Source organism: Carcharhinus amblyrhynchos, chromosome 3 (genome assembly GCF_965287045.1).
Source record: "Carcharhinus amblyrhynchos chromosome 3, sCarAmb.v2.hapA, whole genome shotgun sequence".
In the NCBI taxonomy this organism is placed as follows: Eukaryota; Metazoa; Chordata; class Chondrichthyes; order Carcharhiniformes; family Carcharhinidae; genus Carcharhinus; species Carcharhinus amblyrhynchos.
The window spans coordinates 87635512-87707600 of NC_137326.1; the positions used below are offsets into that span (position 1 = coordinate 87635512).

The 72089-nt window shown below is 41.1% G+C and overlaps 1 protein-coding gene and 1 non-coding gene across 3 annotated transcripts; both read left to right on the forward strand.

Annotated features, from left to right (window-relative positions):
* Window positions 1-30639: 30639 nt before the first annotated feature.
* LOC145341439 (cholinesterase-like) lies at window positions 30640-59312 on the forward strand. Of its 2 annotated transcripts, XM_080186390.1 has the most exons (5): window positions 30640-30712; window positions 49381-49852; window positions 50615-50924; window positions 51691-51857; window positions 58956-59312. In XM_080186390.1, exons 2-5 carry the CDS (start codon window positions 49399-49401, stop codon window positions 59078-59080), a joined length of 1056 nt encoding a protein of 351 aa, XP_080042516.1. In that variant the 5' UTR covers window positions 30640-30712; window positions 49381-49398; the 3' UTR covers window positions 59081-59312. The 2 variants fall into 2 exon arrangements, with proteins under 2 accessions (XP_080042516.1, XP_080042515.1); XM_080186389.1 differs by having other exon boundaries at window positions 49381-50924.
* Window positions 31867-32059, forward strand: LOC145341680 (U2 spliceosomal RNA). The gene has a single exon (XR_013886436.1). It is a non-coding gene; the product is annotated as a U2 spliceosomal RNA (small nuclear RNA).
* Window positions 59313-72089: the final 12777 nt, after the last annotated feature.

Below are 72089 nucleotides of genomic sequence, written 5' to 3' on the forward strand. Positions count from 1 at the left end.
TCATTGCCATAACCAATAGCCTCAACATATTGTAAACATACATCTTGACAAATCCTTCACAACCTGGACTTTCATATTACCATCAATAGCTGTCAATGAGTTACCAAGTCATACCCTTGTGCGTATTCAAACCATGCCCATTTTGCTGATAGCGTAATTATGAATTGTGGCTTCACATCCAATATCTGCTGATATGATTGTATGTGCTCACAGAGGTGTAGACAATACACATTGCACAGGGTGATATCACAACTGGGCTCGACCAGCTCTTTGAGTTGCCCAGTTTCAGGAGTGGCAAAATATGCAACATGCAATACTGTTCTAAACTTCACTCCACTTAAAAACTACAACTTCTGCCATCTGAAAGATAAGGGCTTCCAAAGTAATGAGGAGAATGCACAAGCACTCTTCACTGGAGCGTAAATGGCATCTTGACCTTCATGTAGTCAACTGCACACCACCAACATGCAGATGATTGCTTTGCATCCAGCATGCTTGAGGTGCACCTGATGAAATCCACCTGACTATTGAAGCTGATCATTGTGTTTCCCTTAAAGTCAATCATGGATGGGTAATAAATGATGCAAAGGGCATCCCATTCCTTGACACTTTGATCACAACTACTTTACATGAAGGACCAGAGAAGGAAGAAATGTTCCACAGCCAGACAAATATGCTCACATCCTTGCTCCTGATGAAGTCAGTGCAAGTTAGGCCTTAGCACACAATCTTCAGTGTCACTGGTAGGAACATCCTTCATTATGTTAGCATTTTCATGGTGTTTGCAGTGTATTAATGCATATCAAGACATCTTAATGTGTATTAACACATATTCACAAAGTTAAATCGTGATATTTACAAAATTAAAAATGTAATCATGTATTATCTATTAGCACACTAGGTAAGATGGCACATTGCACTTGTGACATTCCTACAAAGTTTTCACCTCCTCCCCATGTAGCCTTAGATGGTGGAACCAACTTGCACACATCTTGTTCGAAGTGGGATTGAGGAGTACTATAGCTATCCCCATCATAAAGAATCCATTGAGAACTTTGTTGAGAGTGCAGCCTCTGTATTTCTGCATGTAGCTGTGGTCATTGGCACATATGGAGCAGGTGAGATCTAGAAGATGGGCAAGGGAGTTGGAAGAAGGCGAAGATGCTGAGAATGTCTAAGTACCTTCATCCTCAACAATAACCTCCACAGCCCTGGGTTGGCCTTCAGGTGAGGTTGATGGGGCTGACTGCTGGTAAACTGCAGTCCTCCATACCTCAAGAACAAAGATAAAAGAAAATTACAGCACCGGAACAGCCCCTTCAGCCCTCCAAGACTGCACCGATCATGCTGCCAACTTTACTAAAACACCCTACCCTACCCTTCAAAGAACAAAGTAAATTACAGTATTCCATGGATGTCAGGGTTCATACACTGCGGAGACTACTCCAGACTACTTTCCAGGGTGATGCACTGCTCTTGCATCCACTCTGAGTGCTGCTACATGCGTTTCACCATAAAAATTGTCATTTCCAAATGGTCATGCAGTTGAGTCCCAAATGTGGATTTCATAATAGCAATGGATTCCGCAACTCACAGTGCATGAGCTCTCATTATCTCAAGAGAGCTTCACAAGATGTCTGCACATCTGATGCTGATCACTTAAATACCATGCACCAAAAGGCTGATACCCGAGGCTCCAGTTTCTTGTCCACTGGAGCATCATTGTGACATTCCTACCTCCTCCAAGGGGAACTATGCACAGATGTCTTTAATTCTCACACGTCCCCTGCACTCTGGCATAACGCCCTTCAATCTGTGCTATTGATTACACGTATGCTACATTCCTCCAAAGTGTTGATATCTGTGTTGGTGGAATGTAGGCTGGTATAAGGTGATACTGTAGCTTCAGCCAACTCTTCTATCTGTCAATGGCCAAGGGATAAGATGGCCAAAGGGGTTGAACAAGCAGAACTGGGAAGAATGTGAAACATAGAAGGAATTATTTAGTATAGCCCTTTACATGTGAAGCACACTCTGATGCACTTCATTGTCTTTAACCATGTTTGGCTGCCTTTAAGATCCAATCCCATCTTTGCACCCACTCACTTGCCAATATTCCCTTAATAAACTGACAGATTGATCTCTACCATTACCAGTGATGTTCCAACAGGCCCTTACCATCATCTTTATCACCTGCTACAGGCAATTCTGAATCCCCTACTGCCAGCTGGACAAGCACTCTAGCTACTTCCATGGCTATCAACCCGACCCAACTCGGGTCACTGTCTGTGTGGAGTTTGCACATTCTCCTCGTGTCTGCATGGGTTTCCTCCGGGTGCTCTGGTTTCCTCCCACAGTCCAAAGATGTGCGGGTTAGGTTGATTGGCCATGCTGAAATTGCCCTTTAGTGTCCTGGGATGTGTGGGTTGGAGGGATTAGCAGGTAAATGTGTAGGGATACGGGGATAGGGCCTGGGTGGTATTGTGTTCAGTGCAGACTCGATGAGCCGAAGGGCCTGTTTCTGCATTGTAGGGTTCTATGTTCTACAAATCGTCCATAGGCCTGCTGAGCTATGCCTAGGCCAGCTCCTGGAACTCTAGGCCCTCTTAAATTGTACAGAATGTGTCATGTGTTATTTGGCTGCAAATTTAAACTCTTTCCAGGCACTCGATTTAGTATCACAAAACCAAAGGACAGGAGGTGACTGAGATTCACTTAAACTATTTTTGTTCATTTAACATTATAGGTACGAAACTGAAACTTACAACACTTAGAACTCTTTCACTGAACATTAACTCTTAACTTTAACTCTTTAACTGAAATTTAACTCTTACATTGAACTTTAACTCTAACTGAAATGAATATTACTCCATTCAAAACGAAGTGTGGATGGAGGTGGTTGGAAATCGCTCTACAAAGATGCATGATTTTGCTGCTATCACTCCCAGATGGCATGCTGTGCTGTTGTTCACTAACTACCCCTTAAGCTTACTCACTCTGAGTCACACTGTTCTCCCATACCAGTGAACAGCTGTGAGTGATATTGACAAGGGTCAATGGAGTGGGCATATCCTGACAGGTGGCCATACAAAGGACACTGGCAAATCAGACATCATATGAGACATAATACTAATCTGTGTTAATGCAGAACTTCATAAGCAGTCATTGGTGCATTTCTGTGGCTATGTCTTGTGATGTCTCTCCATGCTTTATGTGGTTCAGTGTACTTCTTCAGTGTAATGTGAATAACAACAATGACTATTTTCTCACGCAAAGTCCATGATCAGCCATCTGTTCCAGGGCTAGCAACCAACTGGACAAACTCTAGAGAGTTTGCACTCACTGGGCTGCTCATTGACATCTCCTCCAGACACAGTAACAGCAGCATGGACCACATTACTGGCCTGCTTTTTAAACAGGACTGAGTCATCCAAACCATACTGGGACAACCTCTGTTTCCACGCTACGTCCGAGGTCAGTGAGTCCGATTCCCATTATACCCATCCCCCATTACCCCACCCCATAAGCAAAATCAGAACATCCGGGGTAATTTTTCCCTTATCAGGTTACTGGAGGCAGGAATTTTCTCAAGTCTGTGCTGCCAACTGAGAGCAAAAATTTGGGCCTTAACACTCAAAGTTAGCTGAGTTCCTATTCCATCACCGGAAATGTGGAGAGGCAGGATTATCACTGTCCAAACTTTGCGAGAAATCATAGGAATGAACTACCTCGTTGAATATCCGATGAGGGAAGTCCAGGAGAGAGTGTTCGCTAATGACATTCTAACTTACTAAAGTGTGCTTCCTGGGATCCCCTATGTTTCACACTACTCCATCAGCAAAGGGGCCAGTAAGACTGGAACTCAGAAACTCACCAGTGCAAATCACGCTTCCTGCATTTCTCTGGATTTTTAACCATGCACCGCCTTTCCTGTGAAAGGACAGCATGGGCTCAAATCACATTCCAACCCCCCCACCACCCCCTCTCCCCGCCCATGACATTAGTTGGAATGATGCTGCAGTCATTAAATAAAACTCATTGTTGCTACGTTTAATGCAGTGACAGTTAAGTTACGGCAAAACTATTTATTTCAAACACAGGTCAAGTATTCCCCTTGCTTATTTTCTCTGTAAAAATATATATTTCCCTTTCTATTTGTTGCCATTTCAAAATAAGCACAGGATATCACAAATATTAGAGGAAGTGATCTAACAGCTGGTATAAATATGAGCCTCTCACAGACTAGCAGCGATAACTGGATTAACAAGGATAAATGTCTCTCCTGTGATAACAATGGTTGTTATTTGAGAAGACATTGAAGCTCAACATTAGAAATAAACACTTATCAGAAACACATTGATTTAATATTGTGCATGCTTGTCTGGGAATCCCAAGGAGCAAATGATTGATCCTGGAGTATGACAGATTAATTAGATACCGTGAGATGAAATTAGACACAAAGGGCTACAAAAAAACATATATTTGAACAAAACAATAAAAAAAATTTACTTCAAAGAAAGATTTTATAGTTTGTCAGTGTCCCATTACTGTCGATGAAATTTCTTAAATCCATGCTATCACTCACTGACTCTATCCAATGAATTGATTTAGAATAGACACAGAGGAGATCAATTATGGGAAAAGTGCAATTTGAACTCAAGCACCAAAAATATATTTTCAACATAGTAGAAGGTACTATCCTGCATGGGCAGTGTAGCTTTCTGCTATTCTGTTTCTCCTCCATAGGGAATATGAGCAGCCAGAGGCTAAATTGCAATGCAGAATCAAAAAGGTAATGATCTCCAGATAATTACCTGAGCCATGAGCTAATTGGCACAGGATCAATAAGACTAGAGATAAACGTATGGCTCAAAGGTTGATCTGGGAAAAATGGGTTCAAATTCATGGAACATTGGCACCAGTATCGGGGGAAGGGGGGAATTGTTCCAATGGGACGGTCTTCACCTGAATCATGCTGGGACCAGAGTCCTCGTGAATTGCGTAACTAGGGCTGCAGATAGGGCTGTAAACAAAGGAGAGGGGAGGAGGGTTCAGTTGCGTGGGAAATTAAAAAATATAAACTAAAGGAGAAGATAGTAGTACAGATTAGTGATGAGAAGGATTGTTACCAGAAAATAAAGGAGACAAAATGTATGAACATTATTTTGCACAAGGTATGAGTAAGTTTGTTATATTATCAAATTTTCCTACTCATGTATAATTTCTTGTGCAAAATAACGTTCACACATTTTGTCCTTTTTATTTTCTGGTAACAATCCTTCTCATCACTAACCTTCTCTTTTAATTTTGATTTTCTAATTTTCCATGCAACTGAGCCCTGCTCCCATTTCCTTTGTTTAAAGCCTATCTACAGTCCTCGTTATGCAATTCGCTACTGAGCACCCACAGTTATAATATTGGAAAATTCCCTAGATGTGTGTAAAGTTCCAGCGGATTGGAAAAATCCTTATTCAAAAAGGGAGGGAGGCAGAAAGTAGGAAACTATAGACTAATTCATTTAACATGCATTTTTGGTAAATTGTTGGAACCCATTATTAAGGAAGTAATAACAAGACATTTGGAAAATCATTAGAGCCAACTTGGTTTTATGAAGTGTAAATCGTGTTTGGCTAATTTGCTAGAGTTCTTCAAAGATCTAACAAGCCAAGTGGATAATGGTGATTCTATAGATGTAGTATATCTGGACTTCAGGAAGATGTTTGATAAGATGCCACACAGATGATTAACACACAAGGTAAAATCACGTGGGATTAGAGGTAATTTGTTAGCTTGGGTGGAAGACTGGTGAACTAACAGAAGGCAGAGAGCCCAGGGATAAATGGGACTTCCCCGGTTGGCAAAAAGTAACTAATGGAGTGCCACAGGATTTGGTTCTTTATCCGCAACTATTTACAACTTATATTAATGACTTGGATACAGGGATAGAAGGTACTAGAGCCAAATTTGCGGATGACACTAATATAGGTGGGATAGTAAGTTGCAATGAGGAAATAAGAAATTTACAAATGACTATAGATAGGTTAGATGAGTGAGCTAAAACGTGGCACTTGGAGTTTAACGTAGATAAGTGTGAGGTTATCCATAGTCAGAAAAATGGTAAGGCTAATTATTATCTAAATGGAGAAAGATTTTAGGATGCTTTCATATAAAGGAATGTGGGTGTCCTTTTGCACGAGTCACAGAAAACTAAAATGCAGGTACAGCAGGTAATATGGAAGGCAAATGGAATTTTGACATTTATAGTTATAGTTTTGGCAACTATACAAGCCATTGATGAGGCTGCACCTGGAGTACTATGTACAGTTTAGGTCCCCTTATTTGAAGGAGGATGTAGCGACATTAGAGATAGTTTAGACGTTCACCAAAAGAGAAAACGCTGAAAAATCTCAGCAGCTCCGGTAGCACTTGTAAGGAGAGGAAGGAGCTGATGTTGCGTCCTGATGACGCTTTGTCAAAACTAGAAGTTCATCAGATTGTTTCCTGGGATGAGGGATTGCATCATGGAGACATTGAGCAGCGTAAGCCTATATGTTCTAGTGTTTTGAAGAATGAGGGGAGATCTAATTAAGGTATATAAGATGATAAAAGGCATCGACAAAGTAGATATAGTGCAGATGCTTCCTCTTATGGGGCAATCTAGAAAAAGACGTCATAGTTTTAGGATGAGGAGTAGTAGATTTAAAACAGAAATGAGGAGAAACTATTTCTCTCAAAAGGGTCATGAACCTGTGGAATTCACTATCCCAGAGTACAGTGGATGCTGGGAGATTAAGTAAACTTGAGGAGGGAACAGACAGATTTTTAATTAGTAATACGTTGACGGGGAATGATGAACTGACAGTAAAGTGGAGTTGAGACCAAGATCAGGACAGGTAATTTCTTGAGATGGATACAAAACTGGAAGAAAGAGTTGGCATTAACAACTCTTTTTCTGATTGGCAGGCAGTGACTAGTGGGGTACCGCAGGGATCTGTACTAGGACCCCAAGTGTTCACATTATATAGTAATGATTTTGAAGAGGAAACTAAATGTATTATCTCCAAATTTGTAGATGACAAATTTGAGGGTGAGGGAGGGTGAGGCAGGGTGAGGTGTAAGGAAGATGCAAAGATGGTTCAGCATGGACAGGCTGAGTGTGTGGGCGTATGCATAGCAGATGCAGTGTAATGTGGATAAATGTGAGATTATCCACTTTGGCAGCAGTGATAGGAAAACAGATTATTACTTGAACGCATGTAAATTGGGAAAGGTGGATACTCAGCAAGACCTTGGAATCCTCATGCATCAATCATTGAAAATAATCATGCTGGTATAGAGGGCCTTAAAATTAACAAATTATATGCTGGCCTTTATAGTGAGAGGATTTGAGTATAGGAATAGAGATATTTTACTACAATCGTATAGGGCATTGGTGAGTCATGCCTGGAGTATTGTGTGCAGTTTTGTTGTCCTTATCTGAGGAATGATGTCTTTGTTACAAAAGGGAATGCAGTGAAAGTTTACAAGCTGATTCTTGGGAATGGCAGGTCTGTCACATGAGGACCTCTATTTCCGAACATAGCTTTCAAGGAGCATGTTAAAAGACAAGAAACGGAGTGCAGGCAAGGCTTAAGAGGTGAAATCCAGAGCCCAGGGCATAAACAAGCTAAAATCATTGCCATGAACGGGAGTACAAAGAAAACTGGATACACCAGAAGCCAGATTTGGAAGAATGCAGATTTTTCAGGTGGTTGTTAAAGACAGAGATGGGATTGGGAAAAGTTATGGAGGTTATTTGGACACAAGAATAAACACAAAGATATCAGAATCTATCAAGCAAAACACTTCTGGAAGGAGAAAAGGAGGCCTATGATCCAGATGAATTTTTAAGACTTTTGATAAGATGGGAAGTTCGAACAATGGTCATGAATCCTCCTTGAATGCTGCACGTTTCACAATTATGTAATTCAGAACTGGTCCTTGCAAGGAATAATGAATAAGATGAGAAGGATGAGGAAGAAGCCCTGCATTACAAGATCATGCGCAAGTTAAAGAGGCGATTAGAGCCATTGCCAATTGTTCATCATAAATAGCAGCAAATAATTACTGACTGTTTCCAACAAACATCATTCATGACATTCGTATTAAAACATGGTACATTGAATAAGCCTGATGATTTCTATTCTGAGAAATATGCTTTAACACAACAATCTTAGCTCCCTTCAGAAAAAGCCATTCTCTTGAGGAAGACTTGCACCTTCCAACAAAATCACAGATTTTTGTTGACAAATTGCAAGTTTATTAATTACAATGGTGACAAAGTAGATTTTAGGGAAAAACCTGTTTTCACGAAAAACACAAAACTGAAATGAAAGAATTTGAACATATTGCGCTTTATGTAATGTCAATTTTAAACTTATGTAGTACATTTTTACTAATATGAATAAAGTATATTTTTGGGGAAAAAATCTGACATGATACATACTCCACTGAAATTGCTATAATTGAAGGAACCACTTCATTTGTGTTTCTCTTGTGAAGATCGGCATGACTTGACACAAAGCTTGCTTTCTGGTGTTAACATGGGTGAATATAATAACATAAGAAATAGGAACAGGAGTAAGCTGTTCAGCCCTTTGAGCCCACTCCACCATTCAATGATGCCATGGCTGATGTTCTGAAGTGAATTCTAATCTTAATCCATTATGGGGCTATCTAGATCAGGAGCACTTCCCTGATAATCACCCTCCCTTGAGTTCAAAGTAGCACCTCCTGCAGACACTTGTTTTGGTTCTGATTAAATCAAGCTTGTCCACATGTGATCCAAGGACAATATGCAGCCCTTGGAGCTCCTCATTGTGTCCCCCAGAGTCAGTTTTCAATATGCTACTCAGACTGGTAAGTCTGAATGGAAGAATCTAGAGGGAGCTGCTTCTCCATTCACAGACCATTTCTTTCCTATATTTGCTACTGGTAAGCTCACTAGTGAGCTTTTAAGTGAGCTTATCAGCAGTAAATGTGGGAGAGAAATAAGTTGTGGTTGCAGAAAAGGCGAACATCAGCAAAGGGCAGTTCAGAACCATGGAAGCCGAAGCGGAGGAGCTGAGAAGCTGAATCTCAGAAGCCAAGAGCTGGGGAGCTCAGGATCAGGGTCCAGGAGACCAAGGACTGGAGGCCAAGAGCTGTGGAGCCAAGGAGCAGGGCCTAGGAATTCAAAGGCTGGGGAGCCAAGGAGCGAGCCCCAAGAAACCAAAGACGAGGGAGATGAGGGCTTGGATGCGGACAAGAGTGTTTGGGAGCCACATGACTGGAATGTGGCCCAAGTGATAAGAGTGGGACCCAGATGATTGGCAAAGGGCATAGGTGTCCAGAACAGGTTCCAGCCATCCAGGGTAGGACCTAGGCACGCTGGAGCAAAGCAGTATGCAGTGGGAGTGGGACCCATCGTGCTGAATAGTGTACAAGCAGGAAAAGAGAAAACGCGTGAGGGGGGAAGAACATAGAACATAGAACATTACAGCGCAGAACAGGCCCTTCGGCCCACGATGTTGCGCCGACCAGTTACAAAAACAATGACCCACTAGCCTATACCAATCCCTTTTCGTCCATAAACCTATCCATAGATCTCTTAAACGCCCCCAAACTAGGCGCATTTACAACTGCAGCAGGCAGGGCATTCCAATCCCTCACCACCCGCTGAGTAAAGAACCCACCCCTGACATCCGTCCTGTAGCTACGCCCCCTTAATTTAAAGCCATGCCCCCTCGTGCTAGCTTTCTCCATCCGAGGAAAAAGGCTATCACTATCCACCCTATCTAAACCTCTAATCATCTTATATGTTTCAATAAGATCCCCTCTTAGCCACCTTCTTTCCAACGAAAACAACCCTAAATCCCTCAGTCTCTCCTCATAGGACCTCCCCACCATACCAGGCAACATCCTAGTAAACCTCCTCTGCACCCTCTCCAAAGCCTCCACATCCTTCTTGTAATGTGGGGACCAGAACTGCACACAGTACTCCAAGTGCGGCCGCACCAGAGTAGTGTACAGTTGCAACATTACGCTGCGACTCCTATATTCAATCCCCCTACCAATAAACGCCAAGACACCGTACGCCTTCTTAACAACCTTATCTACTTGATTCCCAACTTTCAGGGATCTATGTACACATACACCCAGATCCCTCTGTTCATCCACACTATTCAAAGTCCTCCCGTTAGCCCTATACTCGACACATCTGTTGCTCCTACCAAAGTGAATTACCTCACACTTCTCCGCTTTAAATTCCATCCGCCACCTCTCGGCCCAGCTCTGCAACCTATCTAAGTCTCCCTGCAGACTATGACACCCTTTCTCACAATCTACCACACCTCCGACTTTGGTGTCATCAGCAAATTTACTAATCCACCCAACTATACCCTCATCCAGATCATTAATAAAGATTACAAACAACAGTGGCCCCAAAACAGATCCCTGAGGCACACCACTCGTAACCGAACTCCATGATGAATATTTACCATCAACCACCACCCTCTGTCTCCTATCTGATAGCCAATTCCTGATCCAACTTCCTAGATTACCCACAATCCCATACATCTGCATTTTCTGCAGAAGCCTACCATGGTGAACCTTATCGAACGCCTTACTAAAATCCATATATACCACGTCAACTGCCTTGCCCCCATCCACCTCTTTGGTCACCTTCTCAAAAAACTCAATAAGGTTAGTAAGGCACGACCTACCCGCTACAAAACCATGCTGACTATTTCTAATCAATTCATTACACTCCAAATAAATACAAATCCTATCCCTAATAATTTTTTCTAAAACCTTGCCCACAACAGAAGTAAGACTCACCGGTCTATAATTCCCGGCAAAGTCTCTGTTCCCCTTCTTAAACAATGGGACAACATTCGCTATCCTCCAATCCTCCGGGACTACACCAGAGACCAATGACGACCTGAAGATCAGAGCCAGAGGCTCTGCAATCACCTCTCTAGCCTCCCAGAGAATCCTAGGGTAGATCCCATCCGGACCAGGGGACTTATCTATTTTCAGCCCCTCAAGAATATCCAGCACATCCCCCTTATCAACCGTAATACTGTCTATTTTACACCCCTGCAACCCAGTGTCCTCTTCAGCTATATTCATGTCCCCCTGCGTGAACACCGAAGAGAAATATTGGTTCAATGCTTCTCCAATCTCCTCCGGTTCCACACACAATTTCCCTCTGCTGTCTGTAACTGGCCCTAATCTTGCCCTGACCAACCTTCTGTTCCTGACATACCTATAGAACGCCTTAGGATTCTCCTTAATCCTATCAGCCAAAGTCTTCTCATGTCCTCTTTTAGCCCTTCTTAACTCCCTCTTCAACTCCCTCCTAGCCAATCTAAAGCTTTCTAGTGCACTACCTGAGCCCTCAAATCTCATCCGAACATAAGCCTCCTTTTTCTTTTTAACCATCTACTCAACTCTTTTAGTGCACCACGGTTCCCTAGATCTACCAATTCCTCCATGCCTGACAGGGACATACCTATCAAGGACTCGCAGTAGCTGCTCCTTGAAAAAACTCCACATTTCGGACGTTCCCAGTCCCTGTAATCTCCTAGTCCAATCTATGCTTCCTAATTCACTCCTAATAGCCTCATAATTACCCTTACCCCAGCTAAAACTACTGACCCGAGGTTCATGCCTATCCCTTCCCATCACTAAGGTGAACGTAACCGAATTGTGGTCACTATCACCAAAATGCACACCAACTTCCAAGTCTAGCACCTGGTCTGGCTCATTTCCCAGCACCAAATCCAATATAGCCTCACCTCTAGTTGGCCTATCTACATACTGAGTCAAAAAACCTTCCTGCACGCTTTGTACAAACACTGACCCCTCTAACGAGCTAGAACTATAGCAATTCCAATCAATATTAGTAAAGTTAAAGTCCCCCATAACAATTACCCTATTACTTTCACTCCTAACCAGGATTGACTCCGCAATCCTTTCCTCAACCTCTCTAGAACTTTTAGGAGGTCTATAAAAGACTCCCAACAGGGTGACCTCTCCTCTCCTATTTCTAATCTCCGCCCATACTACCTCAACTGACAAGTCCTCATCAAACTTCCTCTCCGACACTGTGATACAGTCCTTGACTAGCAATGCTACCCCACCCCCCCTTCTACCTTCTTCTCTACTCCGACTAAAGCATTTGTATCCCGGAACCTGCAACAACCATTCCTGACCCTGCTCTATCCATGTCTCTGAAATGGCCACAACATCAAAGTCCCAGGTACTGATCCACGCTGCAAGTTCATCCACTTTATTGCGAATACTCCTCGCATTAAAGTACACGCATTTCAAACCCTGCTCCGCCCCACCCCCACTATGCCGTGCCTTGCATTCCCCAACTATGCCCCCCTCACTTTCACCCCTTCTACTCACGATCCCACCCCCCCTCCGCATCAGTTTAAACCTCCCTGCATAGCCTTTGCAAATTTACCCCCCAGGATATTGATTCCCCTCTGGTTCAGGTGTAGACCATCACTCTTATAGAGGTCCCACCTTCCCCAGAATGAGCCCCAATTGCTCAAGTACCTGAACCCCTCCCTCCTGCACCATCCCCTCAGCCACGAGTTCAAACTTTCCCTCTCTCTATTCCTCTCTAAATTATCCCGTGGCACAGGCAAGAGTCCGGATATAACTACTCTTCCAGACTTGGCCTTTAGTTTCCACCCCAACTCCATAAATCTTTGCTTAATATCCCCTTCCCTTAATCTCCCTATGTCATGTGTCCCCACACGAACTATAACTTGGGGTTGATCTCCCTCTCCCCTAAGAGTCCTGAATACCCTGTCTGATACATCCCGGACCCCAGCCCCTGGTAGGCAACACACCAGCCCTGAGTCCCTACCCTTACCTCCGACTCTCCTATCCGTCCCCATAACTGTGGAGTCCCCAATCACGAGGCCCAATCTCTTACCCCTAACCACCTGAGGTTTCCCAATAGGCTCACCCCCAGAGACCTGCTCCCTTTGGCTATCCCCAGTTGATTCCTCCTCAACTGTAGCCTCCAGGACCGAAAACCTATTTTGGAGGGGAACAGCCCCAGGGGATTGTCCCCCCAACTGCTTCTTTCCCCTCTTCCTGGCAGTGACCCAAGACTTATTTCTAGGAGTGACTATCTCCTTATAACTCCTATCTATGTCCTCCTCCACTTCCCGAATTATGCGGAGCTCCTCTAATTCCACCTCCAGCTCCTTTACACGCTCCTCCAGAAACTGCAATCTATCACACTTCCTACAAGTAAAATCACCTGAAACACTGCTGGAGTCCCTCACTACATACATCCCACAGGAGATGCAGCTTACAGCCTGAACTGCCATCCCTGAATCAATTACCAGCAGAAAAATAAAAAAAAACTTCCCACACACTTGTAATTTAGGTTAGAGGAGGTGGAAGGGTGGGATTCTCTACCAGTGTAGAGAATCGGGTATCCTCTCTGCACTAATTTATAGGGTTAGGGGCACGAGAAAAAAAAACTACAACTACCGGTAAGCGTCTTAGTGACGACTTCCGCTTTCTAACTAATTTAAAAAAAACCGCTGAAACTCGCGACTTAGTACTAGAAATAAAAAGTTAAACGGTATAAACAGAAAAATGAATTATAAACAGAAAGCGTGTGGGAAGGAGTCTGTGAAGGGAGTAGAGATTTTAAGAGAGGGAGAAAGTGTGGGTGGGTGAGCAAATGTAAGGGGATTGAGAGAGAGCCTGCCCATATCGATGACCACCTATTGGTAACACGGTTGTGACAGGATGTCAGACCCCATGGTGGAAGACATCTTCACAATCTAGTGGATGAAGTTGATTATGATACTGTTTTAACATTCCTTTCAATTAAACATCATCATGGTTCCTGTCCTCTGTTGTGTTCCTCATACTAGAATCTCTCAATAGAATCCATACACTGCAGGAGGGGGCCCATCTGCACCAATAACAATCCTACCTGGGCCCATATCCCCCATGTCTTTACCTTAGCTAGTCACCTTGACACTAATGGAAATTTAGCCTGGCCAGTCAACCTAACTTGCACATCTTTGGACTGTGGGAGGAAACCAGAGCACCCAGAGGAAATCCACGCAGACAGGTGAGAATGTGCAAACTCCATACAGACAGTGACCTGAGGTGGAATTGAACCTGGGTCCTTGATGTTGTTAGGCAGCAGTGCTAACCACTGTGCCATTGTTCCACCATTTTTGTTTAAGAAATTCAATGAATTCTACATCCATTTAGTAATGTTCCATCTGGTGTAAATCGCTGTGTGCAAAGATATCTGGGTAAAAACTAGCCATTGTCTGTTCTTTATTATTAATTTCATTTGTATTAACTAAAATGGAATGTTCTAATTTATATGAATTCTATTACCTTTTTCCACCTAATCATATCTGTATTTCATCTAACTAATCTATATTTTCCATAATTCCATTTAAATACCATTTTTGCTGCATTATCTGCATATCCCTTGATGTTTTTCTTACAGAGTATATGAACATTCTGAAAGGTTCCAAATATTTTCTTCCACGAAGACAGAGACAAATTATTTGTTTAGTTTCTCTGCTATTTCCTTATTCCTCATTATAAATTCTTCTGGCTTGTAATGGACCCACATTTCTTTTGAAAACTTTTTCCTTTTTTGCATTTGAATAGAAACTTTTACAATCCATTTTTATATATTTTGCAAGTTTACTCTCATACTCTATTTTTCCCTTTCTAAATCATTCTTTCGGTCCTCAGTTGCAGAATTCTAAATTGCTTCCAATTCTCAAAGTTGCCATTTTTTGGCAACTTTATACATCTCTTTCTTTGATTTCATGCAATCCTTGATAGTTTTCATTAGCCATGGTTGGAATACTTCCTTGCTAGGTTGTGTATTAAAAGAATATATCTTTTTGTAAACTATGTTTCAGTTCTTTAAATGTTAGGTATTGCCTATATACTGCCATACTTTTTAACAGTTTCCCAATCTACCATAACTAATTTTCCCCTCATGCCTTAATAATTTCCTTTGTTTAGATTCAAGATCTTATCTCATTGAGCAACATACATCACTTTCAAACTTAATGTAAAATTCTGTAATATTATTGACACTCTTTCCAAAGGGCTCCTTTACAACAAGAATATTAATTAGTCATTTTTCATTGCTCAAAGTAGATCTAAAATAACCCATTCCTCAGTGGTTCCACAACGTACTGTTCAGAAAACCATGTTGCATACGTTCCAAGAACTCATCTTCCATAACATTAGTACTAATTAGGTTTACCCAGTCTATATGTTGCTTGAAACTCATACAGCATCCCCATCTCCATGATTACTGTATTACCCTTATTACATGCACTTCTAATTTCCTGATTTTTATTGTGATTTACATTTCCACTAATGTTTAGTAGCCTATAAACTACTACCACCAATGTTTACAGCACCTTGTTGTTTTTTAATTCCAATAAATTGAGTCTACGTCTTGATCTTTAGAACTAAAGTCATCTCTCACCACCAATGTCATCTTTAATTAAAGGAGCAACTCCACCACCTTTTTCAAGCTTCATGTGTCCTTTCTGACTGTCATATATCCTCAGATATTCAAGTTCCGGCTTTGGTTTCCATGTAAACATGTCTCCGTAATGGCTATAAGGTCATATATATGAATTTTTGTGAGTTGACAATTCATCAGTTTTATTGTGAATGCTACAGGCACTCAGATAGCCAGCATTAATTCAGTTTCCTTAATTGTTTTTATAAACTCTGGCCCTATCTGATGGCACACTGTTATGTTTCAAATCACTAATCCTTCCTGCCATACATTGGTCATCAGTACATAATCACTACTTCAAAAGCTACAATTGTACTCAGAATCTCCTCACGTGTTTTGCTGAAGAAATCATCTGATTTGCTATACTTATCAGGCAAACTATCTACAAATTGTTGTATATGTGCCAAAATTACATAAGGACTGTTTCAATCTTAAGGAGTGACCAAGGAAGGGGATTAAATTGGTGGCAAGACTACAGAGTAGGTGAAGGTCAGCTGAAGACAAAGCCTAGAGCTGGGGGTTTGGACGGGGAGGAATTTGTAAGATGTATATTGGAAGGATCCTTGCAGCAGTACGTAGATAGCCCGACTAGAGAGGGGGCTATACTGAATTTAGTTCTGGGAAATGAGCCGGGTCAGGTGGTTGAGGTTGTGGTAGGTGAACATGTGGCTAATAGTGACCACAATTCTGTCTACTTTAGGATGCGAATGGAAAAAGATGAGTGCTGTCCTAAGGGGACGGTGCTAAATTGGGGGAAGGCTAGATACAGCCGGATTAGGCAGGAGCTTAGGGATACAGACTGGGATAGGCTGTTGGAGGGCAAGACCACGTTAGGCATGTGGGAGTCTTTCAAGGGAAAACTGCAATGGGTGCAGGAAAGGCATGTGCCGGTTAGGAGGAAGGATGGGAAAGGTAGGATTAGAGAGCCGTGGATTACTACAGATATAAAAGACTTGGTTAGGAAGAAACGAGAGACGTATGTCAGATCTAAGCAGCTGGGAACGGAGAGAGCGTTGGAGGAATACAGAGAGAGTAGGAGGGATCTCAAAAGGGGAGTTAGGAGAGCAAAAAGATGGCTTTGGCAGGTAGGATTAAGGAAAATCCAAAGGCGTTTTACTCCTATCTTAGGAGCAAAAGGGTGGCTAGGGGTAAAATCGGTCCTCTCAGGGGCAGACGAGGGGAATTGTGCTTAGAGGCTGAGGGAATGGGGGAGATCCTGAATGAATACTTTGCGTCGGTATTCACGAAGGAGAGGGGCTTGATGTCTGGAATGGTCATCGAGGGAGCAGTAGACCAACTGAAAGATCTATCGATTACAAGGGAAGAAGTGTTAGGGCTTTTAGGTAGCATTAAAACCGATAAATCTCCGGGGCCCGATGGCATTTATCCTAGGCTGCTTAGGGAGGTGAGAGATGAGATTGCTGGGCCTTGACGCAAATCTTTGTCTCTTCTTTGGACACAGGTGAGGTCCCAGAGAACTGGAGGATAGCGAACGTGGTACCGTTGTTTAAAAAGAGTAGGAGGGATAACCCGGGTAACTATAGGTCGGTGAGTTTAACGTCAGTGGTAGGCAAGTTGATGGAGAGGATTCTTAGGGATAGGATGAATGAGCACTTAGAGCGTTGCGATCTGATTAAGGATACGCAGCATGGCTTTGTAAAGGGGAAGTCTTGCCTTATGAATCCGGTAGAATTTTTTGAGGAGGTGACAAAAACAGTCAATGAAGGACGAGCCATTGATGTCGTCTATATGGATTTCAGTAAGGCGTTTGACAAAGTCCCTCATGGTAGGTTGGTAGAGAAGATTAAAGCTCATGGGATAGGTGGCCAGGTATCTAGATGGGTTGAGAACTGGCTTGCAAAGAGGAGTCAGACAGTAGTAGTGGAGGGGTCCTTTTCTAGCTGGAGGTCTGTCACTAGTGGTGTGCCGCAGGGTTTGGTACTGGGACCTCTTCTCTTTGTAGTGTATATAAATGATTTGGAAGAGGGAGTAGGTGGTGTGATCAGCAAATTTGCTGATGACACCAAGATGGCTGGATTGGCGGGCAGTGAGGAGCAGTGTCTGGCAATGCAACTGGATATTGATAGGCTGGTATATTGGGCAGATACATGGCAAACGGAGTTTAATCCAGATAAATGTAAGGTGATGCATTTTGGCTGGAATAATGTAGGGGGGAGTTATATGATAAAGGGTAAGCCCATAAGGAGTATAGAATCGCAGCGAGACCTGGGGGTGCAAGTGCACAAGTCTTTGAAGGTGGCAGTACAAGTGGAGAGTGTGGTGAAGAAAGCCTATGGTATGTTAGCCTTTATAGGAAGGGGTATAGAATATAAGAGCTGGAGTCTAATGTTGCAGTTGTACAGAACGTTGGTTAGGCCGCATTTAGAGTACTGCGTCCAGTTCTGGTCGCCTTACTACCGGAAGGACGTGGAGACTCTGGAGAGAGTGCAGAGGAGGTTTACCAGGATGTTGCCTGGTATGGAAGGACTGGGGTATGAGGAAAGATTGAATAAATTGGGGCTCTTTTCCCTTGAAAGACGGCGACTGAGGGGGGATCTAATAGAGGTATATAAGATTATGAAGGGTATAGATAGAGTAAACAGAGGTAAGATATTTCCTATGATAGAGACACACAGGACAAGGGAACATGGGCTTAAGGTGAGGGGGGAGAGGTATAACACAGATATTAGAGGGAGGTTTTTCACACAGAGGGTAGTGAGGGTATGGAATGCTCTGCCAAGTAAGGTGGTGGAGGCAAGCACGCTAGAGTTGTTTAAGAGTAATTTATACAGGCACATGAGTGGGTTGGAGATGGGTGGATATAGGAGATTGTTTCAAATAAGGGTCATTAGCATTGGGGCGTCCCTAGTAAGGTAAATGGATATGGTACGATAATAATGTTTTTTTCTCTTTTCATTCATAGGTTTTAAGTTGGTCCGCCTTGTTGTCCAACGAGGAGCATACACGCGATGGGTCGTACTTGGGCTGCTCTTGGTTGTTCGAGATTGGCCTGGTGCTTCATGTCGTTAGTGTGTGCTTAAACTGGACCAGATACTGGGCAAGACGACAGCTCAGTGACTCACTGACTGCTGTGCAGACACATGGATTTGGGCCAGTGTCTGTGGGTGTTTGCGCATTCTCCCTGTGCTTGCGTGGGTTTTCTCCGGGTGCTCCGGTTTCCTCCCACACCCCAAAGATGTGCTATTAGGCTGATTGGCAGTAATAAATTGTCCCTAAATTAGCTTCCCTCAATGTGGATGGCCATAAAACATTAGATGAGGGTCATGGGTGGAGGTGGTGTTAAGATGGCAGCGCAGGCTCGTTGGGCCGAAGGGCCTGTTTCATAAGAACATAAGAAATAGGAGCAGGAGTAGGCCATCTAGCCCTTCGAGCCTGCCCCGCCATTCAATAAGATCATGGCTGATCTGGTTCCCGGGCTGTTTTTGTTCCTTGTTCTTTGTTTTACCCTTCCCGATGTTCAAGCAATTATAGCTCACTCAAAACTGGATATAAGTAAGCAACAAGAAGTGTCGGGCAGACGCAGCAGAGTTAAAGAAAATTAAAGCTGCAGAAGTATTATGGGGCACAGAGGATCAAAAGCTGACAGTTGGTAGTTGGAACATGCATTAGTAAAACAGAGGTAAGCACAGAATGCAGTGGAGTTGAATACAAACATATGAATTAGGAGCAGTAGGCCACTTGGCCCTCAAGCCTGTCATTCAATAAGATCATGGTTGACTCTTATAGATCCAATCCCACATTCTCCCCTACCTCGGATAATCTTTCATCCCCTTGTCAATCAAAAATCTAGCTAGCTCCACCTTAATATATTCAAAGACTCTGATTTCATTGCCTTTTGAGGAAGAGAATTCTAGAGACTCAAGATCCTCTGAGCGAAAAAAAATTCTCCTCATCTCTGTCTTAAATGAGTGACCCCTTACTTTTAAACAGTGACCCTAGTTCTAGATTCTTCCACAAGAGGGAACATCCTCTCTGCATCCATCCTGTCAATACCCCTCAGGATCTTAAAGGTTTCAATCAAGTCACCTCTTTCTCTTCTAGACTCTCATGGATACAAACCCACAGTGGTTAGCACTGCTGCATCATAGTGCCAGGGACCTGGGTTCAGTTCCCAGTTTGGGTCACAGACTGTACGGAGTCTGCACTTTCTCCCCATGTCTGCGTGGGTTTCCTCGGGGTGCTCCGGTTTCCTCCCACAATCTGAAAGACATGATGGTTGGGTGCAATGGTCATGCTAAATTCTCCCTCAGTATACCTGAACAGGTACTGGAGTGTGGTGCCTTGGGGATTTCCACAATAACTTAATTGCAGTGTTAATGTAAGTCTACTTGTGACACTAACAAACTTAAACTTAAACCTGACCTTTCCAAACTTTCATCACAAGACAGCCTGGCCATTCCTGGTATTAGTCTAGTAAACTTTTTCTGAACTGTTTCTAACTCATTTATATCTTTTCTTACAATAAAGAGTCCAATACTTTACACAATACTCCAGATACGGTGTCATCAGCGCCCTGTACAACTAAAGCAGAACCTCACTATTTCTTAATCAATTCACTTCATTATAAATGATATCCCTTAATAAATGATAACATTCTATTAGCTTTCCTAATTATGTGCTGTATCTGTATACTATTTTGTGATTCATGCACTAGGACACCCAGATCCCCCGGCACCTCAGCATTTTGCAATGTGATCCTCTGCACCTCAAATTTTTGCAATCCATACAATTAGTGAAAGATACAAAGAACTGACTGGAGATAGTCCTGTCAGTGACCCAAATCATGGGAGTATTGGTTCATAAGAGATGTTAAGGTTGAAGGGTTTGCTGTGAATCTGGATAACAGAGTTTGTACAGAGCAAGAGGGGAGGCAATGGCCTACTGATATTATCGCTAGACTATTAATCCAGAAACTCAGCTAATGTTCTGCGGACTGGGTTCAAATCCCGTCATAGCAGATGAATTCAATAAAAAATATCTGGAATTTAAAATCTATTGATAACCATGAAACCATTGTCAATTGTTGAAAAAAACCGATCTGGTTCACTAATGTCCTTTCGGGAAGGAAATCTGCTGTCCTTACCTGGTCTGGCGTAAATGACACACCAGAGTCACAACACTGTGGTCTCTCAACTGCCCTTGGGCAACTAGGGATAGGCAATAAATGCTGACCAGCCAGCAACGCCACATTCCACAAATAAAAAAAGACGTTTTGTGAAGAGAAAAGGGAAGTGAATTGAGAGGAAAAACAGCAAGAGGAACTGAAGTGAAGATGGGAATCACAAATAAAAGTCACTTAATGTAGATACTGAGAAAAGGAAGCAAATTAAGATGGCTCAGAAATAAACTTGGGGTGTTTGGCGCTCAGTATATGAGGGGAAATATGGGAGAAAATGAGGTGCTACTCAAAGGAATAGATAACACAGAGATAGGGAGAGCAGTGTATGACTTGTTGAAAAGGGCCATATCTCTACTTTGGCAGTTTCGGCAGGACAGGTGGTTGAAAGTTTAGCAGATGAGTACTTAAGTAAGGGATAAGTTGTTGCAATCCATGAGTCAAATTTTAGTCAACAGCAGGATGTCAATGCAATTACCAACAATCGGTTGGTAGATGGATGACACATGTCTTGCTCAAGAATGAATTAACATTCTGGAGGGAAATGCAGGAGGAATGGTTATTGTTCCAGTGGCAAAATCCAAGGCTGCAGTTTTTGAGTGGAACAGAAAGAAGGTTGACAAGGAGATGCTTCCCACAGCCACAGAGATGGCATGGTAGCACTGCGGCTAGCACTGCTGCCTCACAGCGCCAGGGACCCGGATTCGATTCCCAGCTTGGATCACTGTGTGTGTGAAGTTTGTACATTCTCCCTCTGCATCCGTGGGTTTCCTCCGGGTATGCCGGTTTCCTTTCACATTCTGAAAGACAGGTGCTGGATAGGTGCATTGGCCCAAACTATGGCAACTAGGGAAATTTCACAGTAACTTCATTTCAGTGTTAATGTAAGTCTTACTTGTGACTAATAAATAAACTTTAACTTTATCCCTGGACAGACATTAGTGAGGGAGAAACACGAGGGGGTGGGGTAGCAATTCTCTCATCCCGCTGCACTAATTTTCTAGCGCACGGGATAGGAGAATCTTGCGGCTGGCCTTGCGCGGGAAGACAGGTAACTAATTTGAATCTTTATTTAAATGTAATTTCATGTTTGGGACTGAATTCTCCAGGCCCACTCGCATCTCCCACCCTTCCAGCGTGTTTCACTCCAGTGGGGATTACACTAGCTGCTCACTTTCGAGGAACTAGTAGCCTGACCTCATTGAAGTGAAAGGGGGGCAATTGCTGTCAGTCTGCATAGGAATTGCTGGGGGTGTGAGCAGGTCAGCACTTCAGAGGGACTGGTGGGGGTGTGGCGGGGGTGAGGTGGGGGGGGTAATTCGAACTGCTAAGCAGTGGGAGGAGGGGGGAAATCTGTTGCAGGGTAGGGGGGGTGGGGTTTGGCCTCTTCAGTGCACAGGGTGTGGGAGATTCTAGTGTGAACTCCCATTCAAAAAAACCAGCACAAATTCCTCCAGTTTTCCCACAGATTCAGCACTTAGAACTTTTTGGAGGAAATTCCAGCCAGGGTATTAGGCTTGCTGCCTGTATAGAGTCAGTGATTAGTGCTTTGATAGGTGCTTCAGACAATGTCAACAAAGGCACAAAAGATAGTTGTGTATCTATTCAGCAAGGATTGAAGCCTGGCTAATGGCAGAATAATGGCAAGGCAGTAGAATAGTGATGGGGCACAGGTTAACGTACACACTGAGGACCAAATGCCTTAGAAGGGAGAAATTGAAAAGTACCATGGCTCCATGGCTGCATGATAAAAAGGAGAGCGTTCAGGAGAGAAGTCCTGGAGGGGAGTCAAAAAGGTAAAAAGAAATACAGATAGAATTAACGAGCTCAGATCCAGAGCAGGAGTTCAAATATGTGCATAAACAGATATAAATGGAATTTAGATTACGGAGATTAGAAGAGAGATCCTGCTCTTATAAAGATCAGAAGGAGGTTAAAAAGTACAAAGTCAAAAAAAACTGGCTAAAAAATATTTATTTAGAAATATGCACTAAAGCTATTCATAATTTTAAATGTTATAAAGGGAGTTAACCATACATGAAAGGGATGAAATTGGTGTGAAACAAGCTTGTAGCCAATTTTACACTGAAATGCAGTCACAACTTTTTCACCAGACCTTCAGATTCAGGCTGGATGAGAAAGGTAGTATCCTAAGGCCTTATGTTGACAGCAACTGAGCCAGAGGTAAGAAAGCCTTTTGTTCCAAAGAAAAAGGGTCTTCGTTATGGCATTAACTGCTGTAAAGCAGTTAGATTTTAAAGTCACAACACTTTTGGAAGCCAGGGGATAAGGTAAAAGTATAAGTGCAGTATTGGTGGGGGATAAAGTGAATTGGGGCAGGCTGGTCAATGGGGGGGAATGGTCAGGCAGAGAGGCCAGTGGAAGGGGTGGTCAGTAGAAGGATGAGGAATTAGTTGGAGATTGTAGGGTAGTCAGGGGGTGGCAAGTTGGGAAAAGGAGTAGTCGGGCTGGGGTGCAGTTTGGGGTAGGGAGGGCAGTTGGGCGGGGGGAAAATCCCAAGGGGGTTCATGAGATAGTTGATTGCGGGCGGGGGTGGGGGTAGTGAAATGGGAGTTAGTTAGGGGGCATTGTAGAGGTTGTTGGGTTGTTAGTGGAGGGTTGGGGGAGGGGAAATTGGGATGGATGCAATGGGTACCTAGAAGTGGTTTTAGTACTTCTAACTTTTCTTGGATAATTATTGTTGCAAAACAATCTGAACCATCCGAAGTTTGCAATTTAAATCAGTGTTTTGGATAGTTCCCATTGCAGGGCAAGTTTGAACTGCTTGAACAATTGCTGCGCAAACCTTACACGGGGACCTCCAGGAGGATGGGGATGGAATCTGGTTGCGCATCTGTGGGGTATCTCCCTAGATACACTGCTCAAAGGTTATGGGCCACATAGTTTTCCAAGAACTACACACAAAAAGACGTGGAGCAGGTTGTTTACAAACAGTTGTTTTAAAGTCAGTGAACTGAATAAGCATAAGGTTGAAATGAACAAGCCTTCGAGTGTGAAGCAAGAAGTGCAAAAGATGAGCGACAGCTTGAGGAATTAGATGAACCCAGCTGAAAAGTAGGATGGCCATAAACAGAATAAAGACATAAGACAAAGAGAATAACTGAGAAATGGAACAAAAATCAGATCAGTGAAGAGAAAAATAAACACAGATAAGAATAAAACTAATAGAAAGATCATCTAGTAATAAAACAAGAAGGGATAAATATCAGGGCTCAATCCTCCCAAAGCTGAATTTTACTCAACACATATCAGGATTCCACGCGAACTTTAGACATTCTGGCCTCCATGCCCACATTGTGGACATGCACTTCCCTCGTGTGAAATTCTAAAACCTACGTTTAAGAGACAAGAATCATTAAAAGAACTAAAATGGGAGAAAAAAGGAACATAAAGATAATATGAAGAAATGTAGTAAATTTTGTGCATGAGCACTTCTGACACAGAAGCACATTCAACATGAGAACAAAGCAGACATTCATGTGCTTAAGTAGCCATTTTTAATCACTAGAATTAGATTTGTGAGAAAAAGCACAAGAACACAAGAATAAGGAGCAGGAGTAAACCATTCAGCTCCTTAAGCCTGCTCTGCCATTCGATAAGATCATAACTGATCTGATTGTGGCCTCAACTCCACTTTCCTGTCTGTCCCCCATAACCCTCGATTCCCTTGTCAACCAAAAATATATCAACCTCAATGACCCAGTCTTCACTGCTATCTGGGGAAGAAAATTACACAGACTAAAGGCCCACTGAGAGAAAATAAAGGGGGCAATTTTCCCATCGTGATCTGCAAATTTTATGGCAGGTCAGGTCGGGAGATCAAAGTGTCGGCCATTTTGCAGGATTCGTGCTTACATTCCCAATGCATGCACATCTCCCAGAGCTGGAGAACGGTCACAGTCGGGACCGCGCTGGAAACCGGCAGGAAGAGAGGTAAGTGATTTAAATCTTTTTAAAATCTATTTTAAAATCTGTTTTAAATATGATTGTCAGGCCCAGCACAGACTTTGCCAGGCCTGAATTTAGCTACTATACATGTGGTCCCTTCATCCAAGTTATTGATATAGATTGAAAATAGCTGAGCACTCAACCCTTTGGCACTCTACTGGTAACAACTTGCTAACTTGTTTCTTCATAGAACACAGCTCATCAGGCAAGTATTATGGAGTTGTGCTGCATGTTGAAATCTGACCCTCAATCAAACATTGCCAAAGGCACATCACTAAACAGCAATTTTGCCAATAATTCTTTGTACTTTAGATTCACTACAAGGTGCATGAGGACATCAATCAACAGCTCACAAATGGAGGAGATTGTCGATTGCCATTTCTCAATGATAAATGGCAACAATAGAAGACCCTGCACATTTTCAAAATAGCAGAATTTTTTCAAGGTGCAACAATATGACCCTAAGAGACTCTGTACCTTATAGTTGCAGCTCCACGAATTGCAGGAGATATCATTCCATAATATACTGCTCAGCTGTGGCCAGTGTATGATCATACAGGTCAACACCAACTTCCCAGGCAGTAATTAAGATGAATTTATTTTAAAATACATGCACCTTAATTAACTAACTCATACAGAAATCTACAAGTTTCACTGTTACAAAACCAAAGCTACTCTCTTGAACTCTTGTTTATGAAAAAATCTATGACAGTCTTGAGTAACTTCAAGGTACATATAAAGATAGAATTAAATGCCAAAATCATGATTGCACACATCATAGTCATGGTGAAACCAAAGTTAAGCAGTACTGCTGGTAGATTGACAAATTGAAAGCCTACAAATTAGTTCAAAATCTACAATAATATTATAATCTGAAATATATTGCTCAAATTTGCCATCCAATGAGGCATTATAATTACGGGAGACCTGTGAAGAACTTGACTAACCATACTAATAAGAAGATCATGAGAAGATTCAAAAAATTTTGTTGAAGTAAAATACTCCTAATATTAGGGTACGAGATCAGAAACACTAAGATATATTATAAAGTTAGACTAGACCACAACCATTTGCAATTTTGACATTAAGTTAAGAATATAATGTTTCACTCCAGGTGTGATTCTACTGACACACCAGGAAGCTTTTACCAAAATGATCTTTATTTAACAATATAGTTTAACAATACAAATGAATTAGCTTAATTTTTTACCAATTGAACAACGCTTAAACATGACAAGATATAGTTCTTAACTGCTAACTATCTCTATTAGCTCCAATTCAAGCAATATTCCTCTTATAAACTTAAACTCCTCTACAAAATCAGTTAACAAACATTATAGGCTTACATGCTTGTACTTGTTAACAGTTTTAGAGCCTTTTGCGCACCTCTGCAGAAAGTGATAGGAAGACATATATCTCGGGACAGCCTCAAACAGCAACCTCCAGAGAGACAGAAACATCTCTTCCTTCTTTCAGAACCTGACAGGAACTTTTTGTTTTCACTTGTATGGTTAGTTTCCCCCATTAGCACATGATTGTCTCTGTCAATCAACCTAATCAAAACTCTACTCTAAAACTCCATGGGAAAAATCAAAAAAAATCCATTAACTCTTATGAAAACAAACACATCTCTAGTTAAAGTCAATCATTAGTCTGTGTTCTCAACATGTGGTCTGCCTGTTTTGCAGACAAATTGGCACCATATAAAACAGCTCTGAATTTTAAACATGCCCTTCATAAGAATCATGATATAAATACATTTCTTTAAGGCACAGTATCATTACACTGAAGGCACATTTCTCATTATCCAGACCATTAACAAAACAACCAAACCACATAATGCATCAATAGTTCTCTCAATATTTTCATGATACCTTGTTAAATACATGTTCGCCAACATGTATAGACTGGTTAAGCACAATTACTAGTTCTTCCCCTATTCGGCTGTAAAGCTCTTTTCAAATAAAAACAGTAAAATACAAATACACAAAGCAGGTGTAGAAGTCAGCAATTTGGCCCCTTGAGCCTACTAATCATCCAGTAAGGTCTTGGCTGATTTAATTTTAACTCAACTTTGCATTCATGCCTACCCAATAACCTTTCACCTCTTGCATACCAGGAATCTATTTATCTCCGTCTTAAAGATGTAGAAGCACTCTGCCTCAATCACTCTTTGAAGGAAAGATAGCAAAGTCTCACAACCACTGAAAAAAAAGTTTTCATCTCTGTCTTAAATAGATTACTCTAATATCCCCTATGTATAGATTCACCCACAAGAAGAAACATCTTTTCCACATCCACCCTGTCAAGACCCCTCAGGATCTTACATATTTCAATCAAGTTGCCTCTTACTCTTCTAAACTCATAAGACAATCTGTCCATTCCAGGTATTAGTCTAGTAAATCTTCTCTGAACTACTTTCAATGCATTTACACATTTCTTTAATTAAGACCAATACTGTACACAGTCCAGTACTCCAGATGTGGTTTCACCAATAACTGAAGCATAACCTCCCCACTCTTGTATTCAGTACCCCTTGCAACAAACAATAACATTCCATTAGCCTTCCTAATTAGTTGTCGCATACTAACCTTTTGTGATTCTGGCACCACTTCCTCAGTGATTGTAATTTTCTTGAGTCCCTCCTTTTCTTCCATTTGCAACCATTTCTGAGATCTTACTTTTGCCAGCTATGGTGAAGATCAATGCAAAATACCTATTCAATTTATCTGCCATTTCCTTATTTTCTATTATTAACTGTGCAGATTCTCATGCTAAAGGACCAGCACTCTGTTAACTTTTTTTCTCTTTGAATTATCTACAGAAACTCTTAGTTTCTGTCTTTATATTTATAGGTAGCTTTTTGTGTGCTCTAATTTTTCTGTTTATTAATATTTTAATCATTCTTTGCTTTTTTTGTATTTTTCCCAAACTGCCACCCACCTATGTGCAATTATATGCGCTTTAAGTTTAATATTATCGCTAACTTTTTTAGTTAACCACTGATGGTAGGTTATTTCTCTCTGGGTAAGCCTACTACTGCCCAGTCATATGAGTTTTCCTGTCAATCAGCCTAATCAAGCTCGCCTCTGAAAAAACCCAGGCGGAAACACTAAAATAACTGCAGATTAAAACAAATATTCCAGCAATTAGGCTCCTTGGAATTTCTCCTACTCATTGGAATATATGCATTCTGTATATTCCAAAATATCCCCTTAAGTATCTGCCACTGCATCTTCATTGGCCTAGCCCTTAACCTAAATTACCAGTTCATTTTTGCCAGCTTCATGCCCTCACAATTGTCCTTATTTAAGTTTAAAATACAAGTAACTGCTCCACTTTTCCCTGAAATTGAACATAAAATTCAATCATACTATGATCACTGCTCCCTGCTCTGATGACACTGTGCCTTCAAGAAAACTACTTGATTCATTTTTCTTGTGCAGGATATTTTTAGGAGCCAGTTTCATTTACCAATGCCACTTTGTCGATAACTGGCAGCCTACATGTTGATGCTGCAGGAGCATAATTGCTGGAATATTTATTTTAATCTGGACTAATGCGGTGCTGTTATATTAGCGTTCCCCCCTGGGGTTTTTCAGAGTGGAGCTTGATTAGGCTGATTGGCAGGAAAACTTATATGACTGGGAGGGACTAGGCTTACACTGAGAGATATAACGTCAGTTACAGCTTGAGGTTTTTAGAGAGAAGTAGCTCTGTTTGTCTCTGTCTCCCCTGGAGATTGGAGACTGGGACGTTCCAGAAAATGGAATAGTTCTGCTGTTTGAAGGTAGATCTTTTCTGGAGGCTGCTCTATGGGAGTCAGAACACAGATCTCTTTCTGTATCTCTGTCCAGAGGGTTAAAAAGGCTGAAAACATCACATCCGTGTGAATAAATCTGTTTTTGCGCTAATTGATTCTGAAGAATGTCTGTGGGGATATTGCTTAAATTGGAACTACAGAGATAGCTAGCTGTTAAGATTTATACTGTCATGTTTAAGCATTTCAATTAGTAAAAGTTATGCTAATTCTTGGAATATTTTAACTATTAAAATAAAGTTGATTTTAATAAAAGCTTTCTAGTGGGTTAATAAAATAACACCTGAAGCAAAATGCTTTATGCTTACACTAATGCCAAAATCAAAAAGAAATCTAGGCTAACTTCATAATCTGATCTGATCCCTTCATTAATGAGGTCATTGATTAGTTGTATCTCATGGCATAATATTTCATCCAGTATAATTTAATCCCTGGTTGGCTCCAGAATGTGGTCTGAAAACTCATCCTACGTTGTCATCTACGCTATTTTTGCCCATCTGATTTTTCCAGTCTATGTAAATTTAAATCAGTCACGAAAATTGCTGTGCCTTTTTGACAATCACCCATGATTTCTTCTTTGATATTCCATTATACCCTGTGACTAATCCATCTGCTAACTCTTCCAACATGCCAATAGCAGGTGGTAAGAGGAGATATTCCTGATCAGCTATTATTACCAATACGCCTTGTTAGCATATTATACAGCAGAATTCCATATAACATAGCTGAAGATCATGTTCACAGAAAAATAATAGCATTTTACCTGTTATAGAATGGCCCAGGCCATTCAGAAAGCTATTGCACTGTGTACGGCTGACCCTGTTATCAGCATGTTTACTGACACTTTCCTTTTGGGAAGACATTGGCCAGGAGAAGGGGTGGTGAGGTGGTGATTGTTGCACAACACCACTATCCTGGTAACCACTGAAAAGGAGCTTTGAAATGTTTTTCCTCACCAGATCACCTGGTGTATCCAATTCTGACTCTGGCTGCAGAATGGGCTTCATCCCCTTCATTGGCGTGAAGTCAGCCATTTTCTTTTTTGCTGTGATTTGAAATGGATTGACATCTTCCTGTTGTATTTCCCTTTGTGTAATACATTTGATATTATCCGTATGCCTTTCTGAGCGGCTGGTCAGAGAACAGTGCACTTGCAGACTCTTGACCTTTACTGAGCCACAAGTAATCAATTAATCTGCTGGATTCTTTCAGATAGGTGTCAGAATGTGTGTATTTTATAAATATCCTGGTTTCCCTTGGAAAACTCAGTCTTGTTATGCATTCGTCATCTGTGAAACTTCCGCAATAAATAGTGTCTATCTCTGGAGTGGGGTTTTTTAGGCATGAAGAAGTGGGTTTAAGGGCTTCATTTATATTCCTTTGTCCTTCATTTGTTTGGTAGTTCGCTGGCACGGCGGAACAGTGGCCAAAACATGACATTCTGGGCCACTTGTTCGGCACATTAAATCCCAACTGAACTGCCTTTCACATCCACGGTTACTTATCTTCTCCAACGCGAAGAGATGTCCCAAATCAGTGTTCTGCCTGTACCACAATAGACCCAGTCATCCAGAACATTTATTTCAGAACCTACTTAATTGTTTGCGTCCTTCTTTAAAAAGCAAGTTGTCTTCTTTGTTTGAGCGTTTACTCTAACTAAATCACATCAGTATTCCTCCAGCACTTCTTCAGGGATGGCAGGCTTTTTCGAGCGTGCACCAATCTCTCTAGTCTAACCGAATCCAGCACAGTTAAATGCAATCGCAGTTAATCCAGGCAATTGAGTTGGAAACGACACAACCCTGGACAGCACTTCTGTGTGTGCGTGTTTTTTGTTGTTGTTCTCCTATGGTCTGTTATCTGCCTGGCGCTTTCCCTTCAAGGGTCGCATCCACCACGGGCGGCACAATGTGCGCGAACCCAACTCCTCCCCGCGATGTCTCCACGCGACCAACGGTCAGCGACGCGAGGACACAGTGGGGGGCGGGGAGGAGGAGGCGGGGGTACGCAAAGACTCAGGGAGAAAGGAGCGCGCGCAACGACACTGGGGACGGAGGGGGTGCGCGCGACGGCACTGCGGGAGTCCGCGCGAGAGAAGGAGAGCGAGCGAGCGAGCGAGCGCGCGCGCGCTGGCGGGGCCGCGCAGTACAGGCGCCTCCTCCTCCTCCTCCTCACTTGGGACCGAGCTGATGGGAAGTGGGGTCGTGTGGTGAGTGTTTGTCTTGTCAGCAGCTACAATCCCCCGAGGGAGAGGGAAGAGAAACTCAGTGCCTGGTCGTTGCTATTATCATTGCCGCTGTTTTCAAGCTGTCACTTTGACCGGTTGGATTGAGGGCGGTGCACGGAAAAGTTAGATTGTTTTAACGGTTGGAAAATCCCACATCGCCTTTCCCAGAGGCTCCTGATGGAGAGCAAGTCGGGAGAGTGCAGGCGGGGCAGAAGAGGGAGATTCACTGTCTCTCAATTCAGCTTTATTGTGGGATCGTGCTGTACTTTTGGGGGGAGGGGAGGTAGTGCGTTGCCCAGCAACCCTGCCTTTCATTGGGAACCGAAAATAATGGATTGGTTTGCATCACTTATTTATTCTCATGGTTCAGATATTCCGCAAGTGTTCAGTCCCCAGTACAAACTTACGATCTTGCTGGTTTCAATAGCAAGTGAAATCTACATGTTGTTTTGAACAAACGTTTATATCTCCTTTGCGAAAATCGGAATGCACGTGTGTGCGGGGCGGGGGTTGTAATGAATGGCACAAATGTGTATTTACACAACATACGTGGCTGGATTTTCAAACAAAAGCGGAATAATGTGGTGACACACCAGCTGAATAAAGGAACAATTAATAGGCTATCTCGGACAACTAGTGCAAATATTGCGGAATGCAATGAATAATTTTGGTAACAAATTGAAAGTTGTTGATCAGCAATCTCCTCTTTCCACATTTACGTTCGCCCGTCAAAACATTAACTGAAATAATTTTCTTAAAAAAGCCTTGTAAAATTTGTAAACATTTACAAATTTTCCACAGCAATACTTTCAATATATTCAATAAATTATTTATTTTTACATTGGCATTAATCTCGGAGGCAGTGTTGTGGTTGCAACAGTTTTCATACCTCCTGAGCTAGAAGCTCCAGATTTTGAGACCAATTCCAGGGTTTGATGGTCACTGTATGTGTTCGTAAGATGGCCAAACAAGTTGAGTATTAATCACATCCTTTCAACAGGTCTGTGGCAGGCAGTAAGAGTGGTTAGCTATGCTTAATAGAGTAGTGCCCTCAAGTTATATATCAACATGGTGACCTGTTCCAGGGAAACACTTGAAACATGTGCTTTGTCTGCCTCATGCGTTTCAGTGTTTCCATCCCTATCTCGGCCTTTTGGCTAAGATCAAGTGTAGTATCGACATGCTGCACTTGGTTGAAGTCATTAGGTTGCATTTCAGCTTCATTTGAAGCAATTTTTTAAAGCAGCATCTCGGCCTTTTGGCTAAGATGCAAATAAGATCGAGCCTTGGGGGAGGAGCTACACCTACTCCAATCAGCTTGGATCATGAAGATCAAGCCCAAGACAGGAGGTGAGAGCCCTGTCTTGTTAGCTTGGATTGGGAATGTCCCAACTTATTGGGACTCTGAATTGGCTTAAATTTGACTTGATTGGATTGGAATAAAGTAAAGAAAAAAAAATTTCGAAATGTAGAAAGCTGAAGATTAATTAATGTTTTAATATATATGCTAAATGAATTTATAATTTAAATGGATTTTATAGAATATTATGACTTATTTTAATTCAGTAAAACATTGATTATTCTCATCTATAGAAACTCTCAAACAAATAAATTGCAGGATCCCTGTCAATGTGTGAACTGGTAATCTGCAGAAATTGCAATGAGATGCATATAAAAAGGGTTGAATTGTTATGTTGATTAAATAAATGTATAGATGCTGTCAGGATTGCTACAAGTCATTAGGTCTTGCTGAAGATTCTACTTTTGTCTTTTTTACATTAATCTAACATCTAACTTTACATTGTGCTACACTTGATGGCCTCCATGAGAATAATGGGTCTGTAATGACCTCAGTACCCTGATGTAATGTTGGAAAATACAGCCAGATTTCCTGCACTTAATGACAGATTACATTTTGCTGGTAACGGTGCACATGGACCTCAATTCTCTGTGAAGTACCCTGACATCAAACAGCCACCCAATACACAATGCCGATGCTCCAACATGAAAAATGGTTACTTCAGTGAGATATTGACAGATGGTCACTTGTAGTGTCTTGTATAATAGACAGTGACATAACTGAATAGTTTATATAATGTATGGTTTGGTGGCAAGCATAGTGTTATATAATAGAAAATGATGTTATGCTTATGGATAGTTCAGAAAGTTGATTGCAATCGTCTATAAATATGCTTGTTTTATAAAGTCTGTAATCTTGTTGGTAATTGATGTAATGCAGAATGATTCATTGAATCTTATTAAACAGGTTTTCTAGTCTAATAAGTCTGCTCCAGTATTTTTCCCATATGTTATCCAGGGGAACTGTTAAATGTTGCTATCAGAGTATATTGAATACTGTCAGTTGAGATATACTGACTTCTGTGGCAGATTTTCATTTGTAATGTGAGGCACATATGTAGAGCAGATTTCCCAATCTAAAGTATATTTATGTTTAATTCAAAGCAAAATAAAAAGCACAGCAAAAATGCTGATTTTTTTTTTAAAAGAACTGTGTTTTAATTTTAAAATTCAGTACAGAGATGAACACAGCTTAAGGCTCATGATTTAGAGTACTAAGCAAAAAAAGTTTCTGTTGTTCTCTATCCTAAATCACTAAATCAAACTTTGTTTGATTTTATTTCTCTGCCATGTCCTTTTGGAGCTATTAATTATTTGAAGCATTCTGTTACTGTGAATCCTACTCTTGACATAATTTTTTAAAATATCCATCAAATTGTGTTGGCATTATAATTCAGAAAGCCAGGTCGTGAAGGTCAAAACTAGGGTCAATATTTATACAATTTCATAAACATTTACTTACAGTGATATAGAACATTGTGACCCTGGGTGCTACATTAGCAGTCTGTGGAGCCACATTCTCCAAGGTGGCCTTCAGGGCATACAACAGCGCAGAATAAACAACTTATGGAGCTCAGCTATTCATTCTTTAAATGCCTGCCATTGCCTAACCCTAACTTACCTTTCAGTGATGTATCCCACCTCATCATAGCCAATTCGTGCCTCATACCATCATCATTAATTGAGATTCGGCGCCCTGGTCTCAAAATTAACTGCATCACTATCTACCTTGACAAAGAATTCTGTCATATTATGGTCACTCATCTCCAAGGGTTCAGAGATCATAGAATCCTACAGTGCGGAAGGAGGCCATTCGACCCATCAAGTCTGCACTGACCACAATCCCACCCATAACCACATGCATTTACCCTAACTAGTCCTCCTGATACTAAGGAGCAATTTAGCATGGCCAATTCACCTAACCCGCACATCTTTGGACTGTGGGAGGAAGCACCCAGAATAAACCCACACAGACACATGGGTTTCCTCTGGGTGCAGTTTAGATCAGAGTTGAGGGGCAATTTAGATCAGAGTTGAGGAGGAACTTCTTCACTCAAAGGGTGGTGAATCTCTGGAATTCTCTGCCCATTGAAGTGGTGGAGGCTACCTCGCTAAATATATTTAAGTCACGGGTAGATAGGTTTTTGATAGACAGGGGAATTAAGGGTTATAGAGAGAAAGCGGGAAAGTGGAACTGATCCACTTCAGATCAGCCATGATCTTACTGAATGGCGGGGCAGTCTCGAAGGGCTAGGTGGCTTATTCCTGCTCCTATTTCTTATGTACTTATTAACGTGCAAACTTCACATGGTGACCCAAGCCAGGAATTGAACCCGGGTCCCTGGCTCTGTGAGGCAGCAGTGCTAACCACTGTGCCACCGTTCTCTCACCATTAAATTGCTAACTAATCCTTTCTCATTGCACAACACCCAATCCAAGATGGCCCGCTCCCTTGTTTGTCAAAGTATTGTTCCAGAAAACCATCCCATGTGCCCTCCAGAAATTTCTCCTCTATTGCACTATGACTAATTTGACTCTCCCAATCTATATTCAGATTGAAGTCACCCATAATCACAGATGTTCCTTTAATACATGAACCTCTGATGTCCTGTCTAATGCTTTTCCTAACATTACCAATACAATTTGGTGGTCTGTATACCACATTCACCAATATTTTTGGCTGCTTGTTTTTTTAACTCAACCCATACAGGTTCCACATCATCTATGCCAATATCTTTCCTCTATATATAATACCAATATCATCTTTAATCAACAATGCAACTCCACTACCTTTTCCTTTTCATCTGTCCTTCCTATACACTGAATATCCCTCAATGTTTAGTTCCCATCCTTGCTCATCTTGGAGCCATGTCCACATCTCTGTAATGCACATTAACATTATTCCTTTACATCTATCTGTGCAACAAATTCATCCATTTTGTTTCAGATGCTTCAAGCATTCAGGTACAAAACCTTGAGGTGGGCACTTTTTACATTGTTTTTCCCTTTCCTACCATATTTTACTCAGTCCTTATCTCACTCTGGCCCTTGATTTCTCTGCCAGTCATTTTCCTTATTCTCCTTAGTGCCTTTTCCTCTTGCTTTTAATTCTCCCCACTCTGAATCTTTGCAAAGATTCCTGTTCCCCTGCTGTAGTAGTTTAAACCCTCTCCAACAACTCTAGAAAGTATTCACCCCAAGGGCATCAGTTCTGATCCTGCCAAGGTGTAACTCGTTCACTTTGTACAGGTCCCACCTTCTTCAGAACCAGTCCCAATGCCCTTGGAATCTGAAACCCTCCCCTTCACACCATATTTTCAGCCACATATTCATCCTATGTATCCTGCTGTTTCTATTCTGACTGACATGTGGCACAGGCAGTAGTCCTGATAGCGCTACCTTTTGAGGTCCTACTTTTCAGCTTGCTTCCTAGCTCCCTATATTCTGCTCTTAAGACCTCATCCCCTTTGGTACAAATGACATATGTAAAAATGTGCACTACAACCACTGGCTGTTTCTCCTCCCCCTTCAGAATGTCCTGCAGCCACTCCAACATATCCTTGACCCAGCACCAGGGAGGCAACATACTATCCTGGAGTCTTGTTTGCAGCCACAGAAATGCTTATCTGTTCCCCTTAAATTGAATCCCCTATCACTATTGCATACTTACATGTTTTACTCCTCCCCTCTACAACAGAACCAACTGTGGTGCAACAGATTTGGCTGTTGTTGTTTATCCCGAAAGACCATTCCCTTCAACAGTATCCAAAACAGTGCATCCATTTCATTGACGAATAGCCACAGAAGATTCCTGCCTACCTAGCTCTCTTGCTCTGCCTGATGGTCATCCATTCCCCTTTTGCCTGTGGAATCTGCAGTGTGACAATCTCTCTTTAAGTGTATCCACGATACTCACTGCCTCATGGATGCTCCACAGTGTCCCCAGCTGCTGCTCTAGCTCCAATGGTGTGGAGATGCCAGCGTTGGACTGGGGTAAACACAGTAAGAAGTCTGACAACACCAGGTTTAAGTCCAACCGATTTATTTGATAGTAAACTCACAAGCTTTCGAGGTTAAACTCTTCGTCTGGTGAATGGAGAGTTCTCCATTCTGAGAACTCTCCATTCACCTGACGAAGAGTTTAACCTCGAAAGCTTTTGAGTTTACTATCAAATAAATCGGTTGGACTTAAACCTGGTGTTGTCAGACTTCTTACTGGCTCTAGCTCCAAAACATGGACTTCCAGAAGCTGGAACTGGAGACAATTCCTGCACACATGCTTGCCCTGCGCACTGGAAATGTCCCTGGCCTCCCATGTGAAGCACAAAGAGCAGACCCTGGCTTGGAGCTCTCCTGTCATGTCATACCTCTTTAAATTTTCAAAAGATGTTTTGTTTCAGATTATATCCAATTCTCTAGGGCCCTTCTTTCCTATTTCTCATTACAACCAAATATAACTTTTACAAACTATAAATCACAGAAATTACCCCTAAGATGACAAGTGATAAAATTATTAAATTTTTACCTGACCTTCCTACTTACCAAAGTAGTTCTTTCCCTTGTGTCCTCTACTACTGCAGCAGGGCAAGACCACATCTTGTTTTTACTTGGGGCGGCACAGTGTCACAGTGATTAGCACTGCTGCCTCACAGTGGTTAGCACTGCTGCCTCACAGTGCCAGGGACTTGGGTTCAATTCCTAGCTTGGGACGCTACCTGTGTGGAGTTTGCACGTTCTCCCTGTCCTTGCGTGGGTTTCCTCCCAAAGTCTGAAAGACATGCTGGTTAGGTGCATTGATCTAATCAGGTGCCGGAATGTGGCAACTTGGGAAATATCACAGTAACTTCATTTCAGTGTTAATATAAGCCTTACTTGCAACTAATAAATTAACTTTACTTTGCTTGTCCTCCTCACAGTGCCCTTTTTTGGTTAGAGAAGGAGGAAAACACTAATGTAGTGTTTCTGTTCCTTGACACCAATCCTTCCTCTGCTCACTATACGGTCAAGGTGACTGCGACAACTTCTCCCAGAACGCTCCTGGGTGAAGTCTCTCTCTCTTGCCTCTCCTGCATGTTCTTCTCCTGTTTGTCTCTGGAAGAGTTCTTCCTCCACCCAGTATACAGTCAAGGTGACTGCAGCAATTTCTCCAAGAATACTCCTCTGTGAGGTCTGTCTGTCACCTCTGCTGGATGTTTTTCTCCTGTTTGTCTCTGGAGGAGTTCTTCCTCTACGCACTATGCAATCAAGGTGACTATGATGACTTCAGTGCTTCTCAGTGAAGTCTCTCTGCTGCCTCCGCAGATTCTAGGCCCAATCATTTTTAGTTGCTTCAAAAATAACCTTCCCTTCCCTTGTAAGGCTAGAAATGGAGATGTTTACTGATGATTGCACAATATTAGGTGCCATTCACAACCACTTAGACAGGAAGCAGTCAAGTGTCCATCTGTAGCAAGACCTGGACAACATTTGGACTTGGGCAGATAAGTGTCAAATAACATTTGTGCCACACAAGTACCAGCAATGACCATCTCCACCAAGACAGAATCTGACCATTTGCTGTTGTCAATCAATGGCATTATCATCACTGAGTATGCCACCATCAACATCCCACGAGTTAACATTGATCAGGCACTTAACAGGAGCATCTATATAAATTCTGTGGCTGCAGGGACACATGAAAGACTGGGAATTCAGCAGCAAGCAACTGACTCCCTGAAGCCTGTTGACCATCTGTATGACACAAGTCAGGAGTGTGGTGAAATACGCTCCGTAACCTAGATGAGTGCAACTCCCAACAAGTTTCAGAACCTTGACACCCTGTAGGACAAAGCAACCCGCTTGATTGACACACGATCTATCACCTTAAATATGCACCCCACTTCACGACTGATACCACCTACAAGATGTGCTGCTGAAACTCACCAAAGCTTCTTCAATGGCACCTTGCAAACCTGTGGTTTGTTTCCAAGCCAGAAAGGTGTGTGGCTTGGAGGAGAACTTGAAGGTGGTGATGTTCCCATGTGCTTGCTGCCCTTGTCTTTCTTGATGGTGGAAGTCATGGGTTTGCAAGATGCAGGATTCACATTAGTTGCAATCATTTCTTCTCTAGGGAACATGCACTGAACAAGTCCAAAAGGCAAGAGTTCTTACCCATTGAGCCTATATTAAACTAATCCATGAAACAATGAGAAAAAAGGGATGCAGTAAGAAAGAACTGCTGCTACCTAAAATTGTAAAATACTAGCTGCTTAGCATTGACAAAATCACTCTTACATAGTGTAGATTTGTCTACATTAGTGAGCTTAGTTAATGGGCTTATCTCTTAACTGTTGAAGATGATAGTGATATGAGATGTGCCTGCTATTCTTATGTTGATTATAATTTATAAATGTACAAACTACCAGCCAATAGTTTTGAGAAACCCATTCAGTAGAAAGGTTTTATGACAGCATTTTAATAACATTTTCAAATCCAGCACAGCAAAATCAGGACGTTTGAAAGTAATACTTTATAATACAGATTATAGCTGCATTTACACCTGTAGTGAAATCTATTTGAATATAAAGCTGACATTCTTATTGTATATGATTTCAGATTGCTTCCTATTTCATAAATTTTTCAACTGTTTATATGTAGCAGAGATACTGTACTAATGATGTAAACTAGGGAGCTCAGTGGGGCTGTAATTGTGTACTGGCTTGATAATCTTTGTGTTTACCCAGATTAAGATGCAAATGCATTCCGTCTCTTTAAAATTAAGAAAACAGAACGTACATTCACAACTTAATTCTTTCCTCACATAACAGTAATCAGTTCATTTATTTGGTGGTGTGGAACTGAGAATTCTAACATTTATATCTAGTACCTTTTGCACTTAAAATTTTTGCTCTTCAGTTTATTGCATCTGGATATTTCCTAACCCAACTAGAAATCAACATAAATGCAAAAAAAATCTGGAAGCTGCCTCTGTCTATCTGAGAAAATTCATTCAAGTCCTGTTTCTTCTTATAGCGCACTTTAAGAATAATGCTGAAATGAACAGGTGCAGCTCAACTTATGCAGTATAACACCTCTTCCTCCCAACATGTCTTTTGAAAGTTCAGTAGTTTTAATAAAGCCCAGGCCGTTGTAAGTATGCAACAGTAAAATCAAATTTGAAAAAAATGTTTTATCTCAGAGCTAAATTCAACTAGTCTTAAAACTTAGCTAGACTATTAAGAAAATACTTATGCTCTTACACTTATGTTTTTTATATTTTAGTACCCTATATTTACTTCAATATTTATAATGAATATAATGCTATAGCCACCTAATTACTATATTCTAAAACAGACAATTAATTTCTTTTATAATACATAGGAACTGTCTTCTATTCTGAAGTTCTTATGGAGGAACAGATAAATTGTAGCATGTTTCATTTGATTTATTATTGTCACATGTTCTAATATACGGTGAGAAATATTGTTTCTCATATGCTATACAGACATAACATACCATTCAAGGAAAAAGAAAGTACAGAGTGCAGAATATAGTGTTACAGTCATAGCTAAGGTGTAGAGAAAGATCAACTTAATACGAGATAGGGCAGCAGAGAAGAAGCTGTTCTTGAGTTGTTTGGGACGTGACCTCAGACTTATCTTTTTTCCCGATGGAAGAAGGTAGAAGAGAGTATGTCCAGGGTGCATGGGGTCCTTAATTATGTTAAAAAAGCAGTAGAAATTATCGACCAAGTCAATGGATGGGAGTGTTAAGTTTGTTTTTCGTGAGACTCTTCCGTCCTTGATACAAAGGCAACACCAACCGCTGCCCGATTCAAAAGTTCTTTATTCTTCCTACATACGCAAGCTGGTAAACCACTCAGCGCTGGGAGTCAGGTAGCAAAGGCATGCCAACAACAGTCCTCCTTTATGTAGCTTTAATAATCCTTCAGTTCACATGCGATCTGATACAATATAGCTAATCACAAGACACCCTTTGCTCTAGTCAGGTTAACCATATCTAAGGTCATAATATCATTATATTGAAAGAAAGAGAACTGTTAAAGTGTAAATGCGTTAATCACGGATGTCTTAAGTTTGTCATTTTGAAATCAACTCAAATGTCCTTAGTTGCATGCAATGTTAACCCGTCAATATCTCAGGAGGCTGGTTTTTGTGATGGACTGGGCTTCATTCACAGCCCTTTTGTAGTTTCTTGTGGTCTTGGGCAGAGCAGGAGCCATACCATGTTGTGATACAACCAGAAAGAATGCTTTATAGGATACATCTGTGAAAGTTGGTGAAAATTGTAGCTGACATGCCAAATTTCTTTAGTCTTCTGAGAAAGTAAAGGTGCTTGTGTGCTTTCTTAACTATAGTGTCAGCATGGGGGGACCAGGACAAAGTTGTTGGTGATTTGGACACCTAAAAACTTGAAGCTCTCGACCGTTTCTACTTTGTCTCCGTTGATGTAGGCAGAGGCATGTTCTCCACTATATTTCCTGAAGTTGATGACTATATCTCCTTCGTTTTGTTGACGTTGAGGGAGAGATTATGGGCAGCACAGTGCCACAGTGGTTAGCATTGCTGCCTCACAATGCCAGGATTTCAGGCTCGATTCCCAGCTTGGGTCACTGCCTGTATGGAGTTTGCACGTTCTCCCTGTGTCTACGTGGGTTTCCTCTGGTTGCTCCGGTTTCCCCCCTCAGTCTGAAGGACATGCTGGTTAGGTGCATTGACCCAAACAGATGCTGGAATGTGGCGACTAGGGGAACTTCACAGTAATTTATTGCAGTATTAATGTGATCCTTATGTGTAATTAATAAATAAACTTTAATTATAATCTCACCAGATTCTCTACCTTCTTCCTGTACTCTGCCTCGTCATTGTTCATGATCCGACCCACTACGGTGGTGTCATCAACAACCTTGAAAATCACATTCAATGTTGAACAGCAGTCATGTGCCAATATTAGAAATACACTCAATGAATGGAGCCTAAAATGTGACCATTTGTAACTTATAATAAAGAGAAGACATAACAATTCACCCCTCTCTTATTGCCCCCACCCTCACACGTTGTCTGCTGCCATCACCTGCAATGTGTTTGTGCTCTAACTTGTCAGGCAGACTGTGATGCAAATGGTATTGAAATTATGACTGGATGATGGCAAAAAAGGCAAAGGAACACATAAATGACCTATAATATTAACAGCCGTCTGTCGAATAGCAGCTGATGAGGCGCACAATTTGTTTTCAGATGCTAGAACAGCATGAGGCCATCATTAGTGTAATTTCTGCTGGCTCCAAGCTTCAAATGACTTTTGGACCTGCATTTCACAAGATGTTTGGGCATGACAGCTTCCAAAATGTATAATGAATATATAAAAAGCAGGCATCACTGCCATTTTTGCACTCTTTCATTTAGCAATTCCAGTTTTTCCTTTAAAACAAGTTCTCGCTTATAATCTTTTGAACTGTGGAGTCAATGTCCTGATCTCTCTTGGATTAATATTAAAAAAAATCACTCTTTTTGAATCCATATTAAGATTGCAACAGCTTCAAGTTGAATAGTTTCCTTATTGTAATGAAACATGATTTCTCTTCATCACATTACAATATGAGTAGGCAATGTTTAATTCCTGATTGGGGAAGGGGATTTGCTGTAAGGGGAATGCTGAGAGTCATGGCACTGGTCATCTTAAATATTTAAAAAATAAAATGAAGACCTTTAAGCAATTCCACTGTATTGTGCGATCGATTTTAAAACATCATTTTACGAAATGAACAGTTTTGATACATCCCATGTAAGTATGTTGCAAATCACTGCTTTGACCTTGTATAAAGCTAGCAGATTTTTTTTTGTTTGCACTTGGAGTTCTGTAAGCCTTTTTTAATTCTGCCAAATATAAGCAGGAATTTTAGTTTGCTAAACTTAATACACTTAAACCTTAATTTCCCTCTGTATTTGATTCCATTTACACAAAACACTTAAGGCATTGGGGATGTTATTTCTGAGTCACTATGTCATCTATTCAGTAACTCATGAATTGTGGGAAGATTCTTGGGCTTCCACCTTCAAGAATTGAGAACAGGAGGAAGTATTCCCTGCAAATTAAAAGTCTATATGTTGTACAAAAGCTGTAAGTGATTAAATCGATTAACTTTTTTTGAAGAAGAAGAAGTTAGCCAGAATAGTCTTGAGAATAATGGATAATGTTTTGTTAATCTCAAAGTTTGAATTTTTGGAATGTTTTTAAGCTCTGCATGGAAGATTAGAAAAGATCAAAGGAATTAGACGATTAGACAGATGAATAATAGGTTGAACTCTCATAGACAAATAGTCACTAATATGAGAATGGATATGAATGGGGCCTAGCCACCAGTAGAGTTTTGTCTGGCTCTGTATTTGATCACTCATCATTTTTCTTAATGATTTAGTTAAGTGCATTCAAAGAACCATCAATAAATTCACAGATGGCACAGAATTAATAAATCTTAAACTGATTAATATAAATGAAAGAAGGAGGCCTGTGACTGACAGATGTCCTTCAAAGTGGGGAAGTGCAGTACAATAAATATAGGATTATACTCTCCAGAAAATATGTGATAAAGAAAGAGTCCAATGAGTAGTCGTATATAAGGCCATTGAAGTATGTGATTGTTCTTAGATCGCTGCATGGAAGAGGTATAGTGCTGCTTGGATCATCTGGGTGTAAAATAAAGAATATAATATTTAGCCTGTATAATTAAATCTTAGGCTGCACACTTTAATTTTATTGTTCCTGTCAATGGTGAAAATATTCAGTTTCTGGTGAAGGTGCAGAAGAGATTATGGAAAATGACACCAGGAACACTAGAATGAGCCTTGAGGCTCTTGGTTATCAAGATAAGCTCCAAGAATGTCCCACTGTTAATGGGGTGGGTTCAGAGAAGCACAGTAGCATGAAGAAAACTGACAATGTCAGACATGTGAATCTCAACAAATAACCCTACAGATACTTACTTACTTGACAGCCAGATTGCCTGATGAGCAAGAGCACAAACAAGTTGCAAGAGATTGCAGCAGGCAACGTATAAGGCTGGGGGGGGAGAGCAGGAAAGAGAGGGGTGAATTGTTATGTCTTCTCTTTATAATAAATTACAAATGGTCACACTTTAAGCTAAGTTTCATTGAGTGTATTTCTTTCAGCTTCCCATGAACTGATAGATTAATAGCGGCGCATGATTACTGTTCAACATTGAATGTGACACCCCTGGATATATATTCACGTAAAAATAGTTGGTTTCTAGCTCTTTACGGATAACTTTTAAAATTCATTTGTGGGACATGGGCATCGCTGGCTGACCAGCATTTATTTCCTATTTCTAGTTGCCCTTGAGAAAGTGGTGGAGAGCTGCCTTCTTGACAGGTGCCGCAGTTTACCCACAAGGCCATTAGGGAAGGAATTTCCAGATTTTGATTCAGGATTTTGATCCAGAGATTGCAAAGGAATGGCAATATATTTCATCAAGATGTTGAGTGGCTTGGAGGGGAACTTGCAAGTGATGCTGTTCCCATGTATCTGCTACTGTTGTCCTTCTAGACAGAAGTTGTCATGGGTCTAGAAAGTACTATCGAAGGATCTTTGAGTTTCTGTGCATCTTGTACTTAGTACACAATGCTGCTACTGAGCACTGGTGATAAGGGAGTGGATATTTGTGGATGTAGTGCCAATCAGACGGCTGCTTTGTCCTGGATAGCATCAAGCTTCTTGAGTGTTGTTGGAACTGCATCCATTCAGTTAGTGGGAAGTGTTCCATCACACTCCTGACTTGTGTCTTGTAGATGGTGGACAGGTTTCGGGAGAGTCAGGAGCTGAGTTATTTGCCACAGTATTCCTAACCTCTGATGTGCTCTTGAAGCCATTGTGTTTGTGATGAGTCCAGTTGAGTTTTTGGTCAATGTAAACCCCAAGGATGTTGACAGTGAGGGATTCTTGGGATGGTAATACCATTGAATATCAGTTTGGAAGGCGCTGTCTAAGGATCTTTGGTGAATTGCTGCAGTACATCTTGTAGACAGTGCATACTGCGGCTACTGAGCTTTGGTGGTGGAGGAGTGGATGTTTGGAGATGTTGTGCTAATCAAGTGGGCTGCTTTATGCTGGATGGTGTCAAGCTTCTTGTGATAGTGGAGCTACATCCATCCAGGCAAGTGGGGAGTATCTCATCATACACTTGACCTGTACCTTGTCAATGCTGGATTGGCTTTGGGGAGTCAGGAGGTGAATTACTCACTGCAGTATTCCAAGCCTCTGAACTGCTCCTATAGCCACTTTATTTCTATGACGAGTCCAGTTGAGTTTCTGGTAACCCCAAGGATGTAGACAGTCGGAGGATTCAGTGATGGTAACACCATTTGAATGACAAGGCGCGGTACTTGCTGTCTCTCATTGATGGTCATTGTCTGGCATTTGTGTGGCGCGAAGGTTACTTGCCACTTGTCAGCCCACATCTGGATATTGTCCAGATCTTGTTGCATGTGAACACGGACTGCTTCGGTATCTGAGGAGTCATGAATGGTGCTGAACAATGTGTGATCATCAGCGAAGATCCCCACTCTCTTGGTGAAGGAGCAATGCTCTGAAAGCTGATGATTTCAGATAAACTTGTTGAACTTTAACCTAGTGTTGTGAGACTTCTTACTATGCCCATTTAAGTCCAATGCCGGCATCTCCACCTTATAATTTGTCTGCAGAACTGTTGAATAGAATAATTTCATGTCAGCCTTGAGAAGTGCAAATTGGATTGACAATAAGGCAAGGTTTGGATCTTGCTTTGTTTCTCAGCATTTCATGAGGGTCCTCTTGTCTTTCTGGATGTGCCTTTCTGTAAACCCATGCTTCCTTGGGTAGTGCAGTGATGCATGGATGATATTGAATCTGTGCTGTTCAGCAAGTTTCTTAATTATCTTGAGGTAAATTGCATTTCATTGTCACGTATTTTTCTTTAAAGAATCCCTTCCTCAACAAACAGAACTCATGCTGCTGAGATGATTATTGTAGCTCTTAAATCTTCCATCTTTAGAATAAAGGGGAATTTTGTGCATTAATCTCCAACTACATTATTCCATTCTTATTTGTGTGTGAGTATTATCAGCCCCAAATGTATGCCATAGTCTGGATGGTACTTTAGTCGATATCCTGTCTCTGCTATGTATTTCCATTCTTCTGGCATATATTGCAAGTAGACACCATTCTTTCAGTGTCTTTGTCGATGTCTATCCAGCACAGAACCTGTTTGGTTCTGAGTTTACACTTCTCCATTCTTGTGTAACCTTCACTTATTTTTTGGATAGTTCTGCCTGCTTCATTCTGAGTATTGTTATTCTCGATCTGCCTGGCAGAACACCATCTTCTACTGAGATGTTATCATTGATAGACCAGTACTACCATATTGCTGGCTATGCTTTCTGTACGTTATCAGGTCATCCTTGTATCACTTAAACAAAAGGATGGAGGGATGGAATTGAACATTTCCCTAGTGCCTATTAGAAAGCTACAAAACATTTCACTGTGTTTTTGTTTAAAGTTATCAAATGACACTTTAGTAACGTCAGCCTGCCCCCCCAGATCATCATGAGCTAGAACTGTGTCTTTATTGCTGCTGTGGCCCTTTCGTTTTCACACAATTTATTCAGTTTTTCTCTCTCTATGGGGAACATTGATAGAGGGTCAGGTGATGTGTTGTTCATGCATGACGTGGGAGCTGGTGGACCCTGTTGTAGTTCCCAATGAGCACATCTTTAGTAAGTGTTGGTTGCTTGAGGAACTCTGGCTCAGAGTGGATGAGCTGGATTCTGAGCTTCACATGTTGAGCCCCAAGCCAATTGGCACATGGTCAATAAGGTTAAGGAGTTAAATTCATGGTTCAAAGATTGGTGTGGGAAGAATGCGTTTGAATTCATGTTCTGACTCTGGCCAGCTCCTCCCTCATTTCTTTGTAGTTAGCTTTATTTAACTGTAATACTGTTATATCTGATTCCAGCTTCTTCCTCTCAAACTGCTCCTATATCTTGTGGCCTTATTGTCTGACCTCCCTGCAACGGCATGAGATGGCATGCTGTTCTCCAGTGGTGGGATTGTCTGGTCGTGCTGTTGTCAATGGGATTACCGTTGTCTGCACCCCACACCACTGTGGTGGGCGTGGGTGGGCCAGAAGATCCCACCAGTGTAAACCGCTGGAAAATTTCAGCCTATCTCTCTGGCATTAATTCATTGATTTTTCAATCTAATTCTTCATGAAATTTGTTCAAAATGTTTGGATTTAACAGCTGCTCTCACCATGCATTTTTATCTTTTGCTTTCCGTAAGTTAGAAGTAACAACACTTCAGACTCAATGCTGGAGCTTCATTGAATGTATTCCTTTCTGCTCTCTGTGTGATTGGTGAACTAATAGATTGATGATACATTGTTACTTAGTGCATGACTGCAATGGGGCAATGAATGTGGCGTCCCAGTTTATATATTCATATTACACTAAATTCCTAGCTCTTTATAAATAATGTAACAATTTATATACAAGGAATAAAAATGAGAACATCAGCACTGAGTCACACTGAAGGCTTCCCTGTAAAACCTGAGACTTGTAAAAGGAGTAAATCTCCTGCATATAACTCGACATCACCTGCCTCAACCTGCTGTCAGGTATTTCACAAATTAGGTCTCCCCTTCACTTCTTGTTAAATTTAAATTGCAGTGATTATGATATAATCTGGGCTCAACATTTGATGTTAATAGACTTCGTCCTGGCCTTTAAAGCTATTTGATGACCTGATTTGTTTTTGTTAGTTTTTAAATGGGTGGAATTGCTCAGTATTGATAAGTAAGTGGCAAATGCTCAGGATCAAGTTATGTGGCTGCTGGGAGGCATTTAAAATTGAGGTCCACAGTTACCTTTATTTAAAGAAAAAACAGCTTTGTGGGAATATGATTTGAGTTTTTATAATGGTATGAGTATTGGATAGGTTGTGAGAGATGGAAAGGGATAATTTATCTGTACTTAGGTTCTTAGGTAAACAATCTATATAGAATCCCATAAATAGCAGGAGTCTGAATCATTTCTAGAGTTTTCCAGCTGGACAAACACAGACTTCGAAGTTGTAGGTTTTCTAAATTAATGACGTGTTATCTTGAACTTTTTCCATTTTTGCATTTTCCAAATTGAAAGAAGGTACCATGGGTATCTTTAATGGATGCACGTAGACTGGCCGCTGAGAACTGGGATTCTTTTCACGTGGCTCTAGATAACCATGCAAACCAGTGCCTTAAGGAGAGGCAAGTCCCAGTAGGGAAAGAAGAAAATAGTAAAAAGTTACCAATTGTGTACTTTTAGGCTACATTCTTCTAGCTGGCTAATTTTCTTCAGCATCATGCACACAATTTGGGTCCTTAATCCTTAGTCTGTGTTACTCTATGACTAAACAATTTGGGATTTGATAAATGGAGCATTTCCTGTGCAGAGAAAGTGTGCGCGGCGAAAATCTACATTTGAAGATCTCTACATATCAGTAGCATAATTTGGAGATTTTCGAGCAAGCTCATTTGTTGTCTGACATTAGCTGACCAAATAAATTATTTCTCTAGAAAGTTGCATACATATATTTTGTAAAAGGTTACAATTTAGTGATGTTTACTGTTAATACAATCCAAACTAGTTGAAGTTGAAACCAAGGGACAGAGTTCTTTTTGAGGGTTTATTGGATTTATTTAGTTTATAGAATCCCTGCAGTGCAGAAGGAGGCCATTCAGCCCATCAAAGCTGCATCAACTCTTCAAAAGGACGCCAAATCTCCCCACTTCCTCAATCCCCATAATCCTGCACATTTACCATGGCTAAGCCTCCTAACCTACACATTCCTGAACACATAAGGGGCAATTTAGCATAACCAATCCATTAACCTGCACATCTTTGGACTGTGCGAGGAAACCAAGGCATCCAGAGGAAACACATGCAGACATGGGGAGAAGATGCAAGTTCCACACAGACATACACCCAAGGCCAAAATTGAACTCGGGTCCCTAGCACTGTGGGAAAGCAGTGCTAACCATTTTGTGACTGTGCCGCCCTAGTCTCTCCTTCCACACCGATGGCCAGCCATTCCCTATTTTAAATTTTATTCCTTCCTGAGAGTTACAAAGCCATTACGCAAGCCTCTAATCCATCTCCTTGCTTGCTCCAAAGACCAATTCAAATTCAGACTTAGTCCAATTTGTGGCCCCCAGAAGAGACATAATGAATCCAAGCTAAAAAGTACAGATGTTACACCTGATCTTGGGCTTGATCCAATATTTGACCTTAGCCAAAAGTTATTTTCAAAAAGAAAATTCAAATCTCACCATCTCCCATGATGGAATTCAAACCCAGGTCACCAGAGCATCACCCTGGGTATCTGGATTATCAGTCCACTGACAATACCACTATGACACCTGCCATGGATTAGCCATGGTAAATGGGTGGGGTTATGGGGATTGAGGGGGTGCAGAAGGGCCTGGTGTCCTTTCGAGGAGTTGATGCAGCTTCGAAGGGCTGAATGGCCTCCTTCTGCACTATAGGGCTTCTAAGAAACTAAACAAATCCAATAAACTCTCTCAGTGCTAAGTATTTAATTAAGCAATACCCTTTGTGTCCTAACCATATAATTAACATGCTACTAACATTATACATGTTATCTAATATATCACAATGACAGATTCTGTATATTTAATGTAAATCTCAATATTGGAAGATAGGGTAAACTTTACTAATAAACTAATCTGTTTGCTTCAAAATTTCAAGACAAATGGACAAATTCTTCGCTGGCATTCTACATTTAAACAATATAGGTTTCTTGAGGCACAAACCAATTTCAGAATAGGATGCCATTGGGCCTTCTCAAAACAATTGGAGATGGGCCAATAATGTAGTCTCACCAGTGTCCCAATAAAAAAAAATTAAAAATGATGTACCTTGTGTTAACATTATAAGTTAGCAGAAAAAGTACTTATTTGCATAATTACCCTCTCAGTTATATCCCACCATTGTGTGAATGGTATTAATATTCTGTATATATTTCACTAAAATCACAGTCTTCTGCAAATGATCGGACTTGTTGCCATGTTGATCTGTTTCATTTTGCACAATAGGTTGCTCTGCAACTAAGATTTTCACACTGTGAATTATTAACATTAAGCAATAATGAATGAATTTTAAAAGTATATTCAAAGCAACAAAATTTACATTTTGGATGCTTTTTAACATTAAGATGAATATGATCTTGTTTCCACTTTTTAGACCTGCATACAATCAATCATGAGACTCAAAAGACAACCAAGCTTTTTAATATGCTACATAATACTGCTGTGGCTTCTTCTGACTCTGGAGCCTGTCAGCAGTATATCAAGTGAAGAAGAGTTGGTGATCTCCACTCATCAAGGAAAAATAAAAGGAATTTCATTAAATGTCCTTTCGGGTTCAGTCACTGCTTTCCTGGGTATACCGTATGCAGAACCTCCCATTGCTGAACTTCGATTTAAGAAACCAGAACCTCGAAGACCTTGGGCTGGGCTGTGGAATGCAAACAAATACCCAAATACATGTTATCAGTATATCAGCAGCTCTTCCTCTGGTTCCTCCTGGGAGGAAATGTGGAACCCTAACACAAAACTTAGTGAAGATTGTCTATACATTAACATGTGGGTTCCATCACCAAGACCAAACAAAGCGGATGTTATGGTATGGATTTATGGTGGGGGCTTTGCTTCAGGTACCTCTTCCCTAGCAGTTTATGATGGAAGATATCTAGCTTATGCGGAAAATGTAATTGTAGTTTCTATGAATTACAGATTAGGTGCTTTAGGTTTCCTAGCTTTGCCTGGTAGCCATGATATTCCTGGGAATATGGGATTATTTGACCAACGTTTAGCACTTAAATGGGTTCAGAATAATATAGTAGCATTTGGAGGGAATCCCAGAAGTGTGACCTTGTTTGGAGAGAGTGCAGGAGCAGCTTCAGTGCATCTGCATATTCTTTCAGCTGAAAGCCATTCTCTGTTTACAAGAGCCATAATGCAAAGTGGTTCTTCAAATGCTCCCTGGGCTGTTTTACAAGTTTCTGAGGCAAAACGTAGGGCTGTAATTTTGGCGAGCCGCCTTGAATGCCCTTATAGAAATGATACAGAGCTAGTGAGTTGTCTTCGTGGTAAACATCCCCAAGAAATAGTAGACAAGAGTCTAGGAATCTTAACGGATAATCTTTTATCTGGATGTGTTTTTATACCTGTAATTGATGGGGATTTTCTCACTGACCATCCTGAAGAATTAATTCAAACGGGAAACTTTAAACAGCTCCAAATCTTAGCAGGTGTCAACAAACATGAAGGGAGCTACTTTTTGCTGTATGAGGCTCCAGGCTTCAGAAAAGATACAGACAGTCTCATTACTCGTGAAGAATTCCTTCAGGGTGTAAAGATGTCATTTCCTGAAGCTGGTGATATTGGACTAGAGGCTATTGTTTTCCAATATACAGATTGGACAGATGAAAACAATGCAACGAAGAATCGTGATGCTTTGATTGATGTGGCTGGAGACTGCAATTTTATATGTCCGCTGATGGATTTTGCTAATAAGTTTGCTGAATATGGAAATACTGCCTATGTTTATTTGTTTGATCATCGTGCATCTAATGCAGAATGGCCTAGATGGATGGGAGTTATGCATGGCTATGAGATTGAATTTGTGTTTGGAATTCCTCTTGAAAAATGGCCCAATTACACATTGGCAGAGCAAACACTCAGCAAAAATATGATGCACTACTGGGCAAATTTTGCAAAAACGGGGTAAGTCATCAGTTTGCACAAGCTATATGCATGTGACTTCATGTGTAACTACAGTGTTGCTTAAATTGTTGTATTTTCGCTCTTATGCACTGAGATTGTGCTTTAATATGCACAGTACCAATTTGTAACACGGAACACAATTGTAATGCGTGGAACTGGGATCACTTTGTTCCATTCTTATTAACAGAATAACCATCAATAATTGAACCATCTTCCTATTTCTTGATGCACTATCTTTGATGACCCACAAGGATGTTTCTCATCTATATACTACCTCTCAATGACATTATCCAAAAGCACACCAATTTCCACATGTAAGCTTCTTTTCCCCCCCCTTTTTTAATCGTACGGTCTTTGCCAGTTGCCATACCTGATTATGGCTATGAGGAATTTCATTTTGCAGTCAAAATACCATACTTTTTGTTATGATAGAGTGGATATATGTATATGACAATTCAGAGCACAGAATTAAAGGTTGACATGGTTGCATTGCACACATAACCAGATCAATCGCTCACACACATAACTGGATCATATACAGATGGACCATGCTTGCAGATAAACTCACTAACGACCCTACAAGGGTTAAGGCCTTTGACACTACTGCTTTTTGAAATATCAGGAAAACTTATTATCCTGCCTTTTATTAATGTTTTGGAAATTGTGTTCCAGTTAAAAAAATTATGGTTGTTCTGAGATATTCATATTGTGTTATTTATTTTTGGTAACAGATGGATTAACTTTTTTTCCCCCTATTATTTCAAAGTAACCCAAATGAACCCAAAATACAAGGAATGAAGTGGCCTGAATACACACAATTAGAGCAAAAGTATATAACTTTAAACACTGAAGAACCAAGAATTTATATGAAACACCGTGCTCAGCAATGTGCCTTCTGGAATCAGTTTCTCCCCAAACTCCTTCAAAGGACAGGTATGAAAGACTAATTCCAAAACATAATTTGATATTAAATTATTCTTTTGTGGAACATCGCTGCCTTAAACCTCTGCAACTGCAAGCCCAAAATGTGTAGGTACACCTACAGCACTGTTAGAGATGGAATCACAGGATTTTGACCCAGTGATAATAAAGATGTGGCAATGTAATTGCATGTCAGAATTGTGTGAGAAGCCTGGAGAGGAACTTGTGAGTGGTGGTATTCCCAATAGCTGCCTGTTCTTTTCCTCCAAGATAGTAGAGTTTGCAGATTTGGAAACATAGAAACAAAAAAAATAGGAGCAGGAGGAGGCCATTTGGCCTTTTGACCCTGCTCCACCATTCATTACGATCATGGCTGATCATCCAACTCAATAGCCTAATCCTACTTTTCTCTATAACCTTTGATCCCATTCACACCAAGTACTATATCCAGCTGCCTCTTGAATACATTCAATGTTTTGGCATCAAATGCTTCCTGTGATAACGAATTCCAAAGGCTCACCATTCTTTGGGCGAATAAATGTCTCCTCACCTCTGTCCTAAATGGTCTCCCCTGAATCCTCAGACTGTGACCCCTAGTTCTGGACTCCCCCACCATCGGAAATATAAGACCATAAGACATTGAAGCACAATTAGGCCACTTTGCCCATCAAGTCTGCTCCACCATTCAATCATGGCTGATATTTTTCTCATTCCCATTCTCCTGCCTTTTCCCCATAACCCGTGACCCCCTCATTAATCAAGAACCTATCTTCCTCTGTCTTAAAGGCACTAAATGACCTGGCCTCTACAGCATTCTGCAGCAAACAGTTCCACAGATTCACCGCTCTCTGGCTGAAGAAATTCCTCTTCATTTCTGTTTTAAAGGATCGTCCCTTTAGCCTAGGTTGTGCCCTGTGGTTCTAGTTTTTCCCTACAAGTGGAAACATCCTCCCTACGCCCAATCTGTCCAGGCCTCACAGTACCCTGTAAGTTTTAGTAAGATTCCCTCCCCCCCATCCTAAACTTCAACAAGTACAGACCCAGAGTCCTCAAACGTTCTTCATATGACAAGCTCTTCATTCCAGTCATCATTCTTGTGAATTTCCTCTGAACCCTTTCCAAGGCCAGCATATCCTTCCTTAGATATGGGGCCTGAAACTGCTCACAGTACTCCAAATAGGGTCTGACCACAACCTTATACAGCCTCAGAAGTACATCGCTGCTTTTGTATTCTAGCTCTCCCGCCATGAATGGTAACTGTCCTCCCTGCATCTGCCCTGTCTAGTCCTGTTAGAATTTTATAAGTCTTTACGAGAGTGTCCCTCATTCATCTGAACTCCAGTGAAGACAATCCTAATATAGTCAATGTTTCCTCATACATTAGTCCCGCCATCCCTGGCGTCAGCCTGGTAAACCTTTGCTGCACTCCCTCAAGAGCAAGAACATCCTTCCTCAGACAACATGTCCAAAATTACACACAATACTCTCGGTATGGCCTCTCTAAGGCTCTGTATAATAGCAACAACACATTCCTGCTCCTGTACTTAAAAACCTGTCACAGTGAAGGCCAACATGCCATTTGCCACCTTTACTGCCTGCTGCACCTGCATGCTTAGCTTCAGTGACTGGTGCGCAACAACACCCAGGTCCCGCTGTACACTCCTTTCCCAATTTACAGCCATTCAGGTAGTAATCTGTCTTCTTGTTTTTGCTTCCAAAATGAATAATCTCACATTTATCCAAATTATACTGCATCTTCCATTGATTTGCCCACTCACCCAACCTGTCTAGATTATTCTGAAAGATCTCTGCATTCTTGTCACAGTTCACCCTCCCACCCAACTTGGTATCATTTGCAAACTTTGAAATGTTACATTTTGTTTCCTCATCCAAATCATTGATGTACATTATGAATAGCTGGGGTCCCAGCACTGATCCCCATGGCACCCCACTAGTTACAGCCTGCCAATTTGAAAAGCACCCATAAATTCCTATTCTTTGTTTCCTCTCTGCCATCCAGTTTTCTATTCATCTCAATACATTTCCCCCAATCTCATGCGCTTTAATCTTGCACGATAATCTCTTGTGCGGGACTTCGTCAAATGCTTTTTGAAAGTCCAAATATACCACATGGACTGGCTCCACTTTATCAACTCTACCAGTTATATCTTCAAAGAATTCTAATAGAATTGTCAAGCATATCTCTGTCTGATCCTACCACTGTTTTCTAAATGCTTTGCTATGAAGTCCTTGATGATGGATTCGATCATTTTCGCCAATACCGATGTTAAGCTTATTGGTCTGTACTTCCCTGTTTTCTCTCCACTCCCCTTTTTGACATTAGCTACCCTCCAATCTGCATGAACTGTTCCAGAGTCTATACAATCATGGAAGATGACCACCAATTTATCCACTATTTCTAGAGCCACTTCCTTAAATACTCTGAGATGTAAATTATCAGGCCCTGGGAATTTATCCGCCTTTAATGCCATCAATTTTCCCAGCATCATTTCTCTACTAATATTGATGTCCCTCAGTTCTTCCCTGGCACTAAGTTTTGCATTCTCCAACATTTCTGGCATCTGATTTGTCATTACTTTTGTGAAGGCAGAATCAAAATATGTATTCAGTTGCTCAGCCATTTCTTTATTCCCTATAATACATTCCCCCATTTTTGCCTCAGGGCACCTACATTTGTCTTCACCAACCTCTTTCTCTTAACGTATCTGTAGAACTCTTAATGTTGGCCTTTATGTTCCCTGCAAGCTTACTTTCGTATTGTCTTAATCAATCCCTTGGTTTTTTTTTTGCTGAATTTGAAACTGCTCCCAATCCTCAAATTTATTATTTTCCTTGGCCAATCTATATGCTTCTTCCGTAGATCGGATACTCTCTCTAATTTCCTTTGTGAGCCATGGATTGGCCTTCTTACCCATTTTGCTTTTGTGCCAGACAAGAATAAACAGTTACTGCTGTTCCCCCATGCATTCCTTGAATGTTTGCTATTGACTAACAACTGTCATCACTTTAAGTAACTCTCCCCAATCTATCAGGGCCAACTCACGCCTCATATCCTCATAGTTTCCTTTATTAAGAATCAACACCCTAAGCTCCAAATCAATTACTTCTCTCTCCATCTTGATTTAGAAAAAAGTCTATCATATTATGGTCGCTCATCCCCTAAGGGTCTTATACAGCTAGATTGGCAGCAATTCCCTTATCATTACACAGTACCCAATCTAAGATGTCCTGATCTCTGGTTGGTTCCTCCACATATTGGTCAAGAAAACCATCCCTTGTACACTCCAGGAATTCCTCCTCTACGTTATTGTGGCTAATTTGATTTGCCCAATCTATGTGCCGATTAAAATCACCCATGATCACTGATGTTCCCTTATCACATGCATCTCTAATTTCGTGTTTAATGTCATTCCCAACATCACCACTGCAATTTGGGGGTCTATATATGACACCCACTAACGTTTTTTGCCCCTTAGTATTCCTCAACTCTACCCATACAGACTCCACATTATCAGAGCTAATATCCTTTCTCACTATTGTCTTAATTTCCTCTTTTCCAGCAGTGCCATTCCACCACTTTTTTTTCCTTTATGCCTGTCCTTTTGAAATACCTTGGGACATTCAATTCCCACCCTTGGTCACCCTGCAGCCATGTCTCCGTAATCCCAATTACCTCATACACATTTACATCTATCTGCGCAATTAGTCCATCCACTTTATTGCAAATGCTCCTTCTATTAAGTCACAGAGCTTTTAAGCTTGTCTTTTTAACATTGTTTGCTTTGCTCCAATATTTTTCTCTATTGCCCTGTTTGAACTTTGTCCTTGGTTTCTCTGCTATCACTTTTCTTAATCCCTTTTCTACCTTTTGTTTTTGTCCTTGCTCCCTCCTTCCCTGACTCCTACATAGCTTCCCAAGCCCCTGGCGTATTATTTTAAATCCTCCCCAACTGCTGAAGCAAACAGTCCCCCTAGGACATCAGTCTCATTCCTGCCCAGGTGTAACCCATCCAATTTGTGTAGGTCCCACCTCCCCAGAACCGGTCTCAATGCCCAGGAACCTGAAACCCTCCACCTGACACCATCTCTTCAGCTGGGAAGCCAATATTTATCCAGGAAGTTCATGGAAGTCTGGTGAATTGTTGCTCGGCATCTTGTGTACATTACTACTACTGCACGTCAGTGGTGGAGAGAGTGAGTGTTTAAGGTAGATGATGGTGTGCCAATCATTACTTTTGACATAATAAGTATATTTCTTCATGTTTGTGCATGATATAATTATATACTAAATTATTTGTTTTCCTATCAGTTCAATACCACAGACCACCATAAATGTACATGCCTCTTAATTCTTTCGTTCCATTAAGATGCAATTAGAAATTTTATATGAAGGTTTTAGACAAGATTCTAAAATAAATGCAACATAAACTAAATAAAGTTTGGAATATTGTGCCTAATAAGCTTAGACATTTCATTAATAACTATTATTCCGATTCTTGGCCAGACCCTGGGACATAGAGACAGCTCAAGTTAAGGACCAAAAAAATTTTGTTTAGAAATAGGTAAGGTTTGAGATTCAAGACATTTGCTTTTAGAATAAAGCCACAAAATTCTACAAGTTTTGAACAAGCAAACTTCACTATACAAGTTAAGAAAAATAAAACAACTTACAATATGTATTGTATACTCATAACATTCAGGTTAAACATGAGGTACATGTGGTTAACAGACAAACTCTGTCCAAAAACACCACACTACAGACTAATTAACATATGCAACCAAGATAGAGTCCATGGATTTCTCAAGAACACACCCATATCAGTAAACACCAAGTCAGACAATTAAATTGAACCTCTGCCTCATTAGAGATTTCCACCTTCATCTTCAAGGATCGCTCCCTGCTATTCCCTCCAAAGGTTATTCTAACTTGGATGGCTCTGAAAATGATCCATCTTACCGGATTTCAGTCTTGCCTTCCAAAGTTCCTTCTTCCCAGAATACTGAGTACGCTCAAAATGCTAACTTATGAGCGTACTTTCAGATATATGGATATGCCAATCAGAACACAATTATTCCAAAGGGGTATCGTTGTTCAATGGTCCTTGTTATTTAAAGTCTGCTCCCTGCAACTCGTTCTTTTAATTTAACTCAAATAGGACCTGTTTCAGTCCTCCATGTATTTGTTACACGTTGATTGACAGACTGCCTCAAACCAACTGCCACAAGATAGGGCTTTGAGAGCGGGTCATCTGGACTCAACGTCAGCTCTTTTCTCTCCTTACAGATGCTGCCAGACTAGCTGAGATTTTCAGCATTTTCTGTTTTGGTTTCAGATTCCTGCATCTGCAGTAATTTGTTTTTAGCCACAAGGTTGATTAACCCTTGAATGATGTGGGAACTTACCGAAATACTTGCAACAGATCCAACCCTTGTTACTAAACTGGAACCAATGTAACAAGCATGTCCATTGAATGTTACCATCTCTGAAGACTCTCAATTTAACAGGAACATACAGAAACACAATAAAATTGAACATATTGCACAGATTACAAATGTGAAAGGAGACAAACTAGTTTAGTTTTAATAATGGGTAATTGATAATATTGCTACATTTTGTTACTTCCATGATTCAAGTACCAATTATTTCAGAAATTAACACATCACATTCATAATTAAGTGCAATTAGTATCACAAATTTTATTAAATATGCCAACTAATTAGAAAACATCTAAGTTATGTCTGCCTTCCTAAATTTTCATGAAACTTTTGGAACCTTTTTCGTTTAGACCAACTAAGATGCAACTCCCCATTTTTCAAACAATTAACTCATTTTCACTGCCTAACCCCCTCCACTAGTACTGCAGCATCAGAGTTTAAAGCTGGCAAAGAGTGGATTTCATCCTGCTGGCAGGAGTCCATCTGTGAGCCTGCAGTGGTTTGACACATTTCTGAGAAATGATTAGGTGTGTGTGTGTGTGTGTGTGTGTGTGTGTGTCTGCACGCGTACAGATTTCTCTTTTAATACTCAGCTGATTACCCGCTGAAATTTTAGATAAATAGATAACTGTTTCCACAATTCATCCCCTACAAAATGAAATTTATAATTGAAAAGATTGTAGCAAAAACATTAAGATATTTTAATAAAACATTGTTCGATCTTCCACTTGCATGGAGGATCAACATATCATGTTGATCATTGTCGATAATTACAAAACACTGCAACTGATCCTTGTGTGCAACTGGAGGATAAAGAATGTTATTTACTTATTACTTCTGTTTCAATTAGAATAATTATTGTTAAAAATTCACGCATGATAAAAATGTCATGTGAAAAATTATTAATGGAAATCAACTTAAAGTGGCCAAGCATAAGTTGACCCCAACAATAAGTTAACCATTTTAGCTGATGGTTAATGTTGGAGGTCCTGCTGTACCAGATTTTGTACTCATTTTAGTATATCTTGAAAAGGTCATTCACTCATGGTTTCCCTTCCTACAAATTTGTGCAGCTCAGGTTACCCATGCTTTATACTGGTCAGTTTAGCTCTGTATTTTTGGCTGTTTTGAAGTGGAGTACGAACTTATGATAAACAGTGAAGCAAATAAAGCTAATATTTGTTCTGCTTTGTTTTTGTCTTTGTGACCTTATTTCCATTTTTAGAATAATGATGAGAAATGTGCCAGGAATCTTGCGCACTAAGTGCACATTAATATCAGTTCCAAGCTAGAGATATTTATACAAGTAATTTGACACGACCAAAAAAGGATAAATTCCATAATCCAGCAACATATTTCTTTGCTATTATGTTCAGAAACAAAATTAGCTCACAGGGCTTTATGCCGACATGCCGGTATCAGTGGCAAATGCAGTAGACTTTCAAAAATTAGCATAGTGCAGCTTGTGACAATAAACTTGTTTTAATTAAAATATCTTGTGCTGCTAAAACTTTATAACTTTGCTCAGTGTTGTAAATGTTTTAACCAGTGATTATAATCTCTTTTCAAGACCGGTACTGTATTTTAAATTAAGATCCTTATTGTGAACTGCCACTTAAAAGGATGAATTATGAATTGCATTTTTATTTCCAGAACACATGGATGAAACAGAACAACAGTGGAAGCAGGAATTCCATCGATGGAACTCTTACATGTTAGATTGGAAAAGTAAATTCAATGCTTATAACAGAAAAAAAGATAATTGTACAAGTGCTTAAGAAACATGATTTATCTCTGCAAAGTTATACAGTTTCATTATGTGACAAATGGACAAGGCTGTATTTGGCTGAAATACGTACTCTCTCTTCAGTGGTAAAATTATGAACTCCCAAGTGCAAAACATGTTATACAGCATCTGTATGGCAACTAATATGTCATGATGTGGAGATGTCAGCGTAGGACTGGGATAAACATAATAAGAAGTCTCATAACACCAGGTTAAAGTCCAACAGGTTTATTTGATAGCACAAGCCACTAGCTTTTGGCCCATCAGGTGAGTGGGATTTCAGTTCACAAACAAGGCGTATAAAGACATAAACTCAATTTACAAAATAATGGTTGGAATGCGAGTCTTTACAAGTAATCAAGTCTTAAAGGTACAGACAGTGTGAGTGGAGAGAGGGTTAAGTCCAGATTAAAAAATGTGTATTGTCTCCAGCCAGGACAGTTGGTGAGATTTTGCAAGCCCCGGCCAGTCATGGGGGTTACAGATTGCGTGATATGAACCCAAGATCCCGGTTGAGGCCGTCCGCATGTGTGCGGAACTTGGCTATCAGTCTCTGCTCAGCGACTCTGCGTTGTCATGTGTCATGTCAGCGGACACAGGTATTCGGCCTCTGATCTTCAGGTAAGCATTCTCCAAAACAGCTTTCATGACACACGACAATATCCTGACTGGAGACGAAACACATCTCTTTAACCTGTACTTAAACTCTTTCCACTCACATTGTCTGTACCTCTAAAGACTTGCATTCCAATCATTATTTTGTAAATTGAGTTTGTGTCTTTGTATGCCCTGTTTGGAACAGAACTCCCACTCACCTGATGAAGGAGCAGTGCTCCAAAAGCTAGTGGCTTGTGCTACCAAGTAAACCAGTTGGATTTTAACCTGGTGTTGTGAGATTTCTTACAACTAATATGTCACAATTTATAAGTTGCATTATGTGCAAGTGCCCAACTATCACTTCCAGGACCACTGCAAAAATTGTAATATTTCGTCCAACACTTCTTTAAAATCTATCTCATTATTTTCTCAATCCACATGTCCTGATTGTTTACATTTCATTCTCTCTAGTAATTTTGTCATTCAGCTTTTATCCTGTTTCCTGGTTTCCATTTTACTTGGAATGTACTTACACCTCAGCTTGAATCTTTCACCTCCTATGTATCAACAGCTGATGTAGAGTACAATACTATAATACTGTTTCACCAGAATATGACCTGCTGTTTTAATACTTATTTTTTTCATTAAATAATTTAACCTAAAACAAGTAGGGCAACTAATATAAATCAAAATTATAATTTCCTGTCAAAATAATGGTGAGATTGATCGCGGTCATTATAATATGCACAAATGGTACAGCAACTTCAGACAACAGAAGATGCACAGTTAAATGTGAATAGCTCACCACTGTGAAGTATTGACTGGGGTTCACTTGCTGTATTTAAACTTGCTACAGAAAATTGAAGTTGGTCTAAAGTGACGCAATGAGTCTATATTGGAACCAGTGCAATTCATTAACATTGTATTAGCTGTCAAACATTCTTTTACCATTCTAATTGTTAATTACTATCAATGAACTTCTCTGATGAAAATTAACTATTTAAGTGTGGAGTCTTATTACTCTAGGTTTTAACAACAGAAGTGTTGGATATTGCAAAAATGTGAAAATTAAAATGATTTATGTTTTTTTTTCTATCCCTTCTCATTATCCAACCTTTCTTTCCATCTCTTTATTTCACCTTCTGTGTCTGATCTGACAGTGAATTCACCCTTTTTTTTACTTCTTACTCAGCCCTTGAGCTATTAATTTCTCAATTTTCCCATCTGGTCAAGGAGATGCACAGTTGTTAGCTTTGCTCACTTTCAAGTGCTCTACAGGACTCATTGAACACAGAAGGAGGACTGATTCAGTGGATTGATAATCAGCCTGCTAATTGTTCCAAAACTTCCTCACTACTCCCCAAAAAGAAAAATTGGGTTAAAGTACAAAGCAAACAGACACTGGTCCCAGATGTCTTGAATCTTTCATTGTGTGCCTTTATTACCTTGTATTTTAGGAACTTGATTCACAAAATATTGAGATGACTAGCAAATTTAACTAATGGTAAACACCATTGGATTCAATATAATAAATTAATACTGCTTTATATTTGGAAGGCAATATCCTCCATAAATTAACTAATGAAGTCTGAAAGTTATGGAGCTATAAACCTCTGAGTGCAAGACTGCTATCTTATTTTGTGGCAATTTATATTTATACAGTTTATTAATTTACAATTCCTTTGCAGTTTATTTTTTGCAGAAGGACTGCTTCTCATCACTATACTTTGCATCTATTAGTATGTTCAGTTGTTGTCCTATACTTGTTATCAATGGCTATATGAAATTCAAGAAAGGAGCTTGTATTTTAAGAAAGAATATTAAATCTCCATTAATTGTAAGACTCTCCATGAGACACTTCCTGTCACAGATCTCATGAAATTTGTAAATAATGATATATTTATGGCAGGCCTTTCAAATGATCAAGTTGTTTTTGTATGAACAAATTTGAGCACAGACCTCCATATCATAAAATATTCTGTTAAGTGTATGCAAGTAACAACTATTCAGAGGCTTGCAATATAGAGGATTTTTTTAAAATTTGCTATTAGAAACAAAAGATCAAACTCAGTTCAGCCAGCTACAGGAATATGTTACATAATTTCTTAACCGATCATTCAATTCATGCCTTCCTATTTTAATAGGGGAAGACATTTCAGTTAAACAAGTCATGCATTGGTTAAAAAAAGCTTTGATAAAGACTCATCTGGACTCAAAACATCAGCTGTTTTCTGTCCTTACAGATGTTGCCAGACCTGTTGAGATTTTCCAGCACTTTCTCTTTTGGTTTCATGCATTGGTATGCCAGTCTCCACATGTACAATTTCAGGACCCTGTTGCATTCACATTTAACTTGCTTCTTAAACAACATGTATTTGTGTGAGGTAAAAACAGAAAATTCTGGAAATACTCAGGTCTAGTAGTCTGGGTGGAGAGAGAAACACACTTAGAGGGCCCAATTTTACCATCGCATTGCATCTGTTTTCAGGTGTGAAAACTTGGTAAAGTCTGGCATGAGGCAAGTAATGCGATCCGCATCTGCCTCCATCCTGGTTCCCATGCATGCATTTGAATTGACTTAATGGGCTGCATGCCCAACTTTATTGGCATTTCGCCCTCCCCCTTTACCACTGCATTCACCCATCTGGAATCAGCACGAAACAGATATAAGTCCGATTCGGGCTCTCCATCAGCGAGCTTTCGACAGCTCCCTGCTTGAGATCGTGGAGAGGGAAAGATGAGTCTGACAGCGCTCTGTTTGAGATGGGGGGGGCACGATTGGTCGGGGTGCGGAGGGAATTTTGGGGGCTAAGGGGATCAGGGATGGGGCAATATCTATGGGAGCTGGGGGAGGCATTATCCAGCCCAGGGGGGATGTGGCAGGGGAGCAGCATTCTATCTTTTCCTGCACCAATTGGAGCAGCAGGATTTCAGGCATGTTAAGCCCCGCCCACAGGATGTGCAGTGCAATTTGGACTCGCTGACATTTTTACAGGCATAATGCATTATGAGGGTTCCTGCAAACAGGTCTAAAAGTCAAATCTGAAACACTCCCAGCACTCAGAATCAAAATGGTAAAATAGGGCCCAGTTTCGGAATGAAGACTTCCTTCAGAACCAGAAAATGTTGGGTAGAATTCACCTGCCCCGGCAATTAGCAGATCCCAAGAGTGGATCTGGAAGCAGGCAGAACTTCTGTTTACAGCAGGAACAGTTGTCTGACTACGATATCCAGTAGCCAGTCAATAAGGGTAAGGCAGGAAGTTGCCAGACTTGCCATCAGCTGATGGGGTTGGGGGTTTGGGCACCTTTTTTAAGTGGCACCTGGACATGCATCCAGTGCTTAGAAGCCCATAGCATCTGTTTTGCAGAGTCTGCTACAGAACCACGAATCACCAACTTGACCTCCAGACTGAGCCTTCTGTCAAACACAGATCCTGAGGATCACCACTTTATCCTCCAGAATCAACCTAGGATCATCATCTTCACCTCCACCCTCAAGCAGCACATGGCTCAGAACAGACAGTGCGTGGCCCCACAATTCAGTATAATATCTGCCTATAAGTTCCCATCTAAACTGCCTGGAAACAGAGAGCTGTCCTCAGAATCAGAAGACCTTCCCATCTGATGAAGAAATCCTAGACAGAGGTTGCAATGGAGATTTGCAGCCGTGAGTCCATGGGCGCACCTGAATCCCGTGCAAGAAGAGAGTCAATGACCTCCTTTGCAGCACTCGATATGGTGTACACGAGTAGTATTTGGTTGATGTGGCTGTCATGAGCACAGCAAACAAATGCGCTTCAGCAAGGAGAGTGAGCAGGCAGAAAGAACAAGGTCATTTAATATTTTTAAGACAAAGGTAGAATGATCTTGACTAATGACTGAAGAATCAAGTGTTATTGGCTGTAGACAGAATGCAGAATTGAGGCCAGAATCCAATCAGCCTTGACTTTATTGGATAGCAGAACCAGCTCTTAATTCATGTGTTTAAAAGAAGAGTAAGGCACAGCACCTAATGCATCACAAGGCTGGATTTGTGTGAGCACACATTTACAGACTCATACTTCAAGTGATCTGTGAGTTGCAGCATGCATGGATTCTCTGCAAGGCCCCATTATCCATCAGAGGAGTGGATGCTGATACGAAGGTTAGGTCATAATTGAGCTGAAACATATTCTATCTTTCTGTACAATAGCACAACAAAGAATATGCAAGAATGGGTCAAGGAATTCCCAGCACAAGGACGCTTACTTGCAAAGGAAGAAGTATTGAAATCTTCTGGAGGGCAAATGGCCAGATATTCACAGATGACAAAGCCACAGAGGGATGCGAAGAGGGACTGTGAACAACACGAACCTCCTTTGTGTTCTCTAATTATCGCCCCTGACGCTGCAGTCCACTGCAGCAGGAGGACGGTATTGGAGACTTAAGATGCACTGTCATATCTTTCCCCTGCACCTTCCACCCTTGCAGATACAGTCACATGGTGGGAATGCAATTATGGTAAGAGTTGAGCTCATGATATGCTGAGCTAGATCACAAACATGGTGGAACAACTGATGAAGACTGTGACAGTCGGGGACTCTTGGAGGCCAGGTCTAAGCATTCAGGCTGTTCCTTAGAAGAAAATGTATTGGAACTAACCAAAGACCAGGCTATTTTAGATGTGCTGATGTGTAACGAGACAGGTTCAATTAATTACCTCATAATAAAAAATCTTTGAGGCAGGAGTGATCATAACATGGAGAATTTCACATTCCGTTTCGAAGTGAAAAACCTAATTAAACACAATTGCAAGATTTAGCTAAAGTAGAATGGGAAAATAGGTTAAAAATAATAGTGGACAGAAGCATTGGCAGGCATTTAAGGAGGTATGTCATAATTGTCAACAAATATTTCACTGAGAAAAAATTCTACATCTGTGGCTAACTATGACATCAAGTATTGTACATCTTTCAATTTCATACAATTTTGCAACGATCAGTGATAGGCCAGAACCATGGGAAACTTTTAATAACCAGTAAAGGACCTTCAAGAAAGAGTAGTAAAGAGGGAAGAATAAGACTAAGCTAGCAAAAGATGTAAACAGACAGAAAAAGACTTCTAGACATATGTAAAAAGAGTTGCTAAAGTAAATGTTGCTCTCTTGGAGAATTAATAGAAAACAAGGAAATGGCAGAGGCTTTGATCAAATATTTTGTATCTGTTTTCATAGAAGACACAAAAACATCTCAAATTAGGAAAAAAATCAGAAAACAAAAGAGAGGAATATAAAACTATCATGGGAGAAAAGATACTAAGAAAACTAGCCGGACTAAAAGTTGAAAAGCCCCCTGCACCTTATAGTGTACATCCTAGGATCTTAAAAGAAATGTTTGCTGAGATGGTGGTTGCATTGGTTTAATCTTCCAAAATTCCCTCGATTCTGGAATAGTCTCAGTGGATTGGAAAACTACAAATTTAAAACCTTTGTTCAAGAAAGGAGGAAGGCAGAAAGAAGGAAACTTTAGGCCAGTTAGCCAATGACATTCGTCATTGGGAAAATGATGAATCCATTTTTAAAGATGTATAACAAGACATTTAGAATATCATATAACAATCAGGCAGAGCCAGCATGAAATTATGTTTGACAAATATATTAGACTTGTTTGAGGCTCTAACAAACGGTGGATAAAGGAGAAACAGTAAATGTAATGTATTTGCATTATCAAAAGGGATTCACTAAGATGACACCACACAAGGTAAGAGCTCGTTGTATTAGGGGTCATGTATTAACGTGGATAGATTAATGGTGAACAGTAAACAGAGAAATTGGTCATTTTCAGTTTAGCACCCTATAACTGGTGGAGTTCTGCTGGGATCAGTGCTGGACTCTCAACTATTTGCAATCTATACTATTGACTTAGATGAAGAGACCATCTATATTGTAGTAAATTTGTTGATGTTATAATGATAGCTGGGAAAACAAGTTATCAGAACATGAATAATTTGCAAGAGATAGACATTAGTTAAGAAAGTGGGCAGAAGATTGGCAGATAGAGTATAGTGTAGGAAAAGAGAGGTTTTCCACTTTTGCAGGAAAAAAAGGAAAGTAGAATATTATTTAATTGGAGAAAGACTGCATTATGCTGCATTACAGCAGGATTTGGGTGTCCTTTTGCATGAATCATAAAACGTAGTCTACAAGTGTAGCAAGTAATTGCAAATGGAACATTGCCTATCGTTTCAAGGTGGTTGGAGTATAAAAGTAGGGAAGTTTTGCTATAGCTGTACAGGGTATAGCTGAGGCCACGTCATGGAATACAATGTTTTGATACAGTTTTGATCTAATAAAGAGTGGGTATACTTGTATTGGAATCAGTTTCGAGAATATTTATGAAGTTGATTCCAGGAACAAAGGTGTTGTATTTTAGAAGAAAGAGAAGTGATCTTTTCAAACTATCAAGATTCTGAGCGGCTTGACAGCTTAGATGCTGAGAAAATGTTTTCCTCATGGAGTGATGTAGAACTTAGAGGACTGTTTGAAAATAAGGGTGCTCCCACTTAAGACAGCAAGGAGGAGGAACTTCTTCTTTCAAATGGTTATTTATCTTTGGCATCCCCTTCCCAGAGAACAATGGAAGCTGCTGAGTAATTAAATAGACTAAAGTCTGTGTTAATCAGCTTTCTGATTGAGAAGGGAGTTGAGGGTTATTTGTGGAGGCAGGAGAATGCAGTTAAGGATTAGTTTAGCCATGATGGGCCGAATGACCTCTTCCTACTCCTATTTCTTATATTCTTCAGAACTCCAGGCTGACAGGCCTATTGACATGAATACAAAAAGCCTACTTAAGATCTAGCAACTGGCAGAGGAACATGTGATGGAGCTGCCAGAGTCATTGAGTACACATGAGCATGTGGTCAAGGTATCCAAGCCATGAGTCTGGTAGATGAGCACTTGGCTTTCCGCATGGAGAAGTTCACAACCATCATGGATCAACATGCCAGTAATTTGGCTGCCAAATGTGGCTTGTACCTGCATACCATCACTCTGCTGTAGGCTGTATAGAGCATTGATCAGGCAAGATGTGGACAAGGCAGCTGGCATCATGTGCAGGAACCCCGACATACAGTTGCCTAATCTGAACTGATCTTCCCATCTTCTTCATCAAATGAAGAACGTGGCATAAGAACATAAGAAATAGGAGCAGGAATAGGCCATCTAGCCCTTTGAGCCTGCCCCGCCATTCAATAAGATCATGGCTGATCTGAAGTGGCTCAATTCCACTTTTCCGCTTTCTCCCCATAACCCTTAATTCCCTTGCCTACCAAAAACCTATCTACCCGTGTCTTAAATATATTTAGCAATGTAGCCTCCACCACTTCAACGGGCAGAGAATTCCAGAGATTCACCACCCTTTGAGTGAAGAAGTTCCTCCTCAGCTCCGTTCTAAACTGCCCCCCCGCCCCGCCTTATCTTGAGGCTGTGCCCTCTAGTCCTGCTGTCCTTTCTGAGCGGGATGAATCCCTCTACCTCTACCCTACCCATTCCCTTCATTATCTCATACGTCTCTATAAGATCCCCCCTCATCCTTCTAAACTCCAATGAGTACAGACCCAGTCTATTCAGCCTCTCTTCATAGTCCAACCCGCTCATCTCCACTATCAGCCTAGTGAACCTCCTCTGCACTCCTTCCAAGGCCTAAATATCCTTGCGCAAGTACGGCGACCAAAACTGCACACAGTACTCCAGCTGCGGCCTCACCAGTGCCCTGTACAGTTGCAGCAAGACCTCTGCTTTTATATTCTATCCCCCTCGCTATAAAGGCCAGCATCCCGTTCGTCTTCCTGATCACCTGCTGCACCTGCAGACTGGGTTTTTGCGACTCATGCACAAGGACCCCCAGGTCCCTCTTTTGCCCTTTAAATAGTAATCCCTCCTACTATTATTCCTGCCAAAGTGGATAACCTCACACTTGCTAACATTGTACTGCATCTGCCAGGTGCTCGCCCACTCGCTCAGCCTATCTAGATCCCTCTGCAGACTTTCCACACCCTCCGCACAATTTGCTTTTCCACTTATTTGTGTCATCAGCAAATTTCGACACCCTACACTCAGCCCCCTCTTCCAGATCATCTATATAAATGGTAAATAGTTGAGCCCCCAGCACCAATCCCTGCAGCACCCCGTTAGTCACCAACCACCAATCAGAATAACACCCATTGATACCAACTCTCTGCCTCCTATTAGACAACCAATCCTCAATCCACTATAACACCTTACCCCCAACTCCATGCCCCCAACCTTCTGAAGCAATCTTTTGTGCGGCACCTTATCAAACGCCTTCTGAAAATCGAGAAACACCACATCCACCAGTTCCCTTCTGTCTACCGCACTAGTCACATCCTCATAGAATTCCAATAAATTTGTCAGACACGACTTCCCCTTAACGAATCCGTGCTGCGTCTGCTCTATCAAACAATTCTTCTCAAGGCTTATCAATGTTTGCCGTTGACAAGGCTTGTCCTCCACTCTCCCAGTTTTTGCAGCACATAGCACTTATAATTGTCAAGATCCTTTGAGGTGCATACTGAGCGGTCCAGGTAGCAGAATCTCATTTTCAGCAATTCAATAGTGTGGTGGCCTTTGTGGAACCATGGAATTCATAGTAGTGCTCCTCGCAGTACTTGAGTATTTCTGAGTGGTGCCCTCAGCAAGGTCTTAAGAAAATGGCCCTGTTGGTCAAAATTAATCTTTGCAGAGTTGTTGTGATGGGAGACTTTAATTTCCCAAACATTGGTTGGAATATCCCTAGGGCAAGGGATTTGGATGGGGAGAAGTTTGTTAGGTGTGTTCAGGAGGGTTTCCTGACACAGTATGTGGATAAACCTACAAGAGGAGAAGCTGTACTCGATCTGGTACTAGCTAATGAACCTGGACAGGTGTTGGATCTCTCAGTTGGAGAACATCTTGGGGATAGTGATCATAACTCTATCTCCTTTACGCTAGCATTGGAAAGAGATAGAATCAAGCAAGTTAGGAAAGTGTTTATCTGGAGTAAGGGGAAATATGAAGCCATCAGGCAGGAAATTAGATGAGTAAATTAGAAGGAGGTATTCTCGGGAAAATGTACTGAAGTAAGGTGGCAGATTTTCAAGGAATGTTTGTCTAGAGTTCTGCACGACAGCATTCCAATGAGACAGGGAGGTTTTGGTAGATTACGGGAACCATGGTACATGAAAGTTGTAATCAACCTAGTCAAAAAGAAAAGTAAAGTGTACAAAAGATTCAGAGAGCGAGGCGATGTTAGCGATCTAGAGGAATATACAGCCTATAGGAAGGAACTTAAGGAAATTAGGAGAGCCAGAAGGGGTCATAAGAAGGCCTTGGCAGGTAAGATTAAGGAGAACCCAAGGCATTCTACAAATATGTGAAGAGTAAAAGGATGAGATGTGAAGGAATAGGAACTATAAAATATGAAGGTGGAAAAGTTTGTACAGAACCATAGAAATAGCAGAGGTGCTTAATGAATACTTTACCTTGGTATTCACGGTGGAAAAAGATCTAGGCGGTTGTACTGCAGGCTTGTGGCGGACTGAAAAGATTAAGTATGTGGACTCTAAGAAAGAGGACGTGTTGGAAATTTTGAATAGCATCAAGATAGATAAGTCACCAGGAGCGGATGGGATGTACCCCAGGTTACTGTGGGAGGCAAAGGAAGAGATTGCAGAACCTCTGGCGCTGATCTTTGTGTCATCAATGGAGACAGGAGAGGTTCCGGAGGATTGGAGGATTGCTGACGTGGTTCCTATGTTCAAGAAAGGGAATAGGGATAACCCAGGAAATTACCGATCAGTGAATCTAACCTTAGCGGTTGGTAAGTTGATAGAGAAGGTTCTGAGGGACAGGATTTATGAACATTTAGAGAAGTTTAGTATGCTCAATAGTAGCCAGCACGGCTTTGTCAAAGGCAGATCGTGCCTTACAAGCCTGGTTGAGTTCTTTGAAAATGTGACTAAACACTTTGACGAAGGAAGAGCAGTAGATGTGGTTTATGTGGACTTCAGCAAGGTGTTCGATAAGGTCCCCCATGCAAGACTTCTTGAGAAAGTGAGAGCATGGGATCCAAGGGTCTGTTGCCTTGAGGATCCAGAACTGGCTTGCCTGCAGAAGGCAGAGAGTAGTTGTAGATGGGTCTTCTGCATGGAGGTCGGTCACCAGTGGAGTGCCCCAGGGATCTGTTCTGGGACCCTTGCTGTTTATAATTTACATAAATGACCTGGATGAGGAAGTGGAGGGATGGGTTGGTAAGTTTGAGTGTGAATCACAAAAAGTTGGTTTGCAGGTGCAGCAGATGATGACATGAAGGTTGGTGGTGTTGTGGATAGTTTGGAGGGATGTCAGAAATTGCAGCGTGACATAGACAGGATGCAAGGCTGGGCGGAGAAGTGGCAGATGGACTTCAACCCGGGTGAATGTGTAGTGGTCCATTTTGGCAGGTCAAATGGGATGGAGGAGTATAATATCAAGGGTAAGACTCTTAGCAGTGTAGAGACTCAGAAGGACCTTGGGGTCCGGGTCCATAGGATTCTTAAATCGGCCTCGCAGGTAGAGGATGTGGTTAAGCAGGCGTATGGTGTACTGGCCTTCATCAATCGAGGGATTGAGTTTAGGAGTCGGGAGATAATGCTGCAGCTTTATAAGACCCTAGTCAGACCTCTCTTGGAGTACTGTGCTCAGTTCTGGTCGCCTCATTACAGGAGAGATGTGGAAGCTATTGAAAGGGTGCAGTGGAGATTTACAAGGATGTTGCCTGGATTGGATGGTGTGCCATATGAGGATAGGTTGAGCGAGCTCAGTCTTTTCTCCTTGGAGAGATGAAGGATGAGAGGTGACCTAATAGAAGTGTGTAAGATGTTGAGAGGCATAGATCAGGTGGATTCTCAGAGGCTTTTTCCCAGGGCTGAAATGGTTGCTAAGAGAGGTCACAGGTTTAAGGTGCTGGGGAGTAGGTACAGAGGAGATATCAGGGGTAAGTTTTTCACTCAGAGGGTAGTGAGTGAGTGGAATCGGCTGCCGTCGGTGGTGATAGAGGCAAATTCAATAGGGTTTTTTAAGAGACTTCTGGATGAGTACATGGGACTTAATAGGATTGAGGGTTATAGGTAAGCCTAGTAATTAGGGATATCATCGGTGCAACTTGTGGACCAAAGGGCCTGTTTGTGCTGTAGTTTTTCTATGTTCTAACTGCATGGGCATCAAGTAGATGTGGCACCTGGGAAGAACACAAGCATTGTGAGAGCTCGTGGAAACTGAACACATACCTGGAGGTTACCTCTGCTATGGTCACAGACCAATTACATAGTAGAGGAGTGGTACCCTTTCTTGCGGATAAAGGTTGCAGATTGATCAGCTGGTCCAAGGGGCTGTGTTCACCGTGTGTGCTATGGATAACCCCCTGCAATTGTACACTGGTTGCAAAGCCCACAGACTTCTTGGCCTGATTCTCTCGATCTGTTTTGAAGTATAGACTCTCTGACCCTCTTAAAGAGGGCATTCATCATCTCTACAGCAATATGTGACTGCCTGTGAGATGCCACATATGTTCCATGTGGAATCCTGGAAGGAACTGCTGGCATAAACATTTAATGCTTTATTGACTTTTAAACCACTGGCATTGGATCTAAATGTTTCTTAAATGTTCTGAGGGTTCCACCCTCTACCACTCCTTAAAGTAGTAAGTTGCAGATTCCTACCACCCTATGCGTGAAAATGTTTTCCTCAAATCCCCTCTAAATCTCCTGCTCTTTATTCCCTGGTTATTGACTCTCTGCTAAGCAGAGAAGTTTCTTCCTATTTACCCTATCTATATCTCTCATCATTTTGTACATCTCGCTGAGGTTTCTCCATCAGCTTTCTCTGCTCTAACGAAAACAACACCAGTTATCCAGCCTCTCTTTATAGCTGCAACACTCCAACCCAAGAAACATCCTGGTTAATTTCCTCTTAAACCTTTCGATGGCACTCTTACTGTGGCCTACAAGCGTTTATACTGCACCATCGTGGTACTTTATGGACTATTATGTAAATGGAAAAAATTGCAGCATGCTGCTATGCAGGGGGACCTAGATGTCTTTGAGTGTGAATCACAAAAAGTTGGTTTGCAGGTGCAGCAGATAATTAAGAAGGCAAATGGAATTTTGTCCTTCATTGCTAGAAGAATGGAGTTTAAAAACAGTGAGGTTATGTTGCAGCTGAATAAAGTGCTGATGGGGCCACACCTGGACTACTGTGTACAGTTTTGGTCTCCTTACTTGAGAAAGGATATACTGGATGGAGTGCAGAGGAGATTCACTAGGTTGATTCCGGAGTTGAAATGGTTAGCTTATGAGGAGAGACTGAGTAGACTGGGGCTATATTCATTG

What these genes read in the sequence shown, in the direction of transcription:
- LOC145341439 (XM_080186389.1), top strand. Translation starts at nt 49,399, where the DNA reads ATGAGACTCAAAAGACAACCAAGCTTTTTAATATGCTACATAATACTG. An exon ending in GCAAATTTTGCAAAAACGGG is followed by an intron (nt 50,925 to 51,690) that starts GTAAGTCATCAG and finishes ATTATTTCAAAG; the next exon opens with TAACCCAAATGAACCCAAAA. An exon ending in CAAACTCCTTCAAAGGACAG is followed by an intron (nt 51,858 to 58,955) that starts GTATGAAAGACT and finishes TTTTATTTCCAG; the next exon opens with AACACATGGATGAAACAGAA.